At 32.2% G+C, this 72,089-nt stretch overlaps 6 protein-coding genes across 10 annotated transcripts in view; 1 reads left to right on the top strand and 5 right to left on the bottom strand.

Annotated features, from left to right (window-relative positions):
- LOC110636888 (protein FLOWERING LOCUS D) overlaps positions 1-2,209 on the top strand; it is a 16,436-nt gene extending 14,227 nt beyond the window's left edge. For 2 of the 3 annotated variants that reach the window (XR_009143010.1, XM_058133389.1), the window contains exon 5: positions 1,155-2,209. The gene's annotated coding sequence lies outside the window, so the exon portion shown is untranslated. The remainder of the gene's footprint in view (positions 1-1,154) is intronic. The other variant, XR_009143009.1, reaches the window with a different exon arrangement.
- A 502-nt stretch (positions 2,210-2,711) lies between these two features.
- On the bottom strand, positions 2,712-7,486 carry LOC110636907 (uncharacterized). Of its 2 annotated transcripts, XM_058133387.1 has the most exons (3): positions 7,220-7,486; positions 6,492-6,707; positions 2,712-3,727 (listed from the first exon to the last, which is right to left on the bottom strand). In XM_058133387.1, exons 2-3 carry the CDS (start codon positions 6,522-6,524, stop codon positions 2,930-2,932), a joined length of 831 nt encoding a protein of 276 aa, XP_057989370.1. In that variant the 5' UTR covers positions 6,525-6,707; positions 7,220-7,486; the 3' UTR covers positions 2,712-2,929. The 2 variants fall into 2 exon arrangements, with proteins under 2 accessions (XP_057989370.1, XP_057989371.1); XM_058133388.1 differs by lacking the exon at positions 7,220-7,486 and having other exon boundaries at positions 2,712-3,755; positions 6,492-6,854.
- An 8,458-nt stretch (positions 7,487-15,944) lies between these two features.
- On the bottom strand, positions 15,945-16,832 carry LOC110637053 (serine carboxypeptidase-like; the record flags this gene model as incomplete). Its single annotated transcript, XM_058134646.1, has 3 exons — positions 15,945-16,234; positions 16,322-16,455; positions 16,547-16,832. Coding segments are annotated over 3 exons (555 nt in total), but the record flags the coding sequence as incomplete, so codon positions are not given.
- Positions 16,833-22,489: 5,657 nt separating this feature from the next.
- Positions 22,490-30,268, bottom strand: LOC110637094 (serine carboxypeptidase-like 49). Its single transcript, XM_058134645.1, has 4 exons — positions 29,934-30,268; positions 29,129-29,297; positions 28,375-28,485; positions 22,490-22,730 (listed from the first exon to the last, which is right to left on the bottom strand). The coding sequence occupies exons 1-3, from the start codon at positions 30,266-30,268 to the stop codon at positions 28,381-28,383; spliced, it is 609 nt and encodes a 202-aa protein (XP_057990628.1). The 3' UTR covers positions 22,490-22,730; positions 28,375-28,380.
- A 10,504-nt stretch (positions 30,269-40,772) lies between these two features.
- On the bottom strand, positions 40,773-41,743 carry LOC131169188 (uncharacterized). The gene has a single exon (XM_058133385.1). The coding sequence runs from the start codon at positions 41,598-41,600 to the stop codon at positions 40,815-40,817; it is 786 nt and encodes a 261-aa protein (XP_057989368.1). The 5' UTR covers positions 41,601-41,743; the 3' UTR covers positions 40,773-40,814.
- On the bottom strand, positions 41,717-44,691 carry LOC110636935 (uncharacterized). Of its 2 annotated transcripts, none has more exons than XM_058133384.1 (2): positions 44,396-44,691; positions 41,717-43,068 (listed from the first exon to the last, which is right to left on the bottom strand). In XM_058133384.1, exon 2 carries the CDS (start codon positions 42,599-42,601, stop codon positions 41,759-41,761), a length of 843 nt encoding a protein of 280 aa, XP_057989367.1. In that variant the 5' UTR covers positions 42,602-43,068; positions 44,396-44,691; the 3' UTR covers positions 41,717-41,758. The 2 variants fall into 2 exon arrangements, with proteins under 2 accessions (XP_057989367.1, XP_057989366.1); XM_058133383.1 differs by having other exon boundaries at positions 41,717-43,107; positions 44,396-44,687.
- Positions 44,692-72,089: the final 27,398 nt, after the last annotated feature.

Raw genomic sequence — 72,089 nt, 5'->3', positions numbered from 1 at the left:
CCAATCAGTAATAAGGTTTAGCTTAAATGAACCTATAATCATATGTTACCATGCACTAGAATCTCTCTATTACAAAATCTAAATTCGAACTGGAGTCATGGTTTATGTCAAACCCCATTTGCTATGAATATTATATTCTCTTTTAATTTCAGTTCTTGATTAAAAAGATTTTCTCGTCAGAAACTCTTTTCTGAATAAATCTATCTGTCCTGGCCGGGAACTTGAAACATCAAGAACAATTAAACGAACATAGGATTTTATCCCTATTTACTTAGAGGAACAGATTCCATCTTGGTCAACACCTACTTCCATATATAACTAGTAGGAGCCAACACATGCCCATGTACCCATACACAGTACAAGTATGAAAGCAGTATCAAACTCAAACCACCTATATACAAGATAACTATGCTATCTCAGGTCTAAAAATTATATGCGCTAATATGATTTATAACAATACATTGACAAGAGTAAATTCCATGTGCTTGTCATAAATGTCACTGGTTCTTGTCATAAATGTCACTGGTTTGGTCTACTTATCATGTATAAGTGCCTATCATGTTTGTTATATGGTATGAGACTCACCATTCCATCTTATTTACATATCATATAAATAACTTGGGAACAAATATGATTACAATCTTTCTGGATAAGTCATGTTCTTATTGTGAAGTATCCTCGATTGTGAACCAATTTATGATACTTTGTCTAGAAATACTGTCACTCATATTCTTAACAATTTAAAAATAGAATTTCTAACAAAATATCAATGGACCTTTTCTATTACACATAAATATATTATGCAAACGGAAAAGTGAAAATGCCTTTTATTAATAAAAACATGTACAAGATACATATTAAATGATATGCTCTAGGGCATACTACTAACAGAAATTATGTGTCTTGGACTTATAACTGTAAACCCCTTTTGTGTTTCTGGGATCTTATTGTGCTAAATGTTAGTGGAACTGTTTGATTTATGTATGGTGTTTTGGAATTCTGATTTAGAATGTTAGTTTTGGTTATTCCTTTAGATGATCTAATCAAAATAAATGATGCATATAGTGAAATCTTATGCGTGAATTTGAGATTCCGATTTTTGTTTAGAGATATTTAACACTTCTCTTTGAATGCTTTACTCAATTGTTTTGCAGAATTTGTTTGTGACTCATGAACCTATCAACAAGGGCCAGTTGAACCACTTCTAAAAGTACTACTCCTCACTATTTTAAGATAACCGTGCAGGCTGCCAGCTTTATTATCTACCATCTGCAGTATCCTTCATTAGAAAGCTCCAATTCTTTAAAGTCTGTTAGAGAAGTGCAGCAGAGACCCTGGACAACTGCAGGCTCTAGGCTGATCAGATACTGTGCAGAGGCTATGCTGCAGAGGGGCAATGCGATTGAATTACCTGCCTCCCTGTTAAGCTAGTCACCAGTTTGACTCTGGTGTGTGGAGATGACTCGGATGTGGTTTTGCTTTGAAAACAAGTAACTTGATCATGGACATTTGATCCTCCTAATCTTTATTTTGATGTAGCTTGGTGTTGCTTTGACACAATGGAAAGAATTTGGGACATTGTCATATCCATGTTTGGGGAAGTAAAATGAGATCTCAAATTTGCTTTATTGATGTCAAATGTTGAGAAAGGTTGGAACTCTTTAGATTTGGAGATTGCTTCGTGGAGGCTTGTGCTGCATTTTGTTGTTGATCAAGGCTCCTGACCAGGTTCAGCTCCAAGGACAAGTTGACTATCATTGATATCAAACCTTAACAAACTAGCAACTCTTTTGATGTGGGAAAGTGCTGCAAAATCATACCCATGTTTCAATTATTTATTGGTGAATATTTGAAGTGATGCTAAGTGAAAACAGGGGATTGAAAAAGGGTAGACGGTGTTATTTATTTTCGTAAATTCTCAAAAACTCATTTAGACTTTCTCCTAGATGGTTGAGCTATCATTCAGGATTTTTTCTCATTCAGAGACGGTGGATTATTATCGTGTTCTTGCTTTCCAATACGCATTGCAATGTCATTATTTTTTTTTTTTAAAGATGCATAGAATATTAAAATCTTGATGTATTAAAACAAGGCCGCAATTCAACTGTAGACCATTGTAAAGCATGTTCTTTAAATCCTGTTTAGGTTTGAGGATGAAACTTGCTTTCTGATAAAAGTGTACTTATAAAGACTTGTGTGGTTGAAAATATTCTACTTCTTAGGAAGTTGCTTCCTTCCTAAAAAGTATTTAGTGTATAAATTAACTTTCTAAGATGTAAATTTATTTCTGATTCACAAAAGTTAATAAATAACAAATTAAAAGATAAATTGGTAAATTATATTACATTTAATTGAAGAAGTGCAACTTACAAGTCTCTCTTAAACGAGTTTTGCAAAGGCAATAGAATTACGTACTTCCAAGAAAGTTCATTTGATGGTGCATTTTTTGCACTTTCTGGGAAGTTTTACTTCCAGAGAGTAGCATCTCTGGGTATGTCAACGAGGTTTTTTTTTTTTTAAAAAAAAAAAAACACATAGGATGCGCAAGACCTCATCAAAATTGGCACAATTAGCAAATTAATCTTGTTAACTATCAGAAGTTTGAAAATTTTCATAATGGTTTTATAATATAACAAAATGTAAAATATCAAACATAGAAAAAAAAAATCCTTTTAAGGAATGAATTCCGTGTTCATTTGGTTCCAAACATATGAGAAAATAGAGATGTCGAAGCTCTGTAGAACCAAACAAAAGCTTCTCCTCAGAAAATTTTATTGTGATGATTCAAATACATATAATCATCATCCAGGGACCAGTGTATTACAAACAACAGATTGTACAAGTAAAAGATTCCTCAGCATCTAAACTATTGCTACAAGAAAGAAAAATTGAAAAAGAAACAGCCTAAGAACACACTCTCGCCTCCTCTTTACTTGCCCTCATGCAATTTATTTAGGCTGTCATTGGTCCACCCCAACCACTCCTCTAGTTTTGCTTCTTTATCAGCCTTGAAGTCATCATAGTTTTCTGGTAGGGACAATACATTGCCCGGTGGATTGTTCATCTCGGCTTGTTCATCTTCTGGTTCTAGCTCATCAGCAGTCTGTCTTGACAAGGAGATTTCATCAGATTCCATATCAGGAAAAGATGAACTAGTGCTAGCAGATGCAATCAACTCCGATGGATTATCATAAGACAGTAGCTTCTCAGCTGGACTTGGCGTTGAATCTTTCGGATCAAGCTGTGGCCACTTGAAATTGCTGGCCCTTTTTTTAGCAGTCCTAAATACAGTAGAAAAATAATTAACTGTTCTGCTTTCCTGCTGAACTTCATTATGATCCCAAGTGGACGGTCCCCATGAGCTAGTTCTTCCTATTTGAAAACCTGAAGTTGGGTTATGGATTAATCCTCTTCTTGGTTGTTTTGCTGACATCGTAGCTAGAGATGTCCTTATGTCTCTAACCATCTCATCAGCAATAAGGAAACCACAATCTTTCATTGACCTCACCACGGTGATAGAATCCTCTAAATCTTCAGTGTGCAAATTTGTTTCATGTGACTTCTCTATAATATTATTCTTGAGATTAATTACATTGGGAACTGCATTTTGAGTGTGCTGCTGAACATAGAAAAGTCCTACTGAGGGTTCATTTGCCACATACTTGATCATCTCTGCCATGCACTCAGTTAGCTCCACAAAGCCGTCAACCGTGGAGAATCCATGCATCTTGTTGAAGGCAAATGACAGTTCATCACTGTTTTGTCATAATTCCAAATGCAAGTGCATTTCAATGCAGGAAACAAATAGAAAGTCAAACAAGAAGAAAAAGATAGACAAGTGTAAATAATGGTTCAGCATTTCCAAAAAATATTACTAAATGCTAATTAGTAACAACCGCAATTATCTCAGCATATAAAATCCAAAAGCCTCGTGATTATATTTCTACATACCACGGATGGATTGATTCTCCCTTTACAATGTATTCAGCTTAGTAATTGGGTGCAAAAATTGTGTCACTGCCTAGAGAATTTCACTTCTATCGATTCTGGAGCGATGTATGGTTTATTGTTCAAACAGAAATGACTGTTTGGTTTTGAATTAAGATTAAGAAGAAATGTATTAATAAAGAAACCAGTTGCTTAGAAAGAATCTTCAGATGGTGCATCTAAGAACCTGGAAACATCACTCATCACACCACCTCATTTATATGTATTATAAACCCTATTCACATTTTGGAATCTAGATTCCTCATCATTCCACAAATTCTGATTAATCCATGCCACAAGTTTGAGGAAACAAGAAAAACAGTACATCAATTAGATATATCTGAAATGATTTTAATTGCTTCCATGCACAATGTGGTACAATTGATGACTTCATATTCATATTTTATTTTGACATCAGTATCCCTTATTCCTTGACATACTCTTCCACCATTTGAAGATTGTGTCTTGATTGATTTACACCTTAATTGCCTTGAGTTGAAACATTAACCTTTTTTTTTAACTTAAATACAGTGGTTGGGCTACACAATAGAGTGTAATAATACTGCATTTTTTTTATTAAATAATTACTTATATAATGAAAAATATCTCTCTTCTGTGCTCACTTATATATTAGTTCACTTAATATGTGAGGAATGATTCTGTACTTACGAAAAATTAATCAACAACATCCTAAGAGAATTACATAGAGAAAGTGTTCCAGTGTTGAAACCATCATTGCTTACTTGGTTCATGAACTATATTAAATTATTTAGTTGTACAATAAACAATTTCTATCTCTTCCCTATTCAGTTATATATTAGTTCACTCAATATTTGAGGAATGATTCTCCTTACGAAAAATTAATCAAGGCATAGCGTCCTAAGAGAATTATGTAGAGAAAGTGTTCCAATGTTGCTACCATCATTACTCGCTTGAATCATAAACTATACCATTAACCACTTCCAAACAAATACTCCCCCTCTGTCCCACAAAGATAGCTTACTTTTTTTTTTACATGGATTAAGAAAATGTAGTTAATATAGTTAAAGTAACAAATTTTTTTTAGTTTTTTTTCCTAATATACCCTCCACTCATATTGCTCCATTAAAAATTAAATAATTTATGCTACTAAATAATTCTTGAAACTAATAAACTTTACTTTTTCAATGCATATTAAATAGGGGTATATTAGTAAATTAATAAATAAACTATTATTTCAAAATGTAAAGTGGCTTATAATTTGGGACAAATGAAAAAGGAAAGGAAGCCTATCTTTGTGGGATAGAAGGAGTAGCATTCATGCTTCCCCTCCAAATTTTCATAAATGGGTTCCTAATGGGGGCATCATGCCATATGAAGTTATCCTCTGAAATAAAATTTTGCCAACTAAATTTAATACGAGATAGCATGATAGCATCATGCCTATTATCTTGGGAATGCCATGTGAAACTTTTTGGCCATTTTTTTTTAACTTTTAGCAGCATTTTTAATGGACATGGAACATTATATCTTTTATCACAACCGCCGCCCACATTTCTCCAGTGTATTAATAGAACCACATAAGCAGAAGGCCTTTTACTCAAAAAGCATATATTAGACAATGTTAATAGCAAAGGCATCCATCTCATCTAAATTTTCTTTAGCACAAAAGTTGAATGCTCTTGTTGGGGTATAGCACTAGTTTTTACAGGAATTATCCGCCTATAATAACCTTTTATTTGCCACAAAAATAAGGAACTACAACACAAGCATTTCCTATTTTCTTCTCAGAAATCTATGCTCGCTCTTTAAATCCATCACATAGCAAATAAAAGGAAACTACAAAAGCATGTATGATTGCCATATAGCAAAATAATCTAAGTAATTATCCTCCACTTGATATCTCATAGGACCAATACTCTCATTATCCCCACATCAAATATCTTGTCCCATCTCAAGCATTACTCCCAGTCCCTTAAATCCCAAATAGTTTAATAAAGCTAACCAATACAAATTCAGTTTCAATTGCCACTTTTACACTACTTGATATATATCATATTATCATACAAGCAATTCATAGTCATATAACAACACAAAAATTGTTCAATTAATACTAAACAAGAAAGTTCATTTTCGTTGAGACATATACAGTAAATGCCGAAATTAGAGAATAACGAGGATGCAATAGAACGAAATTGCTCTAAAAAATGGCTAATATTCTAATAATTATGAGAAAATTAAATCGTTTATTGAGTTGATTTTCGAGATAAAAAGAAAGGCCATGATTTTCTCACTTAAATGGTTTCCAGTTCTCATTCCATAGCCGTAGAATAATGCATAACCGAATAGTAAAGTTACACTAAACCAAAGATCAATCATTTAAATTGATGCCCACATAAGAAAATCACGAAAAAAACGAGACCCAATTCTCATAACGTGGAGTTATTTAACAAATTCAATCAACAGGCTCATAGATATAAGAAGAAAAAATATATATATATACAAAAGAAAAGAAAATAACTTACAGGAAGCCCTCGCAAAGAAGAACGACTCTTCATGTTTTTGATCGGTGCAGCTCTTTTCTTTCTTTCCGAATTTGAACTCTTCTTGAAGATTCGGAGATGGCAACACTCAAGCTATGCAGAAGCTTTGTTGGTTTGGTATATCTATAAAGGTCTTCGCAATCTCTCATTGCTGGGTTTTGTAATTGCAAGTAATCATGATGTGAGCTCAACCAACAGCTGATAGAGACAAGAATGAAAAGTTGTTTCAAATTTTTTATGGACAGTTCTTGCCCTCTTCTAATTACAACTTCAGAAATGTGGAGCAAATTTTGAGCCAACAACATAACACTCCCTAACATTTTAAGGGATATTTATAATTTAGTCCCTATATATTACCATTCTTTACAAATCAATCCTACAATTTTAAAAACTCATTAAAATCTTTTACCCCTATTAAGATATAGATCCTTATTTTTTTTTTGGGTTAGTGTAATGGGAAAAGACTATTATGCCCTTATAACACAAATTCACAAATTTTTAGCCTGTTAACCTAAAATCCCTGAACTCAAAACTCCAAAAACCATTGCTACAAACAAATACAATCTTCATTTCCAAACTCATCCTTTGATACCAAAACCCACCAACACCAAAATGAGAAGCATCGTTATGGTCTTCAAATTCCCCAAGAGAAACTCAATTTTTTCCAGCTTTGTATGCAACAGTTTGTTCTCCTCTTTAAGTTTCATTACCTCATCTTTTGTCTCTTCAAGCACCCTTGCAATTCCTAGATTCCATCTTTTAGTGCTTTGACCTTGTCCAATAGAAGTTGCCGAGCTTCATCACGTTCAAATATTACCATCCTAGCTTCCCATTGTTCCGCTAGTGGCTGACATGACTTCGGTGAGTAAAGTTTTGAGCTTTGAGGAAGAAATGTGGAGGGATAGGAAGGGACGGGTGCAAGGTGGAGAGGGAAAGAACGATAGTTTTGTGTATTTTAGGGGTTCTTGTATTAGAAAAAGATGGAGGGTATAATTGGGTTTAGAAACATTTCTCTCCTTTTACTAAGAATCTAACGGAAATTTTTTTTTGAATTTGGATGGAAGAATGTCTTAGTTTATGGCAATATTTAGAGATTAAATCATTAATTTCTCCAATTTTTATTGGGATAAGTATGTCACAAACTGTTAAGTGCTAAACTTTTATTAATCTTAATGGGTTATATAATAAGAGGTAATTCTCTCTATAATTGGATTCAACAATAAATTTCAATTGAATTTAAAAAAAAAATTTAATATAATTAACTGTGATTAAAATTTTAATTCAAAATTTCACAACTTAATTAAGAGGGTGTTGGATTTAACTTAAGAAAATAAACTTATAAGTTAATTTATGCTTACAAGCTAATTGGGCTTATACGCATTTAAAATTTTAAGCAATTACGTTAAAGTGTTTATAAGTGACGGATAAATAGTTAATGTTTTTGATAAAAATGACTCCCTCTGTCTATAAATAATAGTCATATTTGGAGTTTTTATTATAATTAAGAAAATGATTAGATAACATTATTTTCATAAAAAAAATACTAATAATTTACTTAATTACCTATTTTTGGAAATATGAAAAAATGAATATTAATAAGACAAACAGCTGGTTTAATTAAGAAGGAGATGATAATATTAGTTCTAGAAAATTATATAAATATTTATTATATTTTATAGAGATAAAGGATAAAATTGGATAAAAATAATTAATCAAGGTCTTTTAAATGTGAAAGATAATTTTGAACAAAATAAAAAGCCAAATGTGGCTATTATTTATGGACGGAGGGAATAGCTTATGAGTACATTTATGAGATTTATGATGAAATTTTAAAAATTAAATAAAGATAATATAATAAAATACATAGTTAAATTAACTTATAAACACCAAAATAAAAAGTTAAGCTCCCTAATTTTTTTTTTGGTAATTTATAAATTTAACTTATAAATACAAAAATTATTATAAACAAACATGTCTGTCATGACTTAACCTATGGGCCGGACCGGCAGTAGGACCTGGGCTAGCCTAAAGCCCCTGAGGCCCGTAATAAGCCTAACTATTCCTCAACACATGACTAGGCGCACAATTTAGGCCAAATATGCATATAAAATAATTTAAATTAAACTGTTATGATTTTATTTCGAGCCAACTTAGCCCAGTAATTATCAGAAACTAAAATTAGAGGAGCCCAGCTCAACCCTACTTTATTATTTACAAACTATTTAAAACTCATAAAATTTATTTATTTATTAATACAAAAACTTAAATTCATACAGTCTCTGACAGGATTAATGCTACTACTAGTACATGCGAAGTTCTAAATTACAAATCTAGATAATAATAATACAGTTAAGAAATTTTTATTTTCATAATCTGCGAGGAAAGGAACAGGTTATTCTGAAAAAGGCTTTCTCCTGTAGCTTGGAAAAATATGATGAACAAGAGTGAGCGTTCGACTCAGAGAGTAAAATATCAATTTTAACCACAATCTCTATAACTATCTAAAGCTAATGCACCCTGTAGAGTGAAATGTAATATCGTCAATATTTTCACATCATAACAGCAAAAAGGTAATCTGAAGCACTTGCACACCCAATAAGGTCAAACAATACATATATGAGAGCTGATCCCCTATATAGCCCTCTTAATCCAACCTGTGCCAGCGAAGAACTCAAGCTGGACTTTCTCTTAATAAACCAAATCGGGGTCCTAGCGAAGAACTCAACCCGTGTCTACCCCGAAGGACCGAGTCCCAACGAAGATTTCAAGCCGTGTCTACCCGTACTGTCCATAGCCAACACCATACCACACGCACGCCAACTCACGCACACTACTCCAAATTACCACAACAATATCCATGGCACTTTAACAGTTGTGAATGCAACATAAAATGTGCCTAGAGTTTAACTACATAGATACAAATTTATAAGTGATGCATGGGCATGCTTGAACATATAATAATATCGAAATTACAATTAAAATTAATATTTTACTCACAGTACACTGAGGACTATTGTGGTTACAGAATGGAGGAGAATAGTTGACATCGATCACCTAAATAATTAAATTATAAATTTATCAGTACTAAGTCAAAATAAAGCTCTAAAGAAACAATAGAAAGCCTAATTTATGCCGGAAATCCGATAGAGTTTCTCCTATACCTGGGACCTACCCAACCTGCAAAGGGCTTTAAAATACACTTCTATATTCGCCAATCACACAATCACAACTCAATCACATTACAAGGCCCCTCCTAGGCCCACCCAAACAGTCAACAACCACAATTCAAAAAATTACAATTTAGCCCCTATAACTAGCCCTTTTGCAAAAACTATCCAAACAAGCTCTAAAAATTCTAAAATTTTGCCCCGCGGTCCTTAATAATATTATAAGGCTATTGCAAAAGGAATTATAAATTTTCGATCATCCACGAATATTTTATGAATTTTATTCTAAATTGATATTAGCCGAAAATGAGCAACTTGGAGTTCAGGTTTACCTATGCCAATTCTGACACCTGGAACGCGTCCAGAACGTCTAAAAATGCTAGGATTGACTGTAATATCGACCACGTTCTGAGACGGGCTGCCGGGCAGCCGGATCTGCCTGAAAATGCAGTTCCGGCACCGGTGAGCTATCCTCGATCCGATTGCACCTAAATTAAGTCCAAATTGTGTTAATAATTATTATAAAATTATTTTTAAATTTTGAAAATCGAAAAAGTTCAAAAATCTTATCAAACAATATGGACCGTCCGATTATCGCCTTTTTCAAACGGTGTCCGATCGGAGCGGGACTAGTTATATCTCAAAGATCTCGTCGTCCTGAGTCCATCAGTGGCCTCGGATTTCCGATCCGACAGTCGGATCGCCGGAAAAGTGGCCGGAAAGCCACTGCCATCACTTTCTCTCTCCTCTTTCTCTCTCTTCGAAACTCGCCGGAAACCTCCATGGAACGGAGCACCACTGGTCGGGATGGGAAGCCCAGGGTCCCAGGAGTCGAGCGCCACCCATCCCATGCCGGTAGGCCGCCGAAAACTGCCGAAAACGGGCCTTGAAAGTTCTCACCGTCGCTCTCTCTCTCTCTTCAATTCTCTACGCTGTCGCCGTCTTCTGTCACCGTTTCCTGTCCACTGGTGGTAGCTCGGTCACGCTGAAGCCGCTAGGGTGGTCACCGGCAGCCGGTCCCTTGCCGGCAAGAAGAAAAACGGGAGGGAGGAGGAGAGTCGGGGAGAAAGAGAAGGAGAGTTGGGGGGGGGGGGGGTCTGCTGTGTTTTTGGGGTTTTTTTTTTTTTTTTTTTTTTTTAACTTCTAGTTACACTATTAGTCCCTCAACTTTTTAGGAGTTTACAATTAGGTCCAAAATAATTTTTATTATGTTAAAATTTGATAAAATTCTAGTAATGATAAAAATAAATATAGTCTAGGAAAATTTAATTATTTTATTCTCATTTACTAAATTAACTTTAATTAATTTAATTATTATTACTTTATTTATTATTATTATTATCTTCCTTTATTTTAAAATCAATTCAAATAAATCTTATGATATTAATAATATAATATTTCCTTTTTATTTTATTTATAATTTAAAAATTTTTGGGGTTGTTGCAATGTCAACCTATATTCAGAGTTTATAAGCTGATAAACTAATACAAATACTCTCTAATTAGTGATATTAAAGTTTGTCTCTAGAGCTTCTGAGCTTGAATCCTAATATAAAAGGCAAGGCAATTATGAATAATAATAATAATAATAATAATAATAATAATAATAATAATAATAATAATAAGACAAGATTTCCGAAAATAAATTAAGAGAAAGATAATTTCAAGGTAATTTCGGTTTGGGTTTTGAGTTTGAGATGCAATTTCATCGACTTTTAATTGTGATTTTTAATAAGTTTAATCATCTTTTTTTCAGATGAGTTTAAATCGAATTACAGGTAAAAATTATCACCTTTAATAATTAATTATTAATTGAGATTAGTTTAATTGATATAATGGAGAATTATAACAATAAAATTTAATTATTTTAAATAAAAGTGTTTTTATAGAAACATAAATTTATTAATAATATCAAAATTTTAAGTATAACAATACCCCACTTCGGTAGATAAGACATATAATTTATTATTATAGACAACAAAATTCGTTGATCTTTTAATATAATGATATTGAATCTTTATGTTTGAAATTGATTTTGATAAAATATATAAATTTTCTATGTAGCCATTGGTCTTTTGTTTAATTTGGTCTGACAAAATAACCTTTCTAAATTTTTCTTATAATATTGTTTTTCTAAGAATTCAATGCATATGACGTACATGGATGAGTTCTATTCACTATGCGTCAATAGAGAAACAGATCTCATTATTAGACTCCATTGATAGAATATTCATACATGCAAATAAATATATAAAATATCCAACCATATAACTAAAAACTGAAACTTCATAATAAAAGGGATAGCCATAAAAATTGAGAGAAATAAATTCAAAATATATTAAGAATAATAGATTTGAGAACAAATTCATAATATCATTTCAAGAAAAAACAAATCTAGAAAGAAAATTAAAAAAAAAAGCAATGAAGAAAAAAAAAAATCTAAAGGAGGGAGAGAAAGAGGGGTTGTCACTAATAAGAAATAGTCTCTCTCTCAGATCTTTGAGAGAGTTTCTATGGAGAGAATTTTAGAGAGAGACCAGGAGATTCATTTTGGCTATATTAAACTTATCTAAAAAAATTATAAATTAAATTAATCATAAATTTCAATTTAATCTAGCACAAATTATAAAAAGGGCAAAATAGTAAGAAAATCCATAATTTGAATGGTTAAAATATTCTTAATTTTTACGTTATTTTTATATTTTAAATTAAAATTTATATAAATTTAAAATTTTTAATCTTAGTTAAGTTTAACTTTTATTAAAATTCGAAATTAAAATAAATAAATAAATTATTATTATTATTTCCACTATAGGTTCAATTCTGCATCATTCTACATTCCATGTGGGACGGAAGTTCAAAACTAATGAACTCTATTGGCTCTAATATCTTTGTTCACAACATTTAGGTCAAGAGGGTAAAAGAAGTTGTAATGCTTTTGTAGACACCATATTTTGGCCGGTCAATAAATTCATAATTTAACAAAAATGACAATTCTAGTTTAATTAATATGTAATTGGTTTACATCTGTTAAAAGTTTTAATGTTCGTCAATTTCATGTAGTCAGTTTCTGAATTGGGGTCTGATCTCAATATTATTCGATCTCGATAAAGATTGCAATTCTATTGTAGTTCGATCTTGGGATTGCTCGAACTCAATAATACTGGTTTTAAGTGTCATTAAGATCAATCCTATATGCTTGTTCGAGTTTCAGTTTCTCGAAAGTTTGAGTGCTGATTATCCGATCTCCAAGCTCATTCTTATTTTAGTTTTAGTTGAAGTTTGATTTCTTGGTTTAGGTCTCATTTCTGTCGGCAAAGAACCCAATCTCAACAATTATTCTTATTTTGTTCTATAGTCTGGTCTCTGGTCCATTTGATCTCAATAAAGTTCAATATGTTTACATGCTTAAATTTTAATTTTGTTCTCGATTGAAGTTCGATATTATGTTTTATTTCCAATTTTTATGCTGTTAGTTCGATCTCTAAAGCTTATTGCATATAATTGAACTTATAGTTTAATGCCGATCATGTAATTATCCAATTTCGATAAGAAAATGAGAAAGATCGATTTTAAAGAAATATTTTATTTTATTAAACATTCGATTACATTACTCTGCAGGCGGGTCCTCTCCAACCTGCTCAACAGTTACATTGTTTACATCTTTTCCCTTCAATTCGCTCTCGCTCTCAACCTCAACACCTGAAGCAAGCTTCTCGAGTCAAGTGAAATCCTCTTCAGAATATCGCTTGATGAGCTCAGTTAGGAGATCGCCATGGGCCTGCACATAGGCACCGGCTTCCCTCTTCAAGACTTCGTTCTCCTTTGCTTTTATCTCCTTAGCAAACTTAGCCAGGTCGTTAGCTTGACTGGCCTGGGCATCTTCGAGTTCCTTCCATAGCTGAGCTGTTATCTCTTCAGAAGACTTCGCCCGTTGCTCTAATTCTATAATCCGAGCATTCGCAGCTGAGAGTTGGCTCTTAGAAGCCATGGCCTCCTGAACTGCCTTAGAGATCTCTCTCCTCAGAAAGTCCACTCCATGGGAAGCCCTCTAAGCCCAATTCAAAGAACACAGGTGAAATCAATTCCAAACCCAAGTCAAGGGATAAGAAGAATAAACAAAAGGCTAAATAGAAGAATAGGCCGAAATGAGTGAAAAATGACTTTGATAGAGTAATCTCTATGAAAGCTAGGGGAATGCACAAACATCGTAATTTAAACCTCAAAATTATTGGTCATAAAAAGCACATCCTTAAATCCATTTACCTTTGCTGAGGAATGATGTGGAGTGCCTAATACCATCCCTACATGTATACGGACCTTAAACCCAAAATCTCTGTCTTAGAAGTGGTAAAATTATCTTTTTAACAATAAATAATTTTCTTTAATTTTTTTCAAAATTAAAGTGGCGACTTATCACTTTCCACTTTGATGAGAATCGTCCGGCGACCGTAAAACCCTTGCGATAACTTTATTGGATTTACGAACAACACAGAGCCTTGCATGTTAGCATAAAGTATCTTGTTATAAGAACTCTCCCATTGTGGAAGAGGATCAATAGAGACAATAAGACAAGTTGGGGAACTCTGTATTAAGAGTTTCCCAAATCTAAAACTCTGGTATTCCCAGGATTTTTGTAGATAAATTATAATTTAATTTTTAATATTTGATAAAATTTATATTTTACTTTATATTTTTAATATAAAGTAATTTAGCATTTAAATTTAAAAAACCTATAATTTAATCTATCTCATCTAATTTTTCATCTAATAGACCATTAATTATGACAAAAATTATCAAAATGGTTTTAACTCTGTATGTTTTCTAAATGAAATGGTTTAGTCTATGAAGTTTTGTATTATAAATAAAATAGTCCCTTAATTTAAATTTTATAAATTAAATAGTATTTTGATTTAAATTATTTTATTTATAATAAAAACTTTAAAGATTAAATAAAAAATATATATAAAATTAAGAGTATTTTGATATTTTTACTATAATTAATAAAAAATTAAAAAAAAATTTAAATAAAAGGACTAAAGTATAAATTTTATCAAATCTCAAAACTATATTATTTAGTTTTGAAAGTATAAAAACTACCTCAAGAGTTAAATCGTAGTTTACTCCATTGTCATCGATAAAAAATAGGATCATAAACTCTTTGTTTATTATTTTTAATTAGGAACAGATGGGGAATATATTTGTAAAGAATTCATATATATATATATATATATATATATATATATATATATATATATATATATATATATATATATATATATATATATATATATATATAGTGTGTGTGTGTGGGCGCGTGAAGAATCCAAAGATCACACATGTGATCGACCAATTCTTTCCCACAAGACCAAGGGCGCAGGCTTGCACAGTATTAAAAAAAAATTATACTCTCTCTATAATTTTTTTCCACTTTTTCTAGCATTTATTAGGTTATGAATTTGGTGGTTTTTTTTTAAATATATAATATTTAGATTTATTAGTTTATTATTCGTTTGCTCGGAGTCTTGCAAGAAATTTTTAGGTATATATATATATATATATATATATATATATATATATATATATATTCAAGGATACATTATAATACCAAATTGATTAAGTTTACTTTCCTACACAACGAAAGTGGATAAATTATAATTAAATGTATAGTACATATTAACTAATTTTAATTATAAGTAAAATATAGTTATAGCAATTTTGTATTATAATAATAAAAATAATTAAATTTAATTATTATTATTATTATATTACATAAAAATCAATAAATAATTACATATAAAAAAATTAAATACAATGAAAAGTGCATAGGACAAAAAAAAAAATCAAAATAACCTTAAAATCCTCCACCCCTAAAAAAAAATATTGGGATTCCTCTTCACACCCACTTAATAAATCCTATATATATACACCATAGTTTTATTAACCATTGAGTGAGTCTTATATAGCTTCTATTATAATCATTATCGAACTGAAAAAAAAAAATCTGAATGAAGAGCTATCCTTCCCCATAGGCTTCAAGGAATGCCATGCTGGCATGCTCACATTTAAACCAAACTAAATTAATCCCTTGGTACTTGATTCTGTGTAACCCAAACTTGGCAAATCCACAATACACTACAGTGTTAGGTGATCCAATACCTTTTTTTTTTATTATTATTTTTTTTTGTGTTATTGATTGGTGACCTTAGTTACAACAAAGATTAGATAAGATTTCATCACAAAACCATCATATCATGTAACACAAGAGGGAGGCAAAAACAGTTCTCGTTGATTTAAGCATTTGTTAACCTTCTTATCCATCAGCCAGAAGTCTGTTTCAACCAACAGCAAATATTTACAGCTACATTGGAAAACCAAGAAAACCACATAAAAAGATAGCTCTTACATACCAAATAACAGTCTATTACATCTCAGAAACCAACTCTTTTGGATCAGCTGTGCCCTCAGATTCAGATAGTTTTCCTTGAATCCACCTCTTCAGCATCTCTAATGAAGCCTTGGGCTGTTCCATGGGAACCATGTGTCCTGCATCGTGGACCTGTTGGTCGATGCATCATACAACTATATCAGTACACTTCATAAGGGTGTTTCATCAGGGTGGGAGGAGGGAAGGAGATAGTTATACCTTGAGAAAAGCAAAAGGCCCATGGCTTCTCAATACTCCGGCTTCTGAACCATCAACTTCAAAAGGAACTTCAGGAGACGCCACATAATCTTTCTGACCAGACCATTCCATAGCATGAACCCATCTGGAATTTCCTGTACATATAAGACGTACCCCACCTAAATATGGAATGGACTTGATGTATATAGATTATTTGACAAGGGGCAACATTGTTTGATAACTTACCTAGCCAGTTGCATATAAGATCATATTCTCCAGCATACACAAGCATCTTAATTCCATACTCAAGGAGAGCAGGAATGCCAGGTTCGAGATTCCTCATCCAGTCCATCTGCAGGGCCTGATGCACTGTAGGGCTACAGAACACAAAGCTTATATCCCCAACATCATGTGAATCCCTAACTGATTTCTGGTTCAGAAATTTCTCCAAGTTCGAGAACTCATAGCATGTCAGCCTAAAGGCATATTTTCGGTAACCCAAGCAAAGGCTTGAGATATTTAGGGAAGGAGATTAGCAATTACAAGTTGTCCATGAAACTAGGTGAAAGGGAAAAAAAGGAGCGGGGGTGGAATAAAAATAAATAAAGAGAGAATAAGAGGGCGAAGGAGGTAAAAAAAAAAAAAAGGAAAAAGAGAGCGAGCAAGAGGCTACCTTTAAGCCACTAATCTTTTAACCTGTTTTTGGCAGAGTAGAAGCCAACGACACCAGCGAAACCGTTTAATTTCATATATTTTAATTAATAATTTACACAAAAAAATTATTTTAATTAATAATTTATATTTTCAAAATTTAATAATTTCACAAAATATTTAAATTTCATTTTATATAAAATAAAATATATAAAATTTATAAATATTATTATAAAAAAATATATTTTACATTTAATTAAATATTTATATAAATAATTTATCTCAAACTTAATTATATATTATTAAAATTCATTTTATTAAAATTTTATCGAATCTGATCGAATATCCATAAAAATTCAACGAGTTGTGATCCCTACACCAAACTGCAAATGACACTCTGTTTCTAATTGGGGGCAAGGCCCCCAAAACGTTGTTTCTAGATGCGCTCAAAACACTATATGGATATTCATGAATTCTTACATTTATCACCAGCGCATGACAAGATGCTACTGAATATACCGCTGCAAACAAAATAAGAGGCCATGCATGAGACTGTGCCATCTGTGCCTGAACAAATAGAAAAAAAAAATGCTCATTTGCTTAGACAAGTCAATAATATATTTCACAGTGTACCAATACTAAGAAGATCAATGTCATAATGAATTTTGAAAAGTCAAAAATCAACCTGACAGAATGAAGCTGGCCAGGGATTCTCAAGAGGTAAATAAGAGAAGTTTATGAGATTACCACAAAGCTTGATTCCCATTTCACACACTGGAAGCACCTTGATGATCCGATCATAGTCAGATTTCTTAATTAACCCCATATCCATGCATAATCAGGGTAAGCTCCATGCGGGATTGCAGGATCAGTAAGTCCATTGCCAATCGCAAATCCCTGTTCAACATTTTTACTTGGAATCAATAGAAGTTAAATAGACAAAAATACAAAGTCATAATCAGGTACAGGTAACATAAGCAGCATGCCTTGAGGTTTATATGAATTCCGTCTTTAGCTTTGTTTCCTTTGTGAACTCGAGCAGCAAAAGCAGGAATATAGTGGCCAGCATATGATTCTCCAGTAATGTAAAAGTCATTATTGACAAATTCAGGATGCTCTGAAAAGAAAGCCTGTATCACATAAAAAAAAACTCATTTCAGTCTTAGCAATATGGTTGCAGTCATACGTTACAAGTTAAGCACCTATTCTTTGAGCCATTATGTAATATATTTTTCCAAACAAGAAATGACATTAATCTAGTAAAGATTAATCATAACTATTCCCTTATAATGAGTGCAATGCATGGTAGATCATTACGCCAAATTTCACTTTTTACCAAAGGGGAATCCCAAGATAACTAACCTGTAAGAAGTCATATAGGTCATTACTAACTCCTTGCTCATTGTGAGGAATGTCACGTATATCAGAACTATAACTGAATCCAGTCCCAATAGGTTGGTCAACATACAAAATATTTGATGCCTGCAAAATTGTCAAGGCAATTTGTCAACTCTTTTCAACAAGCAGGGAAGTTTTGTAGGATATTAGAGAACAAATTAACCTCATAGAAAAGAGAATGCTAAAAACAGAAGAGGAAGAAGTAGAACTCCATGGTGTATTTGAATCATTTCTAGTTTAGAACCACAAGAGCCATGATTTCATTCATTATTTTGACCTTCAACCAGTATAGCAACTTCATGGTAAAACCACAACACCAAGCAACCAATTGAAGTGATGCATATAATACATAAGTGATAGCAAGCATCTAATACAATATACCAAACACAGCATAATATATCAATTACACTCCAAATTCCTATGAAAAATAAAACAAAAGAGGAAAACTAGCCTGAGAAAGTCAGAACTTTTCAGTAACATATAAGGCAGGAAAATTAAAAGAAAGAAGTTTTGGGAGTCCACACTACCATACAGAAAGTTAGTCACACTGAAGGCAAAAGTAACTATTAAAGGCCCAACAACTTGAAATAAATATTGTTCTCTAAAAAATTACTAAACATGAGAAAGATGTATAAGGGTGAGCCTTGATGCAATAGTAAAGGTGTTCCATTGTGATCTAAAGGTCATGGGTTTAAAACACATTGTCTCCTTTGTGTTAGAATTATGACTCACAATCCTAGTAGGATTTGGATAGACCTTTTCCTAATTTGAGTGAGAGAAATATTTCTTAATAGGATAGAGGAATATTTTCTATTTAGAATAGAACTCTTATTTTAATGTTATTCCTAAATTGAGTGGGACTTCTAATTAGATTAAGATTGAGAGAATTAACACTATAAATAGGAGAATGATGAAAAATGTTATTTGACTTTTAGCCCATGGAGTGAGGCTGTTAACCATTGTAGAGAAGAGAGGGGCTTTGCCAATTGTTGAAGATTTGGCTCTGCCCATTGATGAGGGGGCATTTGCCCATTGCAGTGGAGAGAGACTTCGGCCTAAGGTGGAGTAAGGACATAGAATTCAAGAGAAATGAATTCTTATCTATTGGTGAGAGGGCTCTTGCCCATATAGTTGAAGATACCCTTTATGGTGTAGCATTATAATAGTAAATATATTGGGTTATGTCTAGAAAAGACTGAGAGGGACTAACTAATATATTTACTATGAGTAGTTTGATGTTGTATGGGTTTTCTTAGGTGTAATTGGGTTGATGGGTAGTATAGCTATGAGCTTGTAATGATGATTTATTTATTGATGATAGTAGAAGATGGCATGCCCATGGATGTAGCTCTATATAAAGAGGTGAACCACATAAATATTGGTGTTTTGTGTGTTTGTTTTATTTTTTTACAGTTTACACACTTTCGCAATGCACAACAAATTGGTATCAGAGCATGGGGATAATCTTGGTGAGTTTGGTTGAAGGTAGAGCTATTGTAATGTGTGGAAAGTTGCACATGCAGCAATGGTGATGCAAGTTTAAGGTGATGGAGAGATAAAATTTAGGTGGAGCTCTTGATCCGAAATCAAGATAGTTGATGACGCGAATATTTTTTGAAGAAAGAAGCAAGTTACACCCAAGATGAAGATTGAAGAAAGGAGATTTGAAGAGTTCAAGCTCAAGCATGGAGATTTGATAATTTGATGACACCCAAGAATTTGAGATATGCAATGGTTGATGGATTTTGAGTCAAGGTGGAGATTGTTAAAATTATGACTCAAAATCCTAATAGGATTTGGATAAACCTTTTTACTAATTTGAGTGAGAGAAATATTTCTTAATATGATAGAGAAATATTTTCTATTTAGAATAGAACTCTTTTTTTAGTATTATTCCTAAATTGAGTGGGACTCCTAATTAGATTATGATTGAGGGAATTAACACTATAAATAGGAGAATGGTGAAAAAGGTTATTTGACTTTTAGCCCATGGAGTGAGGCTGTTACCCATTGTAGAGAAGAGAGGGGTTTTGCCAATTGCTGAGGATTTGGCTCTGCCCATTGATAAGAGGCACTTGCTCATTGCAGTAGACAGATGTTTCAGCCTAAGGTGGAGTAAGGATATAAAATTCAAGAGAAAGGAATTCTTATCTATTAGTGAGAGAACTCTTGCCCATATAGTTGAAGGTACCCTTTGTGGTGTAGTGTTGTAATAGTAAATATATAGGGTTATGTTTAGAGGAGTCTGAGAGGGACTAATTAATATATTTACTATGAGCAGTTTGATGTACTATGGGTTCTTTTGGGTGTAATTAGGTTTATGAGTAGTATAACTTTGAGCTTATAATGATGATTTATTTATTGATAATAGTAGAAGATGGCATGCCTGTGGATGTAGCCCTATGTTGAGAGGGTGAACCACGTAAATATTGGTGTTTTGTGTGTTTCTTTTGATTCTTTGCAGTTTACATGCTTCCGCAGTACACAACACTTTGCAATGCAAAAAATTAGCCTACATACATCTGAGTCTCTCTAGAATCACAATACATAATGCCTAATGCACTTGGACACCCTTTAACATTAAAGCAGGCAATTATTCTCATAGTGCTGTCAAATGTTACTTTTATTAAAAAGTTTGTCACATTTCACCATTCATAAAATATTATTATTATTATTATTATTAAAGATAAATGATAGCCATTAATTGAAAGAAAATTAGCCAATAGACAGTCATGGCCATTGAATGGACATTTATCAATGGAAGAGTTATGGCATTGAACAACAAATGTTTTCAAAACTACTAATTTTAATGGCGAAGTTTAATGGGTAACATTTTTAATTACAATTATTTATTGATGAAATTAAATTTGAAATTGAATTTTCTTTTTTTTATTTTACTTATAAATAGAGAGCATTTTGTGTCATTTCAACATATAACAAGCATTTTTTTCCTTTCTAAGCATTCTCTTTTTCAACTAACTGCTCTCAATTTTTCTTTTGATTTGCTCTGTTAGTTTTATTGTTTTCTTCAAAAATTATTGTCTTGATTGTCAAAACTTATATATGTTTTCTATTAATATTAGGAAGAGTACGTTAAATCCTAGAGGATAGTGACTTATGCCAGAATTATCCTTAAGGACAGTGTTGCCACGCTTCAGATTAATTGTAACATCCCTAATTTTTAAATTACTTATTTTATGGGTAAATATTCATATTTTATTTTATTAAAATTTTGGAAAATTATTTAAAATTTTTTGAATTTTAGAAATCAGGTTTGATTTTTCAAAATAAATAAAATTTGTTAATTATTACAAATTAATTTAAAAACCACGTAGTAAAACTAAAAATATATTTAGATTCTATAAATTTTTTTAAGTTTTTTGAAATTGTTTCAAAATTTTTGAGCTTCGTTTTTTATCCAAAGGCAGAGTAAAAATTCAATTTTGGATATTTCGAATCAGACTAGTAGAATCAAACCAAACCGAGTCGGACCGGTTGAATAGGACCGTCTCCCTCCTTTTTCCTCCCCTCTTGCGTCGCACTCGACACCCTTCCCTTCCCTCTCCATTTTCTCTCTCCTCTCTCCTCCCCTTGCCTAGCCCTTCCCCGGTCACTGGCGCCCCACATGGATGCCTCCTTCCGCCGGCCGATGCCTTAGCTGGTCGAAAAGTCATGTCACACCTTACCCCTCCGTAAGATGTAACATAATCCCGTAGTATACCTAATAAATTACCGAACTTCACCTACCGATAATCTATTAAATATAGTATAAGGGATTTTGACAAAATAAATTTATTTTTGAATTAGGCGTGGTGATAAAAATTTAAATTCAGTGTTTTCAATTCAGGTATGTTTCATAAAACTTATTTAGAATTAATTGGGCATTTTTAAATTTTTTTGGAAAATCGTCGAGGTAACAGTTGAAAATATAATTAAACAGTTCTTCTAACCTGTGAAAATCAATTCATAAAAATATGTTTTCTACAATTCAACACGATCAAATTCAATCTACCTTAATCAAACATCAAATCATGTCATTTTGTTCTCAGCAAATTCCATTATAAAGGAAATAATTCACCTTTTACAAAACTCAAAAAGAAATTTAAATGTTTACATTCATTGAAGTAATAAAATTAACAATTACGAAATTTGTCAACTATTAAACTCAAAAGAAATAATATTATAACAATTTACATTTGATTAAATTCCCAAAATAATATTACAACTATTTCTGTACAACTGCTTGAATGTAATTACATACATATAACTATATGAGTACATAAAAACTTAATATACAAGGGTATAACTAGGCTATATCCGTAAACAACTTCAATTCAAAACTTCAAGTGGCCTCACTCAGCTGCTACATCTTCTCTTTCAACTGCGACATCATACAAAGCTATCGCTGAGTGGTAAACTCAGTGGTGCACAATAAATAAATTAAAAATCAATATACAACATAATTTATCAAAACATATCAAATCACGTTTTATTGATCCATAAAAGAAATCCAATATTCATCAATCAAAACGAGTCCTCTATTTTAGTCACATGTTATTTAAATCCTCATATTTCTAGGAAATCATCATAACAAATTACAATCATTGACAAAACATTTATCATATAATCACAGTTTAACGGTGTTGCCAACAATTCTCAATTCCATTCATCAATTCTCAATTATAAGCACATTAAATGACCATAATTAAACATTATAAACACTAATTGGTTAACATATAATAAAAGCTCTAATTTCCATAAACCCTAATCTCTCATCATCCTCAACTCATGCAATTCTCATGCAATTACTAGCCAAATCATGTTCACATCCTCATTTAAGCATGATTTCGTGTTCAATTCATTTAAAACACATCAAAATCATAAACTTCAATGGCTGGCCGAATTTCTTACATTAAAATTCATACATTATTTTTATGCTTTTTCAACAATTTTCCCATAACCAACCCTACTTAGATACTTAGATAACTAATTCAACTTGGAATGATGACTTACCTATAATGGAACTCTTTTCAATCTCCAAATTCCTTCAAATTTCTCCCAATTTCTTTGTCCCAATCTTCTAATCATAAGCAAAATAGAGATTTTCTACAAATTTTGGGTAACAATTAGAAAAGAAATTGGGGCTAGAGGAGCTTAGACATGTTGTTAATGGAGGAAATGGAGAGAAAGGAGAGAGAGAAAAGTGGAGCCAGCTATGGGACTAAGGAAGAAGAGAATTTTTTTATTTTTAATTTCTTTCTTTTGTCTCTTATCTAGAGATAATTATCCATAATTTTTAAATATTAAAAATTATAATTTTAATTACATCATAATGATGTCATGGTGATGTCAATATTGCAAAAATTGAATTTTTTTTTATAATCCTTGGTTTTCTTTTCTTTTCTTTTCAATACACTTTCTATATTTTTAATTTTTTCTCTCCATATTTTAATTTCCTACATTTTAATGGACATTTATGCTAAAAGTCACTTCTAAAGGTGAATTGACCATTTTGCCCCTTATCGGTTTAATTAATTTTTCTAATGGCACTAGGTTACTTCTCGAACTCTGATTCAATTTTTTTGAACTGGTTCTCTATTCTTTTCTGTGGTTTTCACATTACCATTAGCTTTGCAATCATCCCTAGGCCTGAGGTGTCATAGGGTCCCATACGAAATTAAGGTAGCAACTAAGCTCGCAATCACTTTTCGGGTCGATCACCCATCATCGGGACCTCAGCTCATTTAACCGATTATGCTTTATTTTTCTTATTTTCATCTCACCTTCATGTGATTTCTGTTAATTTTTATTTATGGTTTTTCTGGGTGGCTTAGGTAGGGTTCTAAACATCCTGACTGTCCGAACAGACACTAGTCACCGAAACAATAGAATGTATAGACTACTTAGTATGGGGGTGTTACAAGTCACGCCAAACTCCCCCTAGCGAATGCGCGACTTTCCACCTTCTCGGGCCGATTTCAGTCACCAATTAGATCGGGTCTTGTTCCAAATATTATCTACACATCGAGAATTTTTCATAAACACCAAGAATATCCAAATCCATCGAGCAGTTTACCCAATTTTTGTCCGTGAAGTTTTAGCCCATTTTGACTTTTGGGCTAAATTTCACGCAAATCGTGAACCCCAAGAAAAATCCGAGAGTACTGGAGTGCTCCCCTCGACGAGAGCTTTGCAGCAATACCCATTTTAAAATTTTTTGATACCGTTTTTCGATGGGTCCTATGGAACTTTGCAGTATTTTTTTGGGCATTAAATGAGCTTAATAAATTTCGTAAAAATTATGTACTAACCCCCGTGTTATGGGCTTCACGTAGGTACATTCGATTTGCGGATTGTCGATCGGGTCTGCATTTTCAGGCCGGATAGACAACCAGCCAAAGCTACTTCAGAACTGTGTCAAGATTATAGGCTGCCCCACCATTTTCAAACGTCTCGGATACATTTCCAGTATCAGAATTAGCATAGATAAGCCCCAACCCTAAGTTCACTTAATTATTTAGTTTCGAGTTTAGATTAAAAATTCATAAAATATTCGTGGATAGTTAGAAAATTAAAATTTCTTTTGTAGTGGCTTAGTAATATTGCTAAGGACTGTGGGACAAAATTTTAGAATTTTTAGAGTTCATTTGGATAGTTTTTGCAAAAAGTGTTAGTTGTAGGGACTAAATTGTAATTTTTTAAAATTGTGGTTGTTGACTGTTGGATGGGCTCAGGAGGGGCCATGTGATGTGATTGAGATATGGTTGTATAACTTGTGGATATAGAAGTGTATTTTTGAGCCCTTTTGCAGGTGGGGTAGGTCCTAGGTATAGGGAGAATTCTGTCAGATTTTCGACACAACTTAGGTGTCTTTGGTTCTTTTTAAGCTTGTATAGAGTCAATTATATTAAATAATTATAATGTAATTGTCAGGTAAGTCGGGACAACCTTCCTCCTCTACTCAGTCACTACATTGACATCGGTTTACGTCTGTGAGTAAAATATTGATTTTAATTATAATTTTAATATTATTATATGTTCAAGCATGCCCATGCATTACTTATAAATATATATTTATGTAGTTAAATACTAGGCACGTCTTATATTGCATCTTTATTTGATAAAATTTTATGGATATTGTTTTATGGTAATTTGGAACAGTGTGCGTGTGTTAGCGTGCGTGTGGTGTGTGATATTGGATATGGACAGGATGGATAGATGCGGCTAGAGCTTGACTCGCTAGGACCCAATCCTTTTATGGATAAGTCAGGGTAGGCACGGCTCTAGATGATCTCGCTGGCTCCTGCATTTGGTCTATTAAGAGAAAGTCCGGCTTACTCGCTAGCAGAGATTGGATTAAGAGAGCTGTATAGGGGATTAGCTCTCATATATATACTATTTGAATATTATATGGGTGTGTGAGTACTCCAAATTACTTTTTTTTTTTTTTTGTTTATAATGTGATTTGTATGAAAACTATGAAGGTATTGCATTCCACTCTTTAGGATGCATTAGCTTTAGATAGCCATAGAAATTATACTTCAAATCAATATTTTACTCTCTGAGTTGAATGCCCACTCTTGTACACCTATTTTTCCAGGATACAGGAGATCCTTTATTGAGTTTAACCTGCTCTCTTCTTCGCAGGTCTACTATCGGTATTTAATTATATTTTATTCTTTTATTCTGTTCTAGAACTCAGCATGTATTATTATTATTAGTGATGTATTCATTTGGATTTGTCATGTATGTATTAACTGGAATTGTAAGCATAATATGTGAGTATACATGGATGATTATTGAGTTGAGTGAGGGAGTTGAGCTCCCATTTGAATTAGTATTGTTATAAGTATGTGGATGGCGACTTGAGCTCCCCAAATTATTATATATATTGTGCTTACAGGTTGGTTAGTAAAAAAACTCCCCGTTGGATGGTCTATATTATAGTCGGACTCTATCCAGTTGATTTCTTGAAATTAAACTCAATATAGGCCTTAGGATTGGGTTAAGGAATAGTTAAGCCTACTATGGGTCTTGGGGGCTTTAGGTTGGCTCAGGTCCTTGTACCGGTCCGGCACATAAGTTGGGTCGTGACATTAATATTTTATTATAATTATTCTATTATTATTTTCTAACATAATTTAGACTTAATTACATATAGCCATCTAATTAATTTGTGATCTAATTATTAAAAATTACCTTATTTAATTTTTTTTATATGTAAACTAATAAAAAATTATTTTCTTCAATATTTTATTTTTTCAAAAATCATTTAAGTTAATTTAAGATGTCACTCCATAATCACTCTAATTGGCTTTGTAAAATAGTTTCCTTTATCTAATGTTCACATTCTTAGAATTTATACATATTGTAACTTATGTAATTAATTAATAAAATAAAGTAATTGTTTTTGTCGTAATATTGATTGTCATTCAATTATCATAAGTGTTGTTATCATTTAAAATAAAAATCACTTAGCTTAATACTATAATTATAGCTAAAATTTACAAAATATATAGCTATATTTACTCAATTAAATTTTTTAGGATTATTTAGTTACTGATATCCTGATGACGCTTTTATATTTTTTTAATCTTTTTCATTTGTTTATTTTTATGAATGATATGATACATTTAAATTGATAAATATTAACACATTTTTTTTCTTTTATAGAAAATATATTACAAAATGTGATAGGAAATGCATTTTTATTGAAAATCTAAATTGGATATATAATATTAAAAATAAAGTTTAAAGTGAGAGTACTATAGTTACATTGTATTAATAATCAAATTATAACAAAATATTAAATAATTTTAATAAAAGTGAAATAATAAAATTTAAATTAGATATTTAAAAAAATTGATTTCTATTGAATTTATGCATAGCACAAGTATTTAGCTAGGTATGTTGTAAAGATTCAAATCTATCATTATTATTGACATTACTATATTAATTTTTACTATTTAAATTATTATTTTTTTTAAAAAATAATTTTTTAAAAATTAAGGCATTTGTCATTAAATGCATTACTGAAAAGTTTTTAATATTATTTTTTTTATAATTCATTTATGTAAAAATATTACAGTTTAATTTATACTTCACTTTTGTATTTTATTTTTAATTAATCAAATATCCATTTTTTTTTATAAAAAATTATTGTAATTTATTTCATATTGATTAAACAATAAATATGAACTTTCTACATTGTTATCATTTCAAACCTGCCTTAACTTTTGGAGTGAATTTTGCATAATTATAACAATATTATCTACTTAAATATCTCATGCATTAAAACCTATTTACATATAATTAATGTATAATTTACATAATATTATTTAAACAATCTCATATTATTGTATTCAGAAAATATTATTTAATTGCTTATTCAAATATCAAAATTTTTACAATCAACTTTAACTATATAAATTAGAAAATAATAAAATGTATTAATTGATAATATTATATTTAAAATCAATTGATTGCAATTTTTTAAATTGAAATATATTTTTATGTTTTATTTTACTTTTTATTTATATATTTTCTAATTATTTGGGTACTAATAATTATTGCTTTTAACATTTTTGAAATATATAAACAATTTAAATACTAAAAATTAAAAATTAATAAATCCACGTGCAAAAGCATAGGTATAAATACTGCACCTTTTAATTAATATCAGCAAGTTTGCCAGGTAAATTAGATGTTATCTAGAATTATACCACGGCTTTCAAGTAATTGTTAGCTAGAAAGCTTGATAATTTAACAGGATTTACATTCTTCACTATTTTATTCCCTCGATAATTAGTTTGGATGAAATATTTAAGACATTTACAAACCATCAGAATTTGCATCACAAATATTTTATCATACTTGAAATGAAGGCCAAAAACAATTCAGCCATATTAGAGAGAAAAAAAAAATCAGGTGAAAAAATTAACTTTCCTAAACAGAATTCTACTATTATTTAACAACTCATATAAAAAATTAAGGAAAGGGTGCAATTTGAGGTAATGAGGAAAAACCTGGGCTCAAGGATCATTCACGGATGACAAAGATGAAGGTCTATTTGAGCCGTGACAATAGACACGAAGCGCAAGCATGTGCCCAAACAAAATAAAGTAGACCATTTTCAACTGTAAAAACAAAAAAAAAAAAAAAAGAAAAAAAAAAACCTATCATTTAACAGAAGAGGAAGCAAAAAAGTAAACATGGTAGTTGACTTGGTTATTAGATCAAGAGGTGGGAGCAAATTGCAACAGTGATCTCACATGATAATATACCAGAATGAAGTGAATACTAATAATGAAAGACTGCTATTAGGTGGACGATGATTGAGTGATCCAATTCACGCAAAGATATAGGTATTAAAAAAAAAAAAATAGAAAAGCTTGCTTTTTTATTTCCTTGAGCTAATGAGTTTCACCAATGTAGGAATCACATGCACTTGGGCACAGATTAATAATTATTGACAAACCATTCTTCTAATAGCAAAATGCACTTTGCCCTCGTAGCTTTGAGCTTGAAAAGCAAGCCTAGGTGTGCTGCTGATTTCAAATAACATATAAATTCAGCCTTACTTCCTATTAGAAATACAATAAAATATGCACATCTAATGGCAGAAACAGGATGATCGCTGCCTGTATTAATCCGTAGCCAAAACCACAAGGCTAATCGTGTTTCAGTTCTAAGCACTAAAGTTATCCTAAGTTCATTAATTGACACCATACTATAAAAAATTACGAGAAAAAAAAAAAAGAAAATTGGGAATTGAGATACCTGGTCCCAACCATATGGATTCCATGCAAGAGACATATTGTCTGCAATAGTGAAAGGACCATTTTCATAAAACATAGCCAACTCACTGCTACATCCTGGTCCTCCAGTCAACAAAATAACAACAGGGTCCTTCCTGCTGTTGCGTGATTCAAAGAAGAAATAGAACATCCTACCAAAAATCACAAATGGGCATAGGTCAGAGCATTAATTGAATCCACAGACAAGATGTTTCTGAATCAATGAAGTACCTAAAATTCATTTTAATCAATAGCTGATTCTAACCAAACTGCTTAAACTTCAAATTCAGCTAACATCCGTGATGACATCAACTAATTATCTATGGGGTAATTTACAAATTAGTCCCTGATCAATCTCTATTTTTTTTTTTAATTTATAACTATTTAACCCCTTAGGGTTTAATTCTCCTTGCATTCTAAATTTATTGTCAACCTTAGTTCCATCAATTTAGTCTTAAAATATTTTTTTATTAACAAAATTATTTAAGTGATTATTTATTTTATATTTAAATAATTAAATATTTTATAAAAATATTAAATATTTTTCATAATTATAATGAAAATTAACGGAGATTTTGGACGTCTGTTAACGGGATTATAACTAAATTTTACATTTAAAAAAAAAAAAGCCGGACAGACTAATTAATAAATTAGTCTTACCTATGACACAATTTCGGACTCCAAGAAAGAAAATTTAAACAACTTTCCAGGATTACCAAGACAAAAGCCCTGTGAAAATAAAATAAAATTTCAATTCCTATCCGAAATTCACCAGTAAAAAAACCGACCTGGCCGCGTGAGAGTTCGCAATCTTATAATAACCGGCATGGTGGCCCAAATCCTTTACAGAGACTTCACCATACTCGTCGTCAACGACATTCGGAAACATAAACCGTTTCTCGACGATCCTCTTCCTTCCGTCAAGAAGAGAAGCATCGCCGTCGCGTACGATGTGGACACCCTTCTCCGGGAAGAGGTTAAGCTTCCGAATCAGCTTCTCGGCATGAACGGAGGGAAAAGTCCAAGTAGATAACAGTAGAGGGAAACGATCGTCGAGAAATCTCGCGCGAGATATCGCCCCAAAAGAGAGAAGCAACACACAACAGAAGGTGAGTTTCTCCATGAATGTGACACCCCTTATTCGCTTACAGTGTAACCAGGTAAGTTATGCCATTCAGTGTGTCGGAGCACCAATTCATGTTTCAATTACAATTTATCCCTTTTAATTAATTAATTTATAATTTTTGATAAATCTGAATTTTTCTACAAATTTTATAGAAAATTCGACAGAATGCCGATTGTAAATTGAAAAAAACAGTTCTTCTGAACCTGCTTAAAAACACTTCCAATATAATTTCCAAATCCAAACTCCATTATACACACATTTCTCAACTCAATCTCAAAATCTCAATACTATTTTCAGAAACTTTTCTTTTCTGTTCAAATCATCACTGAAAGCACATTTATATTTCTCAACATTTCATTTATCAACATACATTATACAGAAAATTTCAATAACATGAAATTTCATATATTTACATTGTTACATAATTTCAAGAGTTTATTGTTACAGACCAAAATTAATACAAAATGCAAAATACAAAATGCTACCCCCGAAATCCTAATATCCTATCATATGCACTGCAGATGTGAGGTGCCTCTGGACTCCGGATTCAAATCTGAAGACTCACCCGGTCTGATGTCTGCTGGGCTCACTAGCTAGGTCTCCAGTACCTGCGCGTGGTAAAAGCGATGCGCTAAGCAATTCTGTTTAGTGGTGACAATATAAAATAAAATAAAATATAATAAAATATAATAAAAATAAGTATGCAGTATGTATGTTTACATTTTTTAGTAGACTTAATTTCTGATATTGTTTACAGTATTATTCAATTAAAATTTAGTAAGGTTTATTGTCATTGCCCGAGTAAACCATACTAGTTGACTGGACTGGATAAACGAGTAAACCGACACTGGGTACTAAGTACCTCGGCCATCATACCATCGGTCACATTGTGTCTCACGGTGTGCAACAGAATAACTAATAAGCTGTAATAACATTAGGCACAAAGCCAAGTCTCAACACAATGTCAGAATGGCTAAAAGCCATGAAATCACAGAATGGCATAATGCCATGTGCAGTACTACTAACAAAACCCTATTGGCATGCCAACCTATCCAAACCAATCTTGCTAGTTATACTAGGCCATTTTACACTTTTAAGTTTCACAATTTTTGCAATTCAAGTTTTAGTGTTACTATTCCATTCATTAGTCAACAAAAATGTTGACTTTTGCATAGGCAATAGGTACATTGGTTTAAATGCTCACAACATACCACATTTTGTATTTTAAACTTGTTGGTATTGGTTGCCAATACCATTTCTAAGCTTAATGTTAATTGGACAGAATTTTCAGTTTTCATGCTTTGTATTTACTGTTCCATTAGTCATTTTTACAGTGGGAATTGGGCAAAATGATCAATATGAAAGTTGTTCCTTCTTTTGTCTAGTTGCATTTCCTTTTTTAAATCACTCTATTTGGAGTTTTGTAGCTCAAGTTATGGCCCAAAAACCACAACTGGCCAGATTGAAATTTCTCCAGAATTTCTAGACTGACCAAATCTACAATGTTAGGAACAATGACTGCAACTCACTTTTGAATATGTTCTGGTTATAATTTGGGTTAGATTTCTTCATGAAAGTTGTTGGTCTATATCTCAGCTTGTTACTGGTAAAATTTCAGGTCAATTGGACATTTCTACACTGAGTTATGGGCAAATGACCAAACACTGTTCATTTGGTCATTTTGTCCAGGCAGAATGCAGGTCACCCGGATTAGGGCAAACTTTTGGTCAACTTGGTTTGGTTTTCTGGGCATGGTTTCTTCACCAAAGTTGTGCCATTATGTGTCTAGTTTCATGTCCAATTGGCCTTGCACCAATTGAACCTCTACAATTCAAGTTATTGCTGCCCAAACTTGCTGGACTCATGTCCAATCCTGCAGGTCACCAAGGGCAGCCACACCAAACCCAAATCCCACTACACAATTCACTTCATTTTTTATTCAAACCAAACCAAGTGGTCACTAATTGACCATTAAAACCTACTTCCATCATCACATGGTCAAAATCTCATTTTTCACCCCAAAACCCTAACTCAAACATCACATACCATGCATTATTATTGTATTTCAACACTCCACTTAAGAGATGCAATTTAAGGGCAGCCATACTAGCATGTTAACTCCATTTAATTCATCATAATCATACCCCAACCAAGGCTACTGAAATTTAGGGTTAGCATACCAATAGTATTTCCTCAATTTTCTTTGTCATGTGCACTCATTCATGGTCCTTAAACATGAATTTAAAGTAAAATTTAAAGTTAGGTCACTAATCTCTATGGAGTGAGATTTCCCACTTGCTAGGGTTGCTCTTTTCCTTTTCTTTTTGCTCCCAAAAGAATCACTAAGATGCAAGAACACTTTTTTGTGTTGGGAGTATAGGGTTTAGTGGGGTAGAAACTAGGGAAATCAAGCTTTGAAAAAGCTTGCTAAGGTTGGCAATGGTGGAGGTTCACGGCAAGGAAGAGATGAGAAAGAAGAGTTCTGATTTTTTTTTTTGTTTTCCAGCCCATTTGGTCTCTTTTAAACGAGTTTATGCCATGTGTCCATATTGGATAGGTTGGGAGAACTTTAATGACATCACTATGATGTCATAATGCCATTTTCTTTCATTTTCTCTTCATTTCTTGTCTAATTAATTGCAATTAAATTTTTAACAACATTTATTCATATTTTATGTTATATAAATTATTTATTTAACTGGACAAGTTGGCCAAAAATCATCTCTGAAGACGAAATGACCAAAATGCCCTCCGTTTGGCTTAACGAGCTAAAATTGTCTGTATCGATTGAAAAATTTTTCTAAGCATTTTCTTGGCATTCTAATGCCATAAGAACCTCAATGACCATTCTCTAAAGTCCCAAAAATTATTTTATATTTTTTCCCCCAGGTCTAGGGCTCATAGTTGCGAGAACCGCAACTTCTCACTAGGTTACCCATCGCTAAGGCACCGGCTCATTTAACTTGGTTGTATTTTATTTTTAAATTTTTTTTAAAATTTTTCTTATTAATATTTGAGTTAATTATAGTTCCTCACTTTAGTTTAAATATTTTTCCAGACATTCTAGCTGTCCGGACCGACACTGGTCACTGGAACAGTAGACTGTACGGACTAGCTAAAATGAGGATGTTACAACTCTTCCCCTCTAATAAAAATTTCGTCCTCGAAATTTACCTGACTTAAGTAATCAGGGAGTTGCTACCTCCTTGTTTCTTCACTTCCTTGTATCGCCTCATCAGTTTCTGGGTTTGGCTCTTCCTGAGCTTCCATAGCATATACTTGTGGTGCCACCCTGACTTCGGGCTTTTCAACTGTCTCAGAAACAATCTTCTGTGAAATGTCAGCTGTTTCTGCTCTACCCGATCTTTTACCCCTTTGAACTGTAGGGGAAGTTCTATCAACTTGTACCGGAGCTATTGTACCACTCCTCTGAGGGCAATCTCTTATGAAATGATCCATAGCCCCACACTTGAAATACTCTCCAGTTAACAGTCAACACTCCCCTCTATGTCTCCTACCACAATGCATACATTCAGGCACTGGGGCTGATCCCCTTGTTATTGTGCCCAGGGAGCTAGCTATAGATATTCCAATCTGGCCTCTGTGGCCCTGTGTCTGATCTTGTGAACCAGGACCCTTAAACTTCTTACTATCAGTCGGTATACTTGACTGTCCTGGTCCAAATTCCCTCTTACGCTGCTTATCTTTCCTATTTTGTTCATTGATTCTGACCCTTTCCACTTTTGATGCAGCATCTACTAGCTTAGCAAAATCTATGATTTCCAATGCCGTGATCATGACTTTGATATTGTCATTGAGTCCTTCTTCAAACCTTCTGCACCTCTCTGCCTCTGTAGGGACTATCTCCCTCCCATATCTACTCAGTCTGACAAACTCACGCTCATATTCTACCACTGACAATTGCCTCTGTCTTAGACTGATAAATTCTCTTCTTCGCTCTTCTAAATACACTTTGCTAACATATTTCTTTTCTAAACTCTGTGAGGAAGAATTCCCAGGTGATCCGTTCAGGTTGCATCTCACTGGTTACTGTGTCCCACCACTGATATGCATCATCCTGAAGTAGGGACACAGCACCTCCGTGTTCTCGCTCGGGGTACAGCTTAAGTTGTTTCAAAGACTGATGGTTCTATCCAACCAGTTTTCTGCAGTCATGGGATCATCCTCCCTCTTCCCAAAGAAGTCCACAGCCCCATGTTTTCGCAGTTTCTCTAGATGGGACTTCTGTGGTACTAGTGGAGGTTGTGGCTGTGGTTGTGGTGGTGGAATTGCCCCTATCATTTACTGATAGAATTCGGTCATTTGCTGAAATAGCGCAAACTGAGGTTGGGCAGGTGCCACAACTGCTGGTAGAGCAGATTCTCCCCTGCCCCCAAATTCAGCCCTTGGTGGAGCACGACTCTCCACCTCTTCATCAATTGCTCTTTGTGAAGCAGGATCCATATCCTATTCAAAATAAGAAAACAAACAGATCTGCATCAATGTCACCTCAACACTTACAAATGCAATGTAATGATATGCACTCTATCTAAATCTAGGCCCAGAAATGCCTAAACCGATGCTTTGATACCACTAAATGTGGCACCCCTTACCCGTCTACAGTGTAGCTGAGCAAGTTATGCCACTCGGTGTGCCGGAGCACCAATTCATGTTTCAATTACAATTTATCCCTTTTAATTAATTTATTTACAATTTTTGATAAATCTGAATTTTTCTGCAAATTTTATAAAAAATCCGACAGAGTGCCGACTGTAAATTGGAAAAAACAGTTCTTCTGAACCTGCTTAAAAACACTTCCAATATAATTTTGAAATCCAAACTCCATTATACACACATTTCTCAACTCAATCTCAAAATCTCAATACTATTTTCAGAAGCTTTTCTTTTCTGTTCACATCATTACTGAAAGCACATTTATATTTCTCAACATTTCATTTATCAACATACATTATACAGAAAATTTTAATAACATGAAATTTCATATATTTACATTGTTACATAATTTCAAGAGTTTATAGTTACAGACCAAAATTAATACAAAATGCAAATTACAAAGTGCTACCCCGAAATCCTAATGTCCTACCATATGCACTGCAGATGTGAGGTGACTCTGGACTCCGGATGCAAATCTGAAGACTCACTCGGTCTGATGTCTGCTGGGCTCACCAGCTAGGTCTCCAGTACCTGCGCATGGCAAAAGCGACGCGCTAAGCAATTCTGCTTAGTGGTGACAATATAAAATAGAATAAAATATAATAAAAATAAGTATGCAGAATGTATGTTTACATTTTTTTAGTAGACTTAATTTCTGATATTATTTGCAGTATTATTCAATTAAAATTTAGTATGGTTTATTATCATTACCCGAGTAAACCATACTAGTTGACTGGACTGGATAAACGGGTAAACCGGCACTGGGTATTAAGTACCTAGGCCATCACACCATCGGTCACATTGTGTCTCCCAGATAAATGTAATGCCTAATAAGTCAGATAACATTAGGCACAAGGCCAAGTCTCAACACAATGTCAGAATGGCTAAAAGCCATGAAATCACATAATGGCATAATGCCATGTGTAGTACTGCTAACAAAACCTTATTGGCATGCCAACCTATCCAAACCAATCTTGCTAGTTATACTAGGGCATTTTATACTTTTAAGTTTCATAATTTTTGCAATTCAAGTTTTAGTGTTACTATTCCATTTATTAGTCAACAAAAATGTTGACTTTTGCATAGGCAATAGGTATATTGGTTTAAATACTCCCAACATACCACATTTTGCATTTTAAACTTGTTGGTATTGGTTGCCAATACCATTTCTAAGCTTAATGTTAATTGGACAGAATTTTCAATTTTCATGCTTTGTATTTACTATTCCATTAGTCATTTTTGCAGTAGGAATTGGGCAAAATGATCAACATCAAAGTTGTTCCTTATTTTTTCTAGTTGCATTTCCTTTTTTGAATCACTCCATTTGGAGTTTTGTAGTTCAAGTTATGTCCCAAAAACCACAACTGGCCGGATTAAAATTTCTCCAGAATTTCTAGACTGACCAAATCTACAGTGTTAGGAACAGTGACTGCAACTCACTTTTTGAATATGTTCTGGTCATAATTTGGGTTAGGTTTCTTCATGAAAGTTGTTGGTCTATATCTCACCTTGTCGCTGGTAAAAGTTCAAGTCAATTGGACCTTTCTACACTGAGTTATGGGCAAATGACCAAACACTGTTCATTTGGTCATTTCGCCAAGGCAGAATGCAGGTCACCCGGATTAGGGCAAACTTTTAGTCAACTTGGTTTGGTTTTCTGGGCATGGTTTCTTCACCAAAGTTGTGCCATTATGTGTTTAGTTTCATGTACAATTGGCCTTGCACCAATTAAACCTCTATAATTCATGTTATTGCTGCCCAAACCTGCTGGACTCATGTCCAATCCTGCAGGTCACTAAGGGCAGCCACACCAAACCCAAATCCCACTACACAATTCACTTCATTTTTTATTCAAACCAAACCAAATGGTCACTAATTGACCATTAAAACCTACTTCCATCATCACATGGTCAAAATCTCATTTTTCACCCCAAAACCCTAACTCAAACATCACATACCATGCATTATTATTGCATTTCAACACTCCACTTAAGAGATGCAATTTAAGGGCAGCCATACTAGCATGTTAACTCCATTTAATTCATCATAATCATACCCCAACCAAGGCTGCTGAAATTTAGGGTTAGCATACCAATGGTATTTCCTTAATTTTCTTTGTCATGTGCACTCATTCATGGTCCTTAAACATGAATTTAAAGTAAAATTTAAAGTTAGGTCACTAACCTCTATGAAGTGAGATTTCCCACTTACTAGGGTTGCTCTTTTCCTTTTCTTTTTGCTCCCAAAAGAATCACCAAGATGCAAGAACACTTTTTTGTGTTGGGAGTATAGGGTTTAGTGGGGTAGAAACTAGGGAAATCAAGCTTTGAAAAAGCTTGCTAAGGTTGGCAATGGTGGAGGTTCACGGCAAGGAAGAGATAAGGAAGAAGAGTTCTGATTTTCTTTTTGTTTTCCAGCCTATTTGGTCTCTTTTAAACAAGTTTATGCCATGTGTCCATATTGGATAGGTTGGGAGAACTTTAATGGCATCACTATGATGTCATAATGCCATTTTCTTTCATTTTCTCTCTATTTTTTGTCTAATTAATTACAATTAAATTTTTAACAATATTTATTCATATTTTATGTTATATAAATTATTTATTTAACTGGACAAGTTGGCCAAAAATCATCTCTGAAGACGAAATGACCAAAATGCCCTTCGTTTGGCTTAACGAGCTAAAATTATCTGTACCGATTGAAAAATTTTTCTAAGCATTTCCTTGGCATTCTAATTCCATAAGAACCTCAATGACCCTTCTCTGGAGTCTCAAAAATTATTTTATAATTTTTCCCCGAGGTTTAGGGCTCCTAGTTGCGAGAACCGCAACTTCTCACTAGGTTACCCGTCGCTAGGGCACTGGCTCATTTAACTTGGTTGTATTTTATTTCTAAAATTTTTCCTAAATTTTTTTTATTAATATTTGAGTTAATTATGGTTCCTCACTTTAGTTTAAATATTTTTCCGGACGTTCTAGCTATCCGGACCGACACTGGTCACTGGAACAGTAGACTGTACGGACTAACTAAAGTGAGGATGTTACATTGAATCCTGCTAGTGTAGAAGAAATGAAATGGCTAAGGTGCAATAGTGGCTACAAATCCAACGCTAACTGACTACTACGGTATAAAGGGGAGTGTGTGTTGCGATTTTTTATAGAGGACAACGGAAATTGAATAGAAATTTTTTGCTGACGTGGCGATAGTGATGGTGTGTCATCTTAAGAGAAGAGAAAGGTACAGATTTAATGCTGTCTAGGAGAGAAGGAAGGCAAAAATGAAAAGAAAAAGAAAAGAAAAAGAAAAGGATTGCATGTGAAGCGTACTACTGTAAAAAGTGTGCACGCAATCTGATGTCTATTTTTCCGAATGATTGTGCTGTCGTGGGACCCTTACGGTTGTGTTTGCTAGAGGTGACAATTCGGATTGATGGATCATATTCTTGTCATGTCAACACACGATACGAATATGATTAAGGTCGATACGAACATGAAACGATTAACAAATCGTGTTAAAAATTTAAATACGAACACGATCCTTCTATTATACGGGTTGCACGACATGACATGATTAATATTAAATTGTATTAGGTGTATTTAACACGATATGACCCATTTAACACAGTTTGACACGATTTAACCCATTTAACACGCTATATAAGTGGGTTCATGGATCATAGTAGATCAAATGGGTTAGTGGGTCACGAGTCAACATGTGACACGAATATTAAATCATGTCATAAATGTGTTAAGTCGAATTAGTGAGTTAATCCATGACACGACATGAATTCAACACGAACACGAATAAATCTAACCAAAATCCTATATTTTTGTATCGTGTTCGTATCGTGTCCAAAATTGTCACCCCTAGTGTTTGTAAAGGAATGTGGATTGGGTACCGGCTTAACCGGTCCATTTAGAGATGGCAACCGAACGTATTGGGCCAGAATCGCTCTCCTTGTCTTTGCCTCGCAGTGGATCGAAGTTGAGCGTATAGGTGAGCATTCAGTTCAAACCGAACCGAATTGAATTAAATAACAAAAATTGAATTACATATTTTAGAAACCAAATCGAACTGAAATGGATGAAAAATCGAATTGAATCGAACCGCTCTATTTTGGTTCGATTTGATTCAAACTGATCGATTTTGATTTTTGATTATTTTTTAATTTAGACTTGATTTTCAAGTTATTTGATTTGATTTTGACTTTGGTTTGAACCTAATAATCATTAATCAATGAAATTGAACAATTTATATATATAAAATTGCATATAATTCATAAATCCCCCATAAAAATAAATCAATTCAAAAAATAATAAGTCTATTCGGTTCAGTTCGGTTTAACCAATTTTTTTCTCCTTAAAACCGAATCAAACTGAAATAACCGAAATATTTATAATATAAAATCAAACCGAATTGAACCGAATTATATTAAAAATCGAACCGAATTATCAAATTAAGAGAGTTCGGTTCGGTTTATTTAGTTTGAAACGAATAATGCTCACCCCTAGATGATCTGTGTTGTGGAATTTTTTTCTTTTTCTTTTTTATATTAATTTATCATCATATTATATAAATTTATTTATTAAAAAAATTGTAATTTAAAAATATATATTTAAAATATAATCTTAATAATATACATATAATCCTTAAATACATAAATATAAATTAATTTTTAATAAAAAAATAATATATTATTATTAAAGTAGGGGGTGGGGAGACCTTCTCCCATCTCTGTTTACCTATTAATAAAGTCTGCCAACCTTCCTCCTTAACATCAAAAGTACAATCCGTGTTTTGCTTATGGCTTTCTCCTGCAGATTAGTAGCTGGTCTTCCCGAATATGGAGCGTTCATTCTACATATGCCAGTGTCTATGGGTTCCCTTTTTTGCTTTCTTTGTTCTTTTACCTCCTTTGCCAATTTTTGGAGGAAGGTCTAAGAGGTTCCCAATCGTTTTGATCTTTGTTCTTCGATTTATGAGCCTCATGCACTGATTCCATAGGCTTACTACATGGCCCAAAGATACTGGGCATTGAGGGGCACAATTACTAAAAGGTTTTCCAATGAGTTGGGGAAGAGCAATTTTAGAGTCTGTAGTTGGACTGAGCACGATGTCACATGGAAAAATATTGGTCCCGAAGATACCGTTTGTGCTAGAGTTTGGATTAAAAGGACTCAGCTAGGAATTAATATTGACAGGAACAATGGCAACGGGTGTGTGAACGTTTTCCAATTCATCAAGATTTAACGGGTAGTGGCATGGCATGATTTTCTTGTTAATTATGGCCAATTCATTGTGTTAGGGGTGTGCAATTTTTTATTTAAATTGAAAAATCAAGTCAAACCAAACTGATTTGGTTTAATCAATAACGGTTTGGTTTTGTTTAGGGTTTTTGAAAATTTCAATTATTTGATTCGGTTGGGTAATTTTCATCAAAAACCAAAGAAAAATCAAACCCTGCTATACTATCAAGCCTCACTCATGAGATAGTTCTCCCATGCTCTCTAATCTGCATCTTCTCCTCCTCCTCCTTCTTCCCCACAGCCAAAAAACCCACGAAATAGGGTTCTCTTCTTCTCATATTACAACTTCTCTAAACTACTCAGTTGTTCCCTTTCCTCCATCATCCTTTGCTGCCATGTATGGTGCTAAACAGTGACGGAGCCAGGAATTCAACTGAGGGGAGTCCAATTAAAATATATAATTTGTAAAAATAATATACATAAATAAATATAAATTAACAAGAAGATTATTTAGAAAATATTAATAAACTGTTACAATTAAATTACAATAATCCTCGTTTATTTTTCATTGACTGAAATCTATTCATAATAACTTCATTGTCAATACTTGCAAATACATCCCTTTAAATGTAAGTCACCAAATAATCATTTAGTAGCTCGTCTCCCATTCTATTACGAAGTAAACTCTTAATGATATACTTTGCAGAAAAAACTCTTTCCACTGTGGCTGTAGCAACTGGCAAGATTAATGATAATTTGATTAACAAATATACCAAAGGAAAAACAATATGCTTTTTTGTAACAATCATCTTCTCAGCAAGATCTCCAATTTCACTCACTTTAGAAAATTTCTTATCCATCCGCATATCAAAGACAAAGTTCTCAAGTTGAGATTCAAGTTCAATTAGAGCAACTAGAGAAAATTCACATGGATAAAATTTTGCGAGTTGAATCAATTTGCTCGTATCGAATGCAGAAAATGAGTTCTTAGGATCGAGACATGCCATGCATAAAAGCAAATTTGTATTCACTTCATCAAATCGATTATTAAGTTCTTGAAACTGCATATCAATCACAGAATAAAATAACTCAACACGATAATGATGAAGATTTGTCATTTCTTCACTTCTACGCCTTGATCTCCCTCTAGCTACATAGACATCCTCCATATCTGATACAGTTATATCATATTTACCACAAAATTCCAATACCTCAAGTAACAAAGATTCCCAACCATTTTCTCTTATCACTTGCAAACGACATTTTGAGACTTTAACTAGATTCATAGCATTTACAATATCTTGATCCTTTCTCTGTAAAACTTGTGATAACTCATGTGTGATTCCCAAAATCTTTTTCATAAGATGCAACACAAAGACAAATTCAAATCGATTCATAATATCTAACATATCAATTGCTTCAGCCCTTTGTGGATCATCATTACCATTTTCTCCAATATACTTAAGAACATCAATGACAGAAGGAAATAAATGTATCAAATTAATAAGCGTACCATAATGAGAACTCCAACGAGTATCTCCTAGTCTCTTCAATGCCGTTTCTTGATTTAGACCATGTCAGTTTTTATTTCACCTTTTGCAATTCCTTTAAACACTTTCTCTAGTTGTTTTTCTCGAAGCATGTCGCTGCGTTTACAAGAACCTCCAATAACATTGACCAAACGAGTAACAGTATTGAAAAAAGAACCTATACTTGAATGCTTTTTAGCAACAACAATAAGTGTGAGTTGGAGTTGATGAGCAAAACAATGGATATAATAAGCACTAGAATTCTCCTTCAAAATCAAACTTTTAAGGCCATTAAATTCACCTCGCATATTACTAGCTCCATCATAGCCTTGACCTCTCAAACTAGATATACTCAAGCCATAAGTAGAGAGCAAAGACTCAATACCTTTTTTAAGAGATGCTGCACTTGTATTATGGACATGCACAAGACCAATAAATCTTTCAATGACACATCCAGATCCATTGACATATCTTATGACAACTCCCATTTGCTCTTTAACTGATACATCTCGACATTCATCAACTAAAATAGAGAACAAATCATCCCCCAAATCTATAATTATAGCCTTTGTTATCTCAGTTGCAGCTGCATTAATGATACCTTTTTGAATATCAGGAGATGAGAGTTTGAGATTGTCAGGAGCATTCTTCAACACAACATTATTAATTTCTTCATTACATGAAGCCAGAACTTTTAATAATTCAAGAAAATTTCCTTGATTTAATGAATTTTCAGACTCATCGTTCCCTTGAAAAGCCAATCCTTGCATCAAGAGATAACGAAGATATATAATTGATGCATTTAACCTGCAATGATACTCAATTTTTGACTGCTCTGATTGTTTTGAAAAAGAAACTTCAATGTGTTGCGCTTGATTCATCAAATCTTCACAAGCTAACCAACATTTATTATGATCACTATTATGGTCTCCTACATGTTCTCTCAATCTTTCTTTCTTTCGCCAATTAGTAAAACCCTCACATACAAAAGCATCATGACCTCTTTCACCACGCCCAGTTGCAAAAAGATAACAATATAAACAATATGCAGCATCTTTTTCAATACTATATTCCAACCAACTACTGAATTCATCAAACCAAGATGCAATAAATCTCCGTTTTCAAGTTCCATCTACCTTTTGAGGATATTTATGATGGCGTGGTTGACATGGACCTTTAAGTAAGCAAGCTCTATATACCTGATTCTTAATATCAGGTGGATAGCTCATTATGTTAGGTCGCAGTCCTGGATCAGAAGGAATGTTTTCTATATTGACCTCAACTTCCTCAACAATCACCTGCTTAGGTGGTGCTGGTTGAATAGGTTGATTGATTGATGATGATGATTCTGCTGTGTTTAATTTTCTTTTAAAAAATCGCTCCATATCTATAAAAATTAAAAAACAGTCAATATTTATATAAAATTGATATAACAATATCAATGCAACTATGAAATAAATTTTATCAAATAAAATATATAAAAGATTTATATAGAAAAGATATAACAATATCAATGAATACAATGAGTAGTTTTTATTATTAAAAAAAAAATCAAATCAAATAATTATCAGCAGCAAATCAAACAGATAATCTATGCAGAAAATCAAACAATTTTATATTTTTCTTGGTGAAGGAAAAGAAAATATGTGCAAATAGATTGCAAATTCTAAAACATTCTAGCATGATTGATTCCATTCATATCAAAATTCAGCTTCATATGTAGATTTATAATTTGATAAAATGTGTTCTCATATTTCTATAACAAATGAAATGTCAACAATCAAAACAAGTACTTCAATCCATTGCCATGCATACAGGGAAGGCTCTTTACTTATTTATTAATTTATTAATATATTTTTATTTAATATATATGAAAATTTAAAATTTATTAATTTTCAAAATAATTTAATAACACAAGTTATTTAATTTTTAATAAAATAATATGATATTGATGGACAATTTTTAAATTCCATTATAATCCCCCAAGGTTGACAGCATGTTTACCTTAAATTCTCTCACTTTAAAAAATTTATTACTTTAATATGGAAATAAAAATTAAGTCTATGATATAATTAAGTATGTGTCAACTTTAAGGTTAAATTGACTATTTGTTCATATATATTAACGAATCGTGTAACAAATTTTTTATTTATAGTTTGATATAATTAAAAATTAACCTAAGAACAGGAGGGAAGAGAGGAAATGGGATGACGGGAACTCTCAAATATTCGTTAACGTGTGGCATATGGCAAGCTAGAATCAAGTTTTGAAAAAAAAAATAAAAACTTGAAACAGAGCACCCAAATGAATCTCAATTTGAAGTCAACGCACAAATACATGCATTAAGCCATTAAACATATCTCTAAACTAGAATCACAGCCCAATGGAATCCACACTAAAAGAAGGAAAAAATTCAATAAATTCAGCACTAAAAATAGAAATTACCCAACTAGAATTATCAAACAATAATTAACCAATAGAAAGAAAAAAATTAACAATAATTATAATAGAAAAAAATCAAATTAATTTTCAGATTTGTTATATATTATTCTATGGCAGAAAATTAAACAATGAGAATCCAATTAAACAAATTTTATACAAGAAAAAAAGACAAAAATTAAACAAATAAAAATAAAAATTATAGAGTTAAAATGGGTTTAGAAGTTAGAACTTACATGTAGATTTAGGCAAATGATTCTTGAAATTGTGGAGTAAAGTAGAATTGAAGAAAAGAGTGAAGTAGAGATGAAGAGATAATTGCAAAGGGGAAGCTCTTTTTGTCGGCAGAGGAAGGGAAATGGAGAAATAAGGAGAGCTGCTGCTGTTACAAAAGGATTTTTAGGGTTAAATATGAAATTACCTATATACCTTTAAATTTTCAAGGGAGCCCAGTGTCCCCCTTGGCCCCTGCTTCCCTCCGTCCCTAGTGCTAAAGGATAAATATCAAGACTAGCAGAAGAGTTGAAGGATAGATGCACAGCTATTGCCATCATCCAAAGCCATGTAAGGTGTGCCTCAACATCCTCACCTCACCTCCCAATGTCTCACAGATCTAGCTTAACCCTCAGATTTGGTTGGTTCTCTCTCCTCCTCGCCACTAGCCTCAGACCTTAGATCTAGTTCTCGCTCTGCCATCTACTGTAGTTAGATTTGCTTGATAGTCTCCAAACTATTTGGTTGATGAGATTATTTGATTGATTGTTAAAAACTTAGGGCTTATTTGATTTGCACATTAGAATTGGAATTAGTATTGGAATCAAAATCGAGTAGAATCGAAAACAGAACAATGAATATATTTGGTTTATTGTAGAATCAGAATTAGATTACTTTTTAAGATATTTTACTCAAGCTACGAAATTAGAATCAAACTTATTTTATACTTAATGAAAACTAACCTAAAATTACTTTTAATATTTTTAATTTTTAATTTTAATCAATTATATGAAAATATAAAAATAACATTTTTATATTTTTAATTACTATAATAAATTTTCCTTTTATTCTAATTTTAAATTAATTATATAAAATTTAAAATATTGTTTTCTATATTTTTATTACAATTGTTTTAATTTTATTTTTAATTTTTTGTTTTTAATTAATTAGATGAAGATATAAAAAAATAATATTATTATTATAACTATAATTTATTTTAATTAATTATATGAAAATACAAAATATTATTTTCAAATTTTTATTTTAATTAATAATATGAAAATATAAAAATTAAATTATTTCAACAACTAAATGAGTGAAATTAAGCATTTAACGTTTAACAAGATAATTATTCTTATTTCTTGGTTTTGATTTCTTAGTTGGAAAGGAAAATAGTGATTCACTTAATTGGAAAAGAGAATAGTAATTCCCTTAATTGTGGGAATCAAACTCCTTAGCTTGTGAGAATGAGAATAAAAAAAAAAATGAATTTTGATACATCCACAAAAGAAATGAAACCCATTCATTCCCATTTTTAAGTCTTTTTTATGAACCAAAAGGGATTCTAAAATTGCTGGGTTTTTGTGGAAATTCAATAGTTTATTTTTTTATTTATTTTAATTAGCTAACAATATTTTAATATATTTATAAAAAAACGAAATATTTTATTGGGTGACCTACTTATATATATATATATATTATTTTTGAAATTAAATATATATTTATAATCTGAACAACTCAGATCAATAACAACTCTTATCCCATTTTATACCTAATAAAACTCTTGAAATATATATACCATAATAATCTCTTTCTGCTAAACTGTGCTCTCAAAAACCCGTTTATTATCTTCTTTTTCTGCCAAATACTCTCAAACAAGTATTTTTCGTCATCTTTCATTTATTGTTATATATATATATATATAAATTTATGATTTATAATCTGATGTGTATAGAGAATTTCTAAATTTTTATTTCTCTATTTACCACCTTGGATTATGCTTTCAAGGTAAAAATTTATTTTCCTTGTTAAATAATAGGTGAATTTGATATAAAGTTTTCTTTTCTTGAATTGTTACAACTACTCTAGATATTCTTTTTTTTTTTCTTTCTTTGACCATTGTTGTTGAATTGGGTTGATTATAATTATTGATAAATAATAATATTGAATTTAGATTATTGATTACGTTAGATGTGTTCATTCATCCGGAAACATATATATATTAAAGTTATTAGTATTATTTTGTTTTATTATTAGTTGATATTTTTCTTTTATATTTTGGATATGTAGGAGATTCGAATATTCAATCTGTCAGTTAAAATTGTCTCTCTTCCATTGAAAATAACTATTATCTTGGAGATTCCAGATGAGTGGTAATTATAGTACATGACACCATTTTAGTCCCTTTTAAAATTTCTTAACATTGAATTATTATTAAATGATATTTTAAATTAATATTTTAACAATTATTTTACATGTGATTTTCTAGAGTTTTATTTTATTATTGAATTTTAATCCAATTTTGATTAAATAATTTATTTTGTTAATTATCTATGCATTAGAGCCATTAGGATTTTAGGGACAGGCCTTTAATGTCTTTTATATTGATTGATATCTAATTGTTGAATTTACAAATGTGTTATGTGGAATTGATTTGGGGAAATTGTTGAAATAAACTGTTGGAATTGCACTGTCAGTTATTATTCATTATTTGAAATTTTTGGGGTGATTTTGATTGATTTATGGAAATTGATTTTCTGTTTTGAATTGGTACCTGTGCCCAGTATCTGTATCTGCTATCTGGCCCCGCCGTGTGGACTATCACAATATTAGGTTGCATTGTTGAGTTATGCATCATTGCAATTTATGGTTTGCATTAGTATCATATGCATTGATATCTGTGAAGGAGGAGGAATGTATCTGATATTTGATAGTGCGGTTATCATCTGGTCTTTGATAATGTGGGATATCATCACTTAGGTGTACTGTGCATAAAATTTATTTGAATGATTTTTATATATTTTATGTAATTATTTTACTAATGATTTTGATAGCATGAGCATAATTTTATTGGATAGAAAATTTATTGCGAAATTAATCAAGCGTCTGTCTGTTCCTGTTCCATTGTGTGCCACTGAGCATTAGCTTAAACCACGATTTCTCTATTTGTTATCTGTTTCAGATTATTAGATTTTCGCTTCTAATCTAAGTGTTCGATTGGTTTCTGGAGAGAGACAATTTATGGTTTTGTTTCCATGGTATGCCCGAATTCATGCTTCATCAGGCTAACGTTTGGTTTAACTTATTGAACAGTTTCAGTTTTATATGAATTTCATAGAGACTTCGTAGTTTATCTAGGGGATTTTATTATTTGTTTAGTATTTAGTTATTTGGAGTTTGTATGGGCTTTCACTATTATTTTCTTTAGATCAATAAAGGACATTTTTTTGTTATTTTAATTTGTGATACTCTAATAAGGCTTGCATGGATTAAAAAAAACTATATAAAAAAAAAAAACTATAATTCATGCACTTGTCACGACTTGAGTTCTTGGGTCGTGACAAAGTTGGTATCAGAGCCAGATTGAGGTCTAGTAAACTTGCAGAGCATAGGATCCTTAACGTCTTTTTGGTTCACCATTGCTTTAGGCAACTGCGTTCCTTGTACTTTTTGACTTGTTTAAATTTAGCTCACATTTTTAGATTTAATGCTTGTTTATTATAATGAATAGGTGTCTGGGTCTATTAAACGTAAGAGGAGAGCTAAGGCCAAAGGTCTTAATGGTTCAAACCTTGATCCAATAGGGGAGGTACCACCTCAAACTACTGATCAGACATCTCAATAGATGCCTATGGCTAAGATTGGGGTGCAATCATTCCAATTAGCTACTAAAGCTCAAGCACCTAAGCTAGTCAGGTTACTGTGGCAGATCTGGCAACAGAATTGCATGCAGTGAATCGTGCTGTTAATACTATGATTGAGTACCTTACAGCTCAATAACAGCAACTAGCAGTTGCCCCTACTTCAACACCAACCCAGGATAGGGCTCGATTTCTTGACTCCACAAACTTTCTCAGGCTAAAACCAAAGGAGTTCACTAAAGAGGATGCATTAGCTGATCCCTTGGATTTTCTGGATGACATGGAGAGGTGTTATGACACCATGGGTTGCAGTAGTGCTAGGATGGTGATGTTGGTAGGAAATCAGCTTAAGGGAGTGGCTCGTGAGTGGTATCTCTCTAAAAAGACTGGTCAACCCGAAGGTTCTATTCTCTAGCCTGAGTTTCACTCTCTCTTCTTAGAGCGATTTCTCCCTCCTAGTGTTCAAGAGGCTGAGGCTTTGGAGTTTGAAACCTTGAAGTAAGGCAACATGACAGTTATAGAGTATGAGATGAAGTTTACCAAATTATCCCACTTTGGTAAACACTTGATTCCAAATGAGGAGAAGAAGGCTCGCAAGTTTGAAAGGGGTTTACGAGATAGACTAATAGGCCGTGTAGCTTCTTTATGACTACCTAAATATGAGGATGCAGTTGATCGAGGTAGACAGATGGAGATGTATGATGATGAACGTTGGGCTTGTGAGTAGCATAAGCGATTTAAGAAAGATGGTCAGGGTAATTAGTTTAACAGAGGATAGAGTCTCAACGTTTTTTATCCGGGCAATAGACAGGGTTCTTAATCTATAGATGGGAAGAGGGCACATCAATCTGGGGTCAGTCAGAGACATGAGTAGAGGACTCATATAGGGAATGCTCGGTATAGTCAGATTAGCACTAGACCTGCTTCCGCTCCTTGTCAGCATTGTGGCAAGATACATAAGGGCACTTGTCATTGGGTCACTGGAGCATGCTTTGGTTGTGGACAGCTGGGACACCGTGGATAGGACTGTCCTACTAATGGGACAACTCAGGTGCTGGTCAGGCAGCACATTTTACTCCCTCTCAAGTTCAGCCAATTTCACAGTATGGTGGTAGAGGTCAGGGTTCTGGTGGTCATGGTCAAGGTGGTAGAGGTTCCGGTGGTAGAGGATCTACTCAGATTCAAGGACAGACCTCTAGTGGTAGAGGTCAAGCCAAGGTTTTTGCTTTGACTCAGCAGGATGCTCAGGCATCTAATGTGGTAGTGATAGGTATACTTTCTATCTGCTCATTTGATTGCTATAGTACTATTTGATCCCAGTTCCACTCATTCCTTTGTTTCTCTGTACTTTTCTATAAGATTTAGTACACCACCTATCTTGTTACTGTATCCTTTATCTGTATCAACACCTATGGGGAATGCAATAGACACTGAGATAGTATATAAGGGATTTATGGTTCAAATTGGAGATAAGGAATTAGCTGCAAATCTTGTTTCTTTGGATATGTTTGAGTTTGATGTGATTTTAGGCATGGATTAGTTAGCCACTTATCACGTTTCATTGGATTGTCATAATAAAGTTGTACTCTTTAAAATTCCTGGGGAGGCAAAATTTCAATTTCAGAGAGATTGTAGCATAGCCTCTAGTAATCTTATCTCAACAGTGAGTGCTAGGCGATTGTTGCGAAAGAGGTGTAAGGGGTATTGGGCTTATGTTAGAGATGTTCAAGCAAAATGTAACATCCCTATTTGCATAGCCTGGTATATTTCACTGTTCCGGTGACTGGTGTCGGTCTGGACAATTAAGGGGACTAGAACCACACTTAAGACAACTAGAGAAGCCTTAAACCCAAATAATTAGTAATTGCCAATTAGTTAAGTATAAATAAGAAAAATAGAACATAAGAAGTTAAACGAGCCGAGAGTTACAGCGATGGGTGACCTTCTCGAGAAGGACTGCGAAGTCGTTTTAAACTCAAATTTCGAACCGTAAAATGTGACGCTGCAATCCTTAGGACTATTATAAACACAGTGGAAAAGAGAAAATCATGAAAAAGAACTGTTAAGCCAGTCAAATAATTAGGTCAGAGAGCCGGAAGAAATATTGAATTAATTGCAAACCGGGATGAACCGGTGAGGGGCAATTTGGTCAATTGACCCCGAGAGCTGACTCCTGACCTAACTCTCAAATAAAATCGGAGAAAAGAAAATTTCAGAATCAAGAATTAAATTAAAGAACTAATACAAAAATAAATAGAAAAAAAAAGAAAAAGAAAAGTAAAAAAGGTAGTGACATCATCAAGGTGACATCACATATGAAGTCAAAAATAAATTTTTTATTTACTAGATAATTTGACCAAGTCAATTAGAGGATAAATATGCAATTAAATAAACAAAAAATTCATTTTTGCTTCTTCCTTTTCAAGCTAGCCGAAGTTTTTCTCTCACTCTCCCTTACATCTTCATTTTTCAACCTCCATGGAAGCTTACTCTCAAGCTTCTTAAACCCCAAAACTAGCCATAAATTTCATAAATTCCTTCATTAAACTTTGTTTTTGAAGCTTAGTAAAACTATTGACAACAAAAAAAAAGAGGAAAGAAAGGAGATTTGAAGAGGGAGAAATTCAACAAAAAAATGTTAGTGATTTAAGATACAAAATTAGTTTATTTGTTGTATTTTTAGCTTGATTAACTTGTAAATAAACTTAAAATGAAAAGAAAATTTGTTGAAGGACCAAACTGAAATTCAGCCAGCATGAAGGGGAGGGTGATTTGCATGGTTTGATTTATTTGAATGGGTATATGAACTTTAATTAGTTGTATGGTTATGATTAAAGGCTTTGAAAGTAGCTAAATGCAAGAGTTTGTGAATTAGGGTTTTGGACATTAGGGTTTAGAGACCAAAAGTATGAGAAACTTGTAAAGGATGTTTTGTACCTAATTTGAAGTGAGAAATGGTCATTTGTGACCAAATGAAGTGTGTAGGAATGGTTGGAGTTAAGGCCAAATTCGGATTGAGTGTGGTCATGCTGCAAGTCAACTTTGAAGGACCAAAAATGAAAATTTACAAGTCCAATTGGTATGAGACCAATTGGGAATGAAAATAGACACTAAATGACACAATTTTCATTTAGGAAGCATGCCCAAAAAGTGACCAAAACCTAGTGAACAAATTGACCAAACTTGAAAAATCACAGTCTGCCTCTATACAAACCTACCAAATGAACAGTGTTTGTTCATTTGGTCATAACTTGAGCTAGGCAGGTCTAAATGACCTGAAATTTTACCAGTGGTTAGATGAGATATAGACCTAAAACTTTCATGAAGAACACCAACCCAAATTATGCCCTTAACCAAATCATTTGGCCACCCAAATTTGGCGACCTAAAACTGCCAGAACCAAAAAATTGCCCAGAATTTTGGGTTGTGTCCAATCCGTCAGCCATGGTTCAAATGGCTATAACTTGAGCTACAAAACTCCAATTGGAGTGATTCAAAAAGGAGAATAAACTTAAGACAATAGGAAACATTTTCTGTGTAGAAAGTTTTGTCAAATTTCAACAGTAAAGTGACCAATAGAACAGTGTAACCTTAGACACCAAAACTGAAAATTTATCAAATTTGCCTAAAAGACTTAGAATTTGAATAAACAACCAAAACAAAAAAATTTAGTGACCAAAATGTGGTATGTGGGTAAAGTTGGAATTCCCATACCTATTAAGCCTTAGAAAGTCAACAATTTGACTTGAATAGTGTAGTGAATAGTAACCCAAAACACAAAAATTTAAGGAACGTCGAGTTTAGCACGTTAGAGCTTGGTAAAAGTGAAGTTAAATTTATTTTTGGATTCATGCTAAGTTATGGTACTGAAACACTATAAAATTTTATGTTTCAGTTGAAAAGAATACCGGGAAAGAACCCGAGGAACCGAGTCAAGGCCAAGAGGCGACTCGCTTGAGGTTTGTGCACAACATCACTATGCTTTAAAATTCATTGATAAAGTGAATGAAATATGTATTTTACTTTTTCTTTGAATTGTTGAAAGTTTATTTGTGACATTATTTATGATGTTTTAATTTAAATTGTTAAAAGTTAGTGTGTATATTTGAAATGACAATGTTTAGCAAATTGTTAAGATAAGTTTTGAAACAACAGTGTCATGAACATATAATTTGAACACCTCACTAGCACGACTAGTGGGGGTAATTAGTTTCGATTTTTGATTCCTTCTCTGGAGAAGTGTTGAGGTGTGCCAGTAGAGGAGGATGTGAATGGATATCCATATATTTGAGCTAGCTAGCCTTGTGATGTGATTTCTCTTTAGCCTCTGGCTATTGAGATTCTATTTGTTTCGAATCGCATGATCTAACTGTGGGTTTTATGAAATTTGATTTGATACTTCAAAATGAAATTATTTGGGATTAAAATCTCATAATGCATGATTTGTATTTAATTCTCATGTTCAGTTAAATTTTTGAATAAATGTGATTTAAGTTCTGCATAAAGATTATTTTAGTATGTTGTGCACCACTGAGTCCTAGTACTCAGCGATAGCTTTTATTGCTGTCGCAGATATAGAGACTAGAGGAGCAAAGAACCGAGTCGAGGATTGAGGATTTATCTGCTTAAAGTTATCGGGTATAATTTATACCCTGCCTGTAAATATTTATTTTGATGTATGTATTGCACATAAATGTATGGACATGTAAATCGGTCTTGAGCAGTTTGTACAAAGTTTGTATAAAGTTGTAATAAAATTTAGTTTGAATTTTCATACTGTAGATTTTGGTATGATGTATATATATAGATTGTTGTCTTTAATGAATGGAAATGTTTTATTTTAATTTGAATGAGATTGATAGATATTATTTTACTAATGATTGAATTTTGAAAATTGAGAAATGTTGCCTGTTGAATTTTGAGATTTGAGAAATTGTTGAGATTGATTGTGAAATTGAAGTAGTGGTTGAGAAAATTTTTGGAAGTGTTTTTTTTTTTTTTTTTCAGGTATTGGAAGAACTGTTTTCTTCAAATACAAACGGAACTCTGTCAAAATTTTTATAAAATTTGCGGAAAAATAAAAATGGACAAAAATTTTTACTAGTTTTTAAGCTTTGAATAAATGATTTTAATTCATACCAAAATGCTCACCACTTCCAAAATGTAAGAAAATTGTTTTAAAATCCCTTGTAGGGTACTTAATGAGTTATCGGTAGGTGAAGTGCGGTAGTTCATTAGGTATTCTACGGGATCATGTTATGCCTTACTGAGGGGTAAGGTGTGACACAAAAAGTGTTAGTTTCGAGAATGTTGCAATGGTTAAGGAGTTCCCTGATGTGTTTCCAGAAGATTTATCAGGTTTACCCCTGGAGAGAGAGGTAGAGTTTGGTATAGACTTAGTTCCTGGAACTGAGCCCATATCTATGCCACCTTATCGTATGGCACCTGCAGAACTTAAGGAGTTGAAGGAGCAGTTACAGGACCTACTAGATAAGGAGTGTATTCGCCCTAGTATTTCTCCATTGGGTGCTCCTGTGTTATTTGTGCAGAAGAAAGATGGGTTTTTGAGAATGTGCATTGATTATAGGCAATTGAATAAGGTGATTGTGTGCAATAAGTATCCTCTTCCATACATAGATGACCTATTTGACCAACTTTAAGGTGCAAAGTGTTTTTACAAGATTGATCTTCAATCTGGGCATCACCAATTGAGGGTCAAGAATGAAGACATACTCAAGACTGTCTTTAGGACTAGGTATGGACACTATGAATTTCTCGTAATGCCTTTTGGTCTTACCAATGGCCTAGCCACTTTTATGGATATCATGAATAGAGTTCTCAAGCCTTTCTTAGATCAGTTTGTTATAGTGTTCATTGATGACATTCTAGTGTACTCGAAGAGTAGGGAGGAGCTTGAGCAACATTTGAGAATTGTCCTTCAGACCTTACAGGAATACAAACTATATGCTAAGTTCCTAAAATGTGAGTTCTGGTTAGATAATGTGGCATTCCTAAGTCATACAGTGTCTAAGAATCGGGTGTGTGTTGATAAGAAAAAAGTTGAGGCAGTGCTTCATTGGCCTAGACTAATAACTGTGTCAGAGATTCGTAGTTTCTTGGGTTTAGCAGGGTATTATAGATGGCTTATTCAAGATTTCTCTCGTATTGCAGCACTTTTAATTAAGTTGACACAGAAGAATGTGAAATTTCAATAGTCCAAGGGTTGTGAAAAGAGTTTTCAGGAGCTTAAGAATTGTTTGACTACAACACCAGTGTTAGCTCTTTCGTTTGGATTAGGGGGATATGCAATTTTTTATGATGCCTCTAGGGTTGGTTTAGGATGTGTTTTGATGCAGTATAGACAGGTTATTGCTTATGCTTCTCGTCAGTTGAAAAGGCACGAGCAAAATTACCCAACTCAAGATTTGGAAATGGTTATAGTAATTTTTGCTTTGAAAATCTAGAGGCACTATCTGTATGGTGAGACTTGTAACACCCCGAACCTCCGAGTTATGAATAGTACCATTTTTGGTCCGTGACTAGTACTATTCAAAGACAAACTTGAGGACCAAAAATAAATAAAAAATTAATTGAGATAGACACAATAAAAATTCAAGTGAACCAAAGACCTAAGGATTTAACGAGTATAAAAAAAAAGGATTATGACCCGATGAGGGGCATTTTGGTCAATTCACTTCAAGAGTTGACTTTTGACCAAAATGTAAATTAAATTAAATAAAAATAAAATATTGAATTATGAAGAAATATTGAGGGAAAAATTAGAGTAAAAGTGAAAAGAAAATAAAAGAGGGAAACATCTAGAATTTAAATTCTATTTTTTGACCTAATTAAAATTTAAGGGACCAATGGGCTTTGGACAACTCATTAAATGAATTAAAAAAGAATAAATAAGTATAAAAGAAGACAAAACCCTCCCTTTCTTTCCCATTTAGTTACCACCCACTCTCTTTTCTTCTCTCTCTCTTTCTTTCTTCTTCTTCCTTCTTTCTCCATTGACACCCATTCTCAAAACTCAATTCCTTGCTTTTCCTCTATGGGTTTTGCATCTAATTGGTAGAGAGCATCAAATTAATATTTGATTTAAAGATTAAAAGCAAGGAGAAACAAGAGATTAGAAGAAAATTGAATATTTGTGGAGTTGGAAGGAAGTTATCAAGAGGTAAGTTCTTTAATGCTCATTTTGTTATACAAACCTTAAATTAAGTTAGATTACGATGAAATTTCATAAGAAAATGAAAGAAAACATGCATGGAACCTAAACTGGGATTTTGGCCAAATTAGAGAAAAATTAGGGTTTGATATATTTCAATGAAAATGATGATGAAATTAAGCTTAATTGAAGTGGTATGCATGATTAGAGCAAAGAAATTGCATGAAATGTGTATAAATTTAATTGGGAGATTAGGGTTCATGGGAAAATTGGGTTTTGGTGCTAGAGAGTGAAATTAGTGTGCGTAGTGTTAAATTATGATCATTTGAGGTTTATTTAGTTTGAATTGACATTGGGTTGATGAATGGAAGTAATGAAATGGTAGGATTAGGGAAAATTACAAACTTTGGTGTTTGAAAATTGTGGGTTTTGTGCTAGGAAGTGCCATTGATGTGTCAATGCAAAATTATAGTCATTTTGGGTGAATTAAATGTGAACTGGGGCTGGTTAGAGGGAATAATTGAAGAAATGAAAATTTTAAACCTAGGGCAGAATTTGCACACTGAGTTAAGTGTGTTTGACAGCCCATAAATTGAGCTACACAACTCCAATTGGTGTGAAACCAATTGAAAATAAAACTTAAGACATAGGGCTAGAATTTTCATGAAGAGACCTACCCCAGAAACTGCCCAGAAATTGCCTAAACCTTGGGTTGAACTTAGAGACACAATTCTGGAACCTACAGAATTTGACTATATAAACAGCAAAATTTGCATGGCCATAACTCTCTCTAGAAAACTTCGATTTAGGCGATTCTTGAACCGATGGAAACCTAAGACATAGTAGAACATTTCATATGAAGAACTTAAGGCCAAATTATGGACTTAACCCAATCAAATTGCCGAGCAAAGTTGAATCACTGAATCTGCAGAATTGCAGATTTACCATATGAACAGTAAACTTTGCATGGCCATAACTCTCTCTAGAAAACTCTGATTTAGGCGATTCTTGAACCGATGGAAACCTAAGACATAGTAGAACATTTCATATGAAGAATATTAGATCAAATTATGGACTTAACTTGATCAAATTGCTTAACGAAGTTAGATTGATAAATCTGCCAGAACTGAATCTACAGCATAAACAGTGACGTGAACAGTAATCTTGTTTTGGGCATAACTTGAGCTACACAGCTCTGAATTAGGCAATTCAAAAAGGAAAATAAAGGTAAGACCTAGATGAACAATTTTCATGAAGAACACCTCACCAAATTATGATCGAAACTAGGTAAAAATTGGGTTCAAAGATTGGGGTACCAAGCTGTCCAAAACCAAAATTTTCTAAAATTTGCAAAGCTAACTTGGGATGCATTAGACATGCATGTAATGAGTTTTTGGCAGTAATTGAGATTGGTATTGAGGTATTCTATTTGTGTATTTTCAGTAGAAAAAGAAGTTGGAACGGACAAGGAATAGTAAGCAAAGAGAAAAGAGAGCATTGAAGGTTTGTGCACAACTAACCTTTTCTTCATTTTTAAACTTGTAAATTGCTTGGAATGTGTTTATTTGAATGAGTTTGCTTTGAACAAGTTTACTTTGACTGCAATATGATTTTTCTCTTGTATTTAAGAAATTTGGGTGTTGCCACCTTTATATGGATATTATGATGAATTTAAATGTGTTTATTGGTTTATAAATGTGATTATTGAGTGGAAAATTTTTGGAAACTATTTTGAAACCACAGTTAGCATGACAGTCCCTTTCGAAACTCCCCAGTAGTAACGGCTACTTGGGGTTGATAATTGATATTGATTATGTCTCCCATTAATAACGGTTAGTGGGGTAAGACTACATGAATACTCATTAGCTAGCTAGCCCTTCCTTCATTAATAATGATTAGTGAGGTTGAGATTGCTTTGTTGTGGTGTACAACACGGCACTGATCGTGAAATTTTGTGTCATGGCCTAAACTGTGTGTTAATGTTGGCAACACTAATGCTTTGTGAATTGTGATTTATGAAGTATGATTTCTCATTTGAAATGTTATTCCAATAAATGGCTCTTATGAACTTAGAATTATTGTGAAGTTTTCATGCTTAAGAAAAATATGATTTATTATGCTTTGATAAATTGTGTTTTATCTTAAGTTTTAAAGTTATTAGTTGTGCGCCACTGAGTATATACTCAGCGATAGCTTCTTTATGCTGTCGCAGGTAAGGGAAAGGAGAAGGCTGCCGAGTGAGAGACTTGGAAGCAGCATTTTGGTATTGTTTGTGGGTATATATTGTAGGTATACCGCTGTAATTTCCTTTTGATGTATTTTGCACCTATATGTATGGATGTACGGACATTGAGCAGTTTGTATTTAAAAGCATTGCATTGCTATCAGATTTTGAGTTTGTAACTATTTTGTATTTTATTTTGAGACTTATGAAAATGTAACTTTTGCAATATTTAGTCTATCATTATTTCCAATGAATGTTTACATGGAATTTTAACTATTCTCATGCAGTTTTCCGCAAAAGAATTGATAAGATAAAAAGTTATGATTTGTTTTAAAATCCTTTGTAGCATAACTAATGGGTTATCTGTAGGTGGAGTTTGGTAATTCATTAGGTATGCTACAGGAACATGTCGTGCCTTACAAGGGATAGGGTGTGACAAGACATGTGAAATCTTCACTGACCACAAAAGTCTCAAATTCATCTTTGATTAATGTGATCTTAATCTTAGGCAAATGATATGGGTAGAATTGCTGAAGGATTATAATTGCACTATACAATATCACCCTAGAAAAGCTAATGTGGTGGCTGATGCCCTAAGCAGGAAGTCTTCTGGTAGTTTAGCTTATATATCTACCAAGAGGAGGCCTCTGATTGGTGAATTACATGAGTTGCTAGATCAGGGAGTAGAGTTTGAAATCATATCTAGATCATTCTTAGTACATTTTCGATTTAGGCCTCTCTTGATTGATCGAATTAAGGCTCCTCTAGGCCTCTCTAGATTGATCGAATTAAGGCTCCTCAGAAGATGGATTCTAAGTTGTGTAAGATTATAGATAGTATCTATCAAGGCCAAGCTTAAGGGTTCATGGTAGATGATGATGGAGTTCTCCATTATGGTGCTAGACTTTGTGTCCCTAGTGTTGATGAGTTGAGAAGAGAAATCATGGAGGAGGCACACCATTCTACTTACACAGTACACCCAGGTTCAACTAAGATGTACCATGATTTGAGGGAGCATTATTGGTGGGGTGGCATGAAGAGGGATGTTGCAAACTTTGTTGTTAAATGTTTGACTTGTCAATAGGTTAAGGCAGAACATTAGAGACCGTCTGAGTTACTTTAGCCATTGTCTATTCCCAAGTGAAAGTGGGAGCACATTGCTGTAGACTTGGTTGTGGGTTTACCTAGTACACAAGATGATTACAATTCAATCTGGGTGATAATGGATAGATTGACAAAATCTGCTCATTTCCTTCCTGTGAAGACTACATATGACTTTGCTAAACTTGCACAGTTGTATATAGACAAGATTGTTAGTCTTCATAGTGTTTCAATTTCCATTGTCTCTAATCATGGCACTCAGTTTACTTTTTGATTTTGGAAGAAATTCCAAGAAGCTTTGGGAATACGAGTAGACTTTAGTACTGCTTTTCACCGTCAGATAGATGGACAATCAGAAAGGACCATATAGACGTTGGAGGACATGCTTTGTGCATGTGTTATGGATTTTGGTGGCTGTTGGAATCATCATTTGCCTTTATTGGAGTTTTCTTATAATAACAGTTATCAGGTAAGTATAGAGATGGCTCCATACGAGGCATTATATGGTTGAAGGTGTAAGTCACCAATTTGTTGGAATGAAGTTAGAGAAAGAAGGCTTACTAGACCAGAGTTGATACAGTTAACTTCAGAGAAGGTTCAGTTGATTTGTAATTGACTTTTGAGTGCTCAAAGTCGACAGAGAAGTTATGCTAACCCTAAGTGTAAAGATGTAGAGTTTATGGTTGGTGATCATGTATTTCTAAGAGTTTCTCCTATAAAAGAAATCATAAGGTTTGGGAAAAAGGGAAGCTTAGTCCTCGTTTTGTTGGTCCATTTGAAATTTTAGAGATAATTGGAGCAGCTGCTTACTGTTTAGCCCTTCCACCTAGTTTTGCACATGTACATCCAGTTTCCCATATTTCAATGCTTAGAAAGTATGCACCAGATCCATCTCATGTTTTGCAACCTCAGATCATACAATTTAATGATGATATGTTATATGAGGAGCAACCAGTAAAGATTTTATATCAACATATTAGGAAACTTCGGTCTAAGGAAGTGGCTTTGGTCAAAGTCTTGTGGCATAATCACTCAAGTAGTGAGGCCACATGGGAGGCAGAATCTGAAATGCGAGCTAAATATCCTCACTTATTTGATTCTTTAGGTTAGAATTTTGTCTGTTTAAATTCGGGGACCGAATTTCTTTTAAGGGGGGAAGTATGAGGAAACTCAATATTTTATTTATTTATTTTAATTAGCTAACAATATTTTAATATATTTATAAAAAAAGAAATATTTTATTGGATGGCCTACTTATTTATTTATTTATTTATATATATATATATATATATATTATTTTTGAATTTAAATATATATTTGTAATCTGAATAACCCAGTTTAATAATAACTATTATCTCATTTTATACCTAATAAAACTCTTGAAATATATATACCATAATAATCTCTTTCTGCTAAACTATGCTTTCAAAAATAAGTTTATTACCTTCTTTTTCTACCAAAAACTCTCAAACAGGTATTTTTCGTCATCTTTCATTTATTGTTATTTATGTATATATATACCTGTGTGTGTGTGTGTGTGTGTGTGTGTATTTACGATTTATAATCTAATGTACGTAGAGAATTTCTAAATTCATATTCTCTATTCACCACCTTGGATTCTGCTTTCAAGGTAAAATTCCCTTTCTTTGTTCAATAATGGATGAATTTGATGTAGAGTTTTCTTTTCTTGAATTATTACAACTACTCTAGAAAATTAATTTTTTTTTCTTTCGTTGACCATTGGTATTGAATTGGGTTGATTATGATTACTGATAGACAATAATCTTGAATTTAGATTATTAAAATATATATTAAAGTTATTATTATTATTATATTATTTTATTAGTAGTTGATATTTTTCTTTTATATTTTGGGTATGTAGGAGATTCAAATATTCAATCTGTCAGTTGAAATTGTCTCTCTTCCATTGAAAATAACTATTATCTTGTAGGTTCCAGGTGAGTGGTAATTATAGTACATGGTACCGTTTTAGTCCCTTGTAAAATTTCTTAGCATTGAATTGTTATTAAATGATATTTTAAATTAATATTTTAATAATTATTTTACATGTGATTTTCTAGAGTTTTATTTTATTATTGAATTTTAATCCAATTTTGATTAAATAATTTATTTGTTAATTATCTATGCATTAGAGCCATTAGGATTTTGGGAATAGGTCTTTAATGTCTTTTATATTGATTGATATCTAATTGTGGAATTTACAAATGTGTTACGCGAAATTGATTTGATGAAATTGTTGAAATAAACTGTTGGAATTGTATTGTCAGTTATTGTTCATTATCTGAATTTTTTGGGTTGATTTTGATTGATTTATGGAAATTGATTTTCTATTTTGAATTGGTACTTGTATCCAGTATCTATATATGCTATCTGGCTCTGCCGTGTGGACTATCACGATGTTAGTTTGCATTGTTGAATCATGCATAATTACAATTTATGGTTTGCATTAGTATCAAATGCATTGATATCTATGAAGGAGGAGGAATGTCTCTGATATTTGGTAGCACGCTTACTATCTGGCCTTTGATGATGTGGAGTATTATCATCCTGGTGTACTCTACCATAAAATTTATTTGAATGATTTTTATATATTTTATGTAATTATTTTACTAATGATTTTGATAGTATGAGCATAATTTTATTGAATAGAAAATTTATTGTGAAATTAATCAAGCATCTGCCTATTCCTATTCCGTTGTGAGCTGTATTTATCATTCAGTGAGTATTAGCTTAAACCACGATTTCTCTGTTTGTTATCTATTTCATATTATTAGATTTTCGCTCCTGGTCAAAGCGTTCGATTGGTTTCTGGAGACAGACAATTTCTGGTCTTGTTTCCATGGTATGCCCGAATTCATGCTTCATCAGGCTAACGTTTGGTTTAACTTATTGAACAGTTTCAGTTGTATATGAATTTCATAGAGACTCCGTAGTTTATTTAGGGGATTTTATTATTTATTTAGTATTTTGTTATTTGGAGTTTGTATGGGCTTTCACTATTATTTTCTTTAGATCAATAAAGGACATTTTTTTGTTATTTTAATTTGTGATACTCTGATAAAGCTTGCATGAATTAAAAGAAAAAACTAAAAAAAAAATATATAATTCATGCGCCTGTCACGACTTGAGTTTTTGGGTCGTGACAGTTTTGTATATTTTGATTGTTGAAATAATTAGGTTTTTTACATTGTTTAATTGATGGAATTGCTATTTATTGTTTAAATTCCATGGGTTTAGTTTTGGTTGCTTGATCTTCTCTAGACTGCTTGCGATTGGTTTGAGCCCCAATACGGTAGAGTTTAGGCTTATACAAATCAATGGTTTTGAATCGCATCGAATTAAATTAATTCAGTTCAATTTGATTTTTATCTCTATTTAGTTCAATTTCATTTGATATTTTATTTGAAATCAATTTTTTAATTTCGATTCTATTCAAAATCGAACCAATCGAATGCTTTCCATGCATTTTTATATATGCATTTTTTTTTAGCGGAGTATGTCCAATTTGCTTTCTGTACTTATTGAAAATATTCAATTTAGCTCTTTTTTTTTTTTTTTTTTTTTTTTTTTTTTTTTTTTTTTACTTTTGAGCCAAATCAACTCCTAAAATTCTCATTAAAGCTCAAGTTGATCCAAAATTGACATGCATGAAATTCACACCTTTGGAGCATGTGAGTTCTTTTTTTTTTTTTTAATATATATTTTTAATTTATAATGAATTTCAATTTGAATTTAAATTTTAAATAATTATATAAAATATAAAAATAGTGTTTTTTATATTTATAATTCTAATTAATTATAATTACAATTATTTTCAATTTTCTAATTTTAGTTAATTATATGAAAATATAAAAATAATATTTTTTATATTTTATTTTAGTTAATTATAATTAATTATAAATTTGAAATTTTAATTTTAAATAATTATATGAAATTATGAAAATATTATTTATTATTTAATTTTAAGTAATTATATGAAAATATGAAAATAATATTTTTTATATTTTTAATTTTACTTAATTAACACTTATTATAACTTTTTGAATTTTAATTAGTTATATGAAAATATAAATATAATATTTTTATGCTTTTAATTTTAATTATTTATAAATATAGCAAATTTGGTTTTCATTTTCAATTTTAATTTGATAAATTTACTTAATTATATGAGAGTATAAAATAGCATTTTTTATTTTTAATTTCAACAAATTATTTTTAGAATAATATTTATTATTAAAAATAAAAAAATTAAATATTTATTTATATGGTGTGTATATCTCACTTGCCTATGGTTGAACTATTTTGAACTTTAATGAAAATTTTAGGGCTAATTTGATTCATAAGTAATAAATAAATTAAATTAAACCCATCAAATAAGCATAAAGGGTAAATTGGACATTATTCTTTTTTTTTTTACTGTGTGAAACTGTTAGGTTTACACCTTATGTTTTCCACTTAATCCAAAGAAAAATAAAGGTCTCATTTATTACATGTTTGGTCCTTCTCAAACAATGTACATAAATGTTTCAACCGAAAGGAAAATGAATGTCAGTCGAATTAAGACAGAAACCTAACCACCAACCTAAATTAATTATGTGTTGGTAGCAATTATAAGGATAATTTCTAATTTCTACTTATAGTATTATTTTTTTTATTTATTCATGCTAATTATATAAATTTTTAATATATTCATATTAATTTAAATAATTAAAATAAAATTTAATATTTTTTATTAATTTAGAGAGTATTTATCCTAATTTATAAGTTAGTCATACTAATTCAATCATACTAATTTATAAGCTCTAAAAATATATTGACCTATTTGTTTATCATAATTTTTAAATTTCTAAACTAAACTTATAAGGTAAAAAGAAATTAAGAGATCTAAATTTTATTTTTGTATTTATAAGCCATGTGTTTATGAGCTAGTTTAATTAAGTATTTTACTATGTTATTTTTATTTAATTTTTTAAATTTCATTATAAATCTTATTTAATAGCTTTTTAATTATTTTAATAATAAGGTTCCATTTGTTTTTTGAAACGTAAAATATTTTTGATTATTTAGTTATAATGTTAAATTGATGGTATATATTTATTTCATATTTATATTTATTTTATGTATATATAAATATTTTTATATTTTAATAAGATTATTAAATTTAAAAAATAAAAAAATAATTTTAATTTTAAAAAAATTAATTTCCTAAAAAATAACTTACTTAGAAAAATATTCATATGCAATTGCTAAGCATCAGAAATAATTTATTGCTTGTGTAAGTGCAAACGCGAACACGAAAGCAGTAAAAACGATAAAATAAAATGTGAACCATGTGTTGAAAGAGTATGGAAATTGGAAGAACAATGAATTCCATAATTTTTTTTTTAAATAATAGAAATGTTGCTCAATACAACCATCAAATATGATAATTTTTGATATATATATATATATATATATATATAAATTTAAGGTATAATATATTAACATTTATATATTTATTTTTAAAATATTTTATAATTAAGTCAATATGATACATGAGTATTTATTTTATATTTAAATAATTATATAAAATTATCAAGATAATAAATTTATTTATAAAATAATATATGATATAATAAATAATATATATAATATAATATATAATAATACTGTAAATTAATAATATATATAATATCAAGCACCAGAGCCACATGCAAGCAGCAGAAACAATTCAATGCCTGTGTCAGTGGTTGAAATTGAAAGAAACTGGGCATTTAAGTGAAAAAAGAACCAATAACGTTTGTCGTTCCAGTGGGACTTGGGAGCAAATTCCAAGTAGATTAAAAAAATGAAAAAAAAAATAAAAAAGGGAAGAGTAGAATTAATTATTAAAATATTGCAAAAAAATTATTATAAAAAATAGTGTAAAGGTAAAATTATTTATCAAAATACCGACAGGTGATTAGTATGAGTAGTTCGGCACTCCTATCCTTTAAGCGAGGTTGAGTGTTTGATTCTCATAAGCGAGGTTGAGTGTTTGATTCTCATGGATAAGATATTCATTGAGAGCTCTTTACATCTTAGTAAGCCGATTCAAAGCAAACAAGATTAGTCCTAATCCATTGAGCTAAAAATACTTATAAAATATATAAAAAAAAGTTATTTATCAAAATAATATTTACTAAAAAAAGCTAATAAAAAAGAAAGATTTAAGAGAAGGTAATTCAGTAGTTTCGTGTGAAATGTATGCAAGATTCTCTTATTATTTTGACTTTTAAAAACTGGTATTTTCAAAAATCATCACATTAACTAGAATTTTTTTTATATAGATATTAGATACAAACGGTTCAATGAGCCATTTATACATTCTGTCCACAATTAATGTGAGATCTTGAAAGATTACTCCATGAGACACACCTAATCCACTCGCGAACCTTAACTCACAAGTCACATCATACTTAAGACTCCCTTGCATTTTCATTCGGATAATCAATCCAAATTGATTGATTTTGAATAGCATTTTCAGAGATAGTTTTAAGCATAATCTAATGCCTTTCAGTCATTTTCAATATTTTTCTTAATTAAATCTCTCATTTTGATTATCAATGCGTTATTACCTCTGAATCAGCGGCCAAATAGAGATTCAAAATATTCAGTTATAAATCAACTCACTGAATAAGGCTAGCTTAATGTGAACTTTTTTTATTAGTTGATCATCTATGTCACGACCCAACCTATGGGCCGGACCGGCACTAGGACCTGGGCCAGCCTAAAGCCCCCGAGGCCCGTAGTAAACCTAACTATTCCTTAACCCAACTCTAAGGCCCATTTGGGCCCAATTTCAAGAAATCAACCGGACAGAGTCTGGCCATAAAATGGACCTTTCAACGGGGAGTTTTTGACTCACCCGACCTGTAAACACAATATATAAACAATTGGGGAGCTCAGCTCACCCTCCACATACTCACATCAATATAAAAATAAATGGGAGCTCAGCTCCCTCATCCAGTCCATCAAACATGCATGTGATAATAATTTTAGAGGTTCAAAATAACAATTTATATTACAGGCCCAAATCAATTAAATACTTCTAACACATGCGGAAATTCTAGAAGTTTATAGAATTACACAAACATGAATAGACGACCTGCGAGGGAGAAAAGCAGGTCAACCTCAAAAATATTCTCCTGTGGCCTGGAAAAATATTAAACAGGAGTGAGCGTTCGACTCAATACAAATCATGAAAAGACCAAATACGTCCTAAGTCGTGCCGAAAATCCGGCAGAATCTCCCCTATACTTAGGACATACCAAACCTGTAAAAGGGCTCAAAACACACTTCTATATTCACAATCCATATATCCACAACTCAATCACATCACACAGCCCCTCCTGGGCCCATCAAATCAGTCATCCACCACAATATAAAAAATTTCAATTTAGTCCTTATAATTGATCATTTTTGCAAAAATTGCCCAAATAAGCTCTAAAAATTCTAAAACTTTGCCCTGCGGTCCTTAGCAATATCACTAGGCTATTGCAAAAAGCATCATAATTTTCTGAGCTACCACGAATATTTTATGAATTTTTAATCCTATTTAAGCACTAGAAAATTACGAAAAAATAAGGTTCAGGTTTACCTTTGCCGATTCCGACTTCGGGAATGCGCTCGGGATGTCTGACAATGGTGGGATAGCCGAAACCTCGATCCAATTTGGAGACTTTTCCAGAGCTGTCCAGTGCGCCGTAAATTCACTGCATCTTATCTAATTTCCGCGAATTGAGAATACCTTCACGAAGCCCACAACACGGGAGTTAGTATAAAATTTTTACGGAATTTTCTAAGCTCATTTAATGCTCGGAAAAATACTGCGAAGTTCCGTGGGACCCACCGAAAACGGTGTCGAAAAATTTTGAAATTTATATCCCCGCGAAGCTCTCGACGAGTGGAGCGCTCTGGTGCTCTCGGTTTTCTCGTGGGGTTTACGGTTTGTGAGAAATCTAGCCCAAAAGTCAAAATGGGCTAAAACTTCCCGGGCAAAAATTGGACAAACCGCTCAATGGATTTCGGTGTTCTTGGTGTCTATGGAAAGCTCTCGACAAATAGATGAGTTTAGACGCAAGTCCCGCTCCGATTGGTGGGAAGACGGCCGGCGCGGCGGCGCGCGCTGTCGTCGCCGCGCCTTTTTCCGGCTGCCTGGCCGCGCGGGCGAGTTGGGGCACTGGGACGGCGCCGCGAGCTGAGGTGGCAGGGGAGGCGGTGGCGCGGCAAGGGGAGGAGGGAGGAGAGAGAAAGCGGGAGAGGAAGAGAAGAAGAAAAACGCGCGCGGGAGAGGAAGAAAAAGGAAGAAGAAGGGCCGGTCCGATTCGACCGGTCCGATTCAGAATACAAAATTTTGAATTTTTACTCTACCTTGGGACAAAAAACGAGGTCCAAAAATTTCGAAAAAATTTTAGAAAACTCAGAAAAATTCGTAGATTCCAAATATATTTTTAGTTTTGCCACGTGGTCTTTAAATTAATTTTTTAAAAATCATCAAAGTTTATATTTTCGAAAAATCGAATCCGATTTTTAAAATCCGAAAAATCTCAAATAATTTCTTAAAATTTAAATAAAATTAAAATATCAATATTACTCATAAAATAATAAAATTTAAAATTTTTTGGGGTGTTACAATCTATCACTTTCGCCGCTAAGGTACCGTTTGATATTATTTTCAAAATTCTTGTTAAAAAATTATTTTTAAATATATTAATTAAAGAATATTAAAAATTAATTTAAAAATAAATTTAATTTATTTTAATTATAAAAATTTCAAAATAACAAAATAATTTTTTAAATTTATATTTTAATTATATAATTTTTTTTTTAAAAAAAGTTTTTTTACCCAGAACCTAAAGCTAAATAGCTTGCTATTTAATTTCTAATCTATTGTACCAATCATGACATCCACCAAGTTCAATAGCTAATGATTTCTGGTGTTTGTTTGCATAAACACAGCTTAATTGCATTAAACAATATGGATTCTATTATTTTCAAATAAAAAAATAGGAAATACAAAGCACAAAGGAATAGAGTTTTTATTTTTTTTAGAATTATATTTCCTTTAGATTTTAAAAAATAGAATTAGATTTTAAAGAAGTTTATAAAATAAAAAATATTAAAGTTTTAAATTCAGTAATTATTAATTACAAGGTAAAAAGTGTTAGGCATCCAAAGATCTTGATTTTATTTGATAAATATTTTTAAAATCTAATTATATCATTTTATTGAACCACGTTTAATTGGTATTTTTAGTTTAATATTAATTCTCTACCTTTCAAATACTATTCTTAATTTAGATGATATTTTGTATTTTTTATAATTCTATTATATGGTGTTTCTAATTTTCTATGATTATTTTGCCAATGCTTAAAGCTCCAACAGTGCCAAAGAAAATTGTTGCATTATTTTGGTAATATTTTTTTTATATTATTTTAATAATTAATTAGCTTGTGAAGACAAAAAAAACAAAATGATTTGACATTGGTAATATGACTTCTTCAGTTGATCAATCAAAGCTTGCTATACAAATTAATAGATAGACACAATTTTCAAAGCTTATATATATATATATATATATATATATATATATATATATATATATATATATATATATATAATTTTATATATATTTTAATATAGATTATTTAATTAAATTAATTAATTATATATAATATTATATTAATTATATATATTTAAATTAATTTTAATAATTATTATTTAATTGATTCAATTAATTCAATTTATGTACGTAACACATCACATTTTTTAGCAGAAAACAAGAGTAACATTAATGACAAATAGTTGAAGTTAGCAATATATCAAAGCTGATATTGTCAGTAAGATGGATAGAAAACTCCTCCATCCATATGATCTCTTGACTCTCACAAATCAGAGCTTCTTTAGCTAAAGAATGAGCAAGAACATTTGAAGAACTAGAAACAAACTTAAAATTAATAAAAGCAAGATTATTTGAAAGTTGGAGCACTTTCCTAACAATATTTGCTTGGAAAGGAGAAACAGGACCACCATTGAGAGCAGCTATAGTAAACGGGCATCACTCTCAGTCTCTAACCTGCGTCCAAAGCTACTTGCCAACCATAGTCAATAGCACGAATCTCCGCTATAGCTGGATTCATATTAATCGAGACAATCCTTGATGCAGCCATCATAACATGCCCATGATGATCTCGAATCACCATTCCAAGCTCCACTTTCCCAGTTCCAGGAACACTTGTGTCTGTACTCATTTTAAAGTTACCCTTCGAAGGGAAAGTCCAACCCTTTGGAGGAGTATGAACTAGAGCAATGGAGGGAACACATTCAAGAGCTGTGGTAGCTTTATACTAATTCCATAGACCTATCCGACGAGTCAGATTCAGAGTCTGATGCCATCTCTACTAATACAAATAACAAGGGACATGTCAAATATGCAAGAAACACAGGTACCAATGTGCAATTCAATGCCCAGATACTTAATATCATACTGCAGTAAGTGCAGGTACCTAAGCAACAAATACGTACCTACGAATTTCTCAATTGCAGCACAGAATCACAAGACCCATTCAAGACTCAACCAATCTATGATACAACTACTATAAAAGAAATAGTGGTAGTTCCAAGAGTACCAAGATCGATGGAATAGAATGACGAACGACGAAGGAACACCGCAACCGAATGATCGGGTCTTGGTTCGCCGGCAAGGAGCCCTAGCTGGTGTTGAAGCGATGCCAGTGATGTGAACTAAACTGGCGAAAAGAAGAACTGATGAAATGAACCTACGACCGAGAATGGAGGTTGGAGGATCGCACGATGACCGGTGATAGAAGATGAGAGTTGAACTAAAGGGGCGCCGTCGTTGACAGTGAAGGATGGAAAAAGAAGAGAAAGAAAGTGCGGGTTTTGGATGTTTTGATTCGAGAATGGTGATTATTGGGTTTAATGGTGAAGGTAATGTAAAATAGGCATTAAGAATCATTAATGCTGCGGGAAGGTGATTTACAGTAATAGAACTAATTTAAATGGAGTCATTAAGAGTTTAATGGAGTCATGGATATAGAATTAATTTAAATTTTAAAATGGCCAAGAAGAGGACAAGAGATATTACAAATTTTGAACAACAAATAAGTTAGTCCAATCAATTAAAGACTTCAGCAATCCATTTGTCCTTTACATTTATTGTCAATTTCAATTTCAAGTAATCTTTAATTTCCAAACTATTTTATTTCACTTTTCAAAAGTTTTGTAATTTCCTTTAGTAATTAATATAGTCTTACTTTTTAATTCTAGTTATCTTTCACACTCACATTATATTTAAAGATAAAGCTACGTTCAGTGTAATCAGTTCTCAAAATCATTTGATTCAGACGTTAGGAAGTACAAATTTCATAATTGATACACTTAGTATCTGGCATATCTACATCAAACTGTTTATCAACCAAATTATTTTTACAACAAACAGTCAAAATTTGAGTGAATCAAATAAAAAGTTTTGTTTGAAATATGCTACATAATATTTTTAAAATAATTCATATAAAAAATATTTCCTTATATTAATTTTCAAAGTAAAAGCTTAAAAAGAAGTAAGAGTCTCTTCATCCCTCATATTTAAATTTCAACTAGTAGAATCTTATCCCCCATAAAATAATAATAGCGATCTAATGATATTTTTACTATCTTTTGTAAATTGAAAAATTTTTAACTTTACAATCCCATGCATTATAAAACTCTTCTCAATTATAATATATATATATATATATATATATATCATTTTTTAGCTAATTTTTTTATTAAATTAGAAAAAGGTGAATTTTTTTAAAAAATATTGTATTTATATATGGCATGCGTTTTCTTTTTTCTATTATGTTTATTTTTTTATTGGTTATGTTAAATAATTTTAAGAAATAATAAAAAATAATATATTAATAAACTTATTTACTTATTAACACATGAAATAAATTTATAATTAATTAAAAAATTTATAATTAACAAAATTTTATAATATTATTATGAAGATATAAAATATAAAAAAATACTTACTAAATTATTGTAACACCCTAAATATTTAAATAATTATTTTATATGTAAATATTAATATTTTATTTTATTAAATATTGTGGGCATTTATTTGAAATTTTTTGAATTTTTAAAAATAGAATTTGATTTTTCGAAGATAATAAATTTCATTGATTTTTAAAAATTAATTTAAAAACCACGTGATAAAACCAAAAATATATTTAGACTCTAAAAATTTTTTTGAGTTTTCTGAAAATTTTTTAGAATTTTCGAGCCTCGTTTTGGGTCTCAGGGCAGAGTAAAAATTCAATTTTAAGTATCTTGAATCGAACTGACCGAATCAAACTGGGCCGAATCAGACCGGTTGAATCGAACTGGCCCAACTCTTTTTCTCTCCCTCCCATCCTCTTGCCGGCCAACCGCCACCTCACCCTCTCCAGCTTGCCGGCGCACCACCTAGGCACCTCTCCCTTGCCAGCCGCCGCCCCAAGACGTCGAAAAATATACCCAAAGAAGCCTCCAAGTGCAGAGTGACTTTTGGACTTTCTGGCCAAAATTCGGTCGATCCGGCTACCAATCAGATCGGGTTTTATCCCAAATACCTTCTACTCATCGAGAGCTTTTCATAGACACCAAGATTACAAATTTTTATCGAGCAGATTGTCCAATTTTAGCTAGGGAAATTTTAGCTCATTTTGACTTTTGGGCTAAATTTCTCTCAAATTGAGAACCCCACGAAAATTCCGAGAGCACCAGCGTGCTCCACTCGACGAGAGCTTCGCGGCAATATAAATTTCAAAATTTTTTGACAACGAAAATTTAGTGAGTCCCACGGACTTCAGAGTGTTTTTCGAGCTTTAAATGTACTTATTTATTTTTGTAAAAATTATATTATAATCCCTAGTAGTATGGGCTTCACATAGATACTTTCATTTTGCGAAAATTCAACTGGCGCTCTGATCTACAATATTAGGTCAGACAGATAGGCTGCTGGAGCCATTTTAGAATCGGATTAGAATTGCAGTCCTCCCCACCATTTGCAGATGCCCCAACGCATTCTAAGCATCGGAATTGGCGTAGGTGAGCAGGACCAGCCTTCCTCCTTCACCCAGTGGCCCCAGTGGCTTGTGAAGTACTGTGAGTAGATATTAATTTTACTTATAATTTTAATATTATTATGTATTCAAGGCATATTTATACATCACTTATAGATATATGTACATAATTATTGGCTATGCATGCCTTGTATTGCATTTGTACTTGATGACATTGCTGTGGTTGTTGCTTTACAGTGATCTGGAGCCTCGTGTGCGAGTTGGTGTGCATGTGGTGTGTATATGGATATGGGTAAGATGGGTAGACATAGCTAGAGCTTGACTTGCTGGGACTCGATCCTTATTATGGATAAGTTAGGGTAGGCACGGCTCAAGTTGATCTCGCTGGCCCCCACATGTGGATATTAAGATAAAGTCCAACTTTGAGTTGATCTCGCTGGTAGAGGTTGTTAGCCAATTTTTCAACCA

This window comes from Hevea brasiliensis, chromosome 14 (genome assembly GCF_030052815.1).
Source record: "Hevea brasiliensis isolate MT/VB/25A 57/8 chromosome 14, ASM3005281v1, whole genome shotgun sequence".
In the NCBI taxonomy this organism is placed as follows: Eukaryota; Viridiplantae; Streptophyta; class Magnoliopsida; order Malpighiales; family Euphorbiaceae; genus Hevea; species Hevea brasiliensis.
This window is presented reverse-complemented; position numbering and strand designations above follow the sequence as displayed.

What these genes read in the sequence shown, in the direction of transcription:
- LOC110636907 (XM_058133387.1), bottom strand. Translation starts at nt 6,524, where the DNA reads ATGAAGAGTCGTTCTTCTTTGCGAGGGCTTCCT. An exon ending in CTTCTTTGCGAGGGCTTCCT is followed by an intron (nt 3,728 to 6,491) that starts GTAAGTTATTTT and finishes GCCTTCAACAAG; the next exon opens with ATGCATGGATTCTCCACGGT.
- LOC110637094 (XM_058134645.1), bottom strand. Translation starts at nt 30,268, where the DNA reads ATGGAGAAACTCACCTTCTGTTGTGTGTTGCTTCTCTCTTTTGGGGCG. An exon ending in GCGAACTCTCACGCGGCCAG is followed by an intron (nt 29,298 to 29,933) that starts GTCGGTTTTTTT and finishes GATTTTTGGTAG; the next exon opens with GATGTTCTATTTCTTCTTTG. An exon ending in ATCCATATGGTTGGGACCAG is followed by an intron (nt 28,486 to 29,128) that starts GTATCTCAATTC and finishes TTGTTTTTACAG; the next exon opens with TTGAAAATGGTCTACTTTAT.
- LOC131169188 (XM_058133385.1), bottom strand. Translation starts at nt 41,600, where the DNA reads ATGTTAGATATTATGAATCGATTTGAATTTGTCTTTGTGTTGCATCTT.
- LOC110636935 (XM_058133384.1), bottom strand. Translation starts at nt 42,601, where the DNA reads ATGAATCAAGCGCAACACATTGAAGTTTCTTTTTCAAAACAATCAGAG.